Source organism: Platichthys flesus, chromosome 24 (genome assembly GCF_949316205.1).
Source record: "Platichthys flesus chromosome 24, fPlaFle2.1, whole genome shotgun sequence".
NCBI lineage: Eukaryota > Metazoa > Chordata > Actinopteri > Pleuronectiformes > Pleuronectidae > Platichthys > Platichthys flesus.
In genome coordinates, this window is record NC_084968.1 from 707,790 (window position 1) to 779,878 (window position 72,089).

The following is a 72,089-nucleotide window of genomic DNA, read 5'->3' on the forward strand; positions in this document are numbered from 1 at the left end:
GCTCTCATTAGCTATCTTAAAACAACAGAGCAGGTAATACAGATAATACAGCAGATTAGATGGATTGCTGCACCCTACAAAGTTAACAAGAATGGTGAATCAATGAACACAATCTCATCACTTTTCAAACAACTTTCAGTGAAAAGATGAATATCCATTCAGAATCATTAGAATATATTCTGTCACACAGACATGTTCTAAAACTTGACTTTTTCATAACAGATTTGAGCTGTATAATTAGAAATTGTTGAGATCTTTAAAAGTTTACATTGTAAAGTTTATTTTGTTTAAAAGTTTAAAAAAGTTTACATTTTGTTGTAACTCCAACATAAAATCTTTATGTGACAGCATAACACTAGCTGCTGTCACACATTCTTTGAATTCCAATAGTTTCTCTGGAGGAGTTGTATTTGTTAACGAAATCAAGAGTTTCTGCTGACTTTCCTCGCCTGGCTCTATAAAATCTGGAGAATGTCTGGAGAACCCGCAGAAAGATAACTCCGCTGGGTTCATCATTACACATGGCATCTATTGCACTTCTGTCCGTCCTGGGAGAGGGATCCCTCACATGTGGCTCACTCTGAGGTTTCTACGTTTTTTTGACCCTGTTAAAAGGTGTTTTGAGGGTAAAGGGAAGAGGATGTTAAACCTTGTTAAATCACTACGAGACAAATTGTGATTTTGGAATATGGGCTATACAAATAAAATGTTGTTTCCATTTGCTGTAAACTAGATCTCTCTGCGGTGGAATTAATATGTTCCATTCTGCCTCTGCACCACACCTCACCAGAAACCTTTGTTCTGAGCAGAGAACCCCCCACTGTGTTGTACATGTGGTAAAGGCAAACTGCGGAAAATCTCTGGACCCAAGTGTATGGAGATCCACCTCTAAATTTATATTTTGCTTTCCCTGCACTCCCTCCCCCAACTACAGCACGTCCTGTTCCCAAAGTAAGAGCAAAGTTTGATCTTGTGGTTGTCTGTTGAGTATAACACAGACATTATAGCTGTGGACTGTCAAACAACACCTAGCCTTTATCACCGCTCACCAAGCTGTTCCTGTTATGATGGGACACAATAAGCCGTGGCTGAAGATGTTTTCAAGACTTTATCATGTCTCAGATATGGGATCACATGGGAGAAAACGCTGCTCTGTTACATTTTCCTTTATACAATATATGTTACAGTGGATGTACTATCCCCAATGTTTGTCTTCAACTCATCACAACTTCTTCAACTTGTTAAAAAACTTTGTTTTTGTTCTCGCTTAATTCTTTCTCAGAAATTGACTTTTGTCCTGGACACATGTGATTCAAACAGTTCCAGCCATTTCACGTTTGCATTATGTATAGTTGCTAGGGAACCTAAAGACACATTATTACTAGGCTCTCCTGAAAAAAGCAAACCATGATACGACTCCATAGGCCTGCACTAATCTGCTTTGGGAAGATTGGACTTTATTTTTGTATTTTCTTAGGTGACAGTACTGCTACTTGAGTAAATGATCTCAATACCTCACTGATTTCAAACTGTCTAAATACAAGAACATATCAGATTTCAGTAAAATTTGTTACACATGTGAGATAAACACGGGGTATGCTAGAATACTGAGACAAACCAAGTGCTGAAGAGTTCCCAATATTGTGGGTAGAGAATAAAGCTTGTATTGGATTGTACTCTTACTAGTAATAGTGCGGTGCCCATTGTAAACATGCCTGTTTGAAATGGGATACATACTTGGCCTGTGGGAATACAGGTTGCAGCGTTCTTTCTGAAATTTTAAAAGTGTCTTTACCCCGAATATAACTGACAACTGACCTGAGATCATAATTAAGTTGGATACTCAGAACTTGTTTAGCTGATTGCCAAGGCCAAGTCGAAAAGTACCCTATGAAAGTCTGTTAGACCAACTCTGTTAAACCACTGTCCCTCTCAAGTCAACATTTTCACATTTTTGAACTAGACTTTTAACTCTGATGGTAATGGAAAAAAGGACTGTACTTATATAGCAATTTATTAGTCTTATTGACCACTTAAAGCAAGTTGCATTCAACCATTCATATATTGCGTCTATAAGCAGCGAATTTTCTATCACTCACCATTTTGCCACGATGCACCTCCTTTGGACCTGTCGTGACTTTTGTTGTTGGACTTCCTGTTTTATTTTTTTGTGGATGCACCCTTGAGATATGACCTCAGATAGCTGAACTTGTCCATTCTTGTCAGGATGGAAATTTTGTGCACTACAGTTTCACACAAACTCTAAAAGAACTGGCACTGGCTATTCTCTGCAAAAGTGTCAAATAAAAGCAACGTATTATGAATGACATTGTTATGTGTTCCTTTTTTTAAGATGAAACTCGTTTTTCATCTTTGGTACTACCTCAACTCTGGCATCCATTTTTCTAAACATTCCACTTCTATTGCCAGTTGTTCCATGAACTCCTCCAGGACATCTGGATCACCAACTTTATCCTCAGTCTCACTTGCATAAGGTCATTTCTTTCATTATTTTTTTTAAGCCATATTGAAATAGGATTTCTCCTTTGTGTTTGTTTATTCACTTAGCACTGACAGATCCCATCTAATATTAAGGAAACTGCATTGTAAAAATTATAATAAGCAAACCTCCAGATAATGAGTTCTGGAGAGGTGAACTCATGCACCTTAATAGTTGCAACAAATAGCACTATCAAAGGCAAAGGTTTGTTTGACCAATAATTTAGTGTGGCCCTTGAAGGATGTTATTAGAACTGTAATGGCCCTTGATAATAAAGAGTTAACTCATCTCTGCCATTCAGGAAGCATAGATTTGAGTTGTACCATACACTGGTATGGTATAACTTGACTCAATGATAACTGGTACCCTATGTTGTTGATCTGAAGAAAGAGGCTGCAAGCTACAGATGGGATCTCCTAAACATGTCATGGTTTCCATTCTCCTCCCATTCCCACAGGGTTACGGAAACAAATTGTTCCCACTCAGCTGGAGCGTAAGCAGTTGTTGATTGAGCCTACAACAACCAAGGCATGGCCACTGGGCCAGCTAAGAGGAGCTATTTTACCCAAAAGTGGCTTGGGGAGCAAGTGAGGTCAGCCCCTTGGGGGATGTAGAAGACCCTTTTCCCTCTCTTCCTTTGTCACCCTCTCCTCCCAGCCTCCAATCCCATAAACACAGTTTTTCCCTGGTCCTTGCCCTCCTCTGTTCCACTCCAGCAGGATTGGAAATACATCTGACAAACTGTGGGAGCACAGCCAGTCATCCTCTCCTTTTCTGTTTGTACTCCCTCCCTCTGCATTTCATGACCATTAGTTATCTGCACTGATTTTGACTTATGTGTCCCAGTCTCACAGTGTATCAGAGACACAGAGGAGTGGTGAATTACAGGGACCTAAATCAAATTTAGTTTTTTACCCATGTAAGGCTGTGGCATGTTAAGAGACTCCAGCTCCACAGCACAGCTTTGTGACTAACTTTTCATCCCTTTGGCTGTCAGTTCTGACAATGTTGGGAAAGCCAAATGTATGAGTCTTTGAAGGTTGTTTTAAATATTCTTGCATTAGCGCATAAGCTTAGTTAGGGATGTATGTAAATTAGAATCATTTATATGGATATGACCAACTCTAATGGCATCTGAAACCTTTGTTTCTGTTCACAAAGTTGTTGTATCATCAAGTGATCCCCCTTATCGGTTACTGTTGAAACACAGTTTTTTTATGGCAAATCATCTCTGCTACGCTCAAAATTCATTTTATCTAATACGGTCTTGTCTCATAAATACCACACTTTGACGTTAATAGTTAGTAAACTGTTTAAGGCGTCTGTAAATTTGTCATTTGACTTGTTTTGCAGTGCAGAATCCGGTTTGACCGATGTCGCATTCAAGTTATTGAAACACATTTGTCCTTAAACCAATCAGTAAAACATCCACACTTGATTTAATTCATCAATATTCTTTTCTCATTGTGTTTTCATCAACATTCATGTTGACTTTAAACACTAGAAGTACACTGGTTTTGCATATATTCCCAGGTTCCTATGGCATGTCCTCACACAAATACAGCAATATCATAGACAGAATGTTCATAAAACAATTGAAATATGATTATTATAATGATAATATGTGTTTTTTGTATAGCGCTTTTCAAGTAACTCTTGTAATAACACTACATGCTGCTATAGGTCTAGATTATTTGTAGTCATAAAGAGCTTCTATATCCTCCTCTAGCTCTCCATCACATTCATTTCTCAATACATGTTACTGACTTGACTTCTTCCCTCGGAGTCCTCGTGCTTTATCGTTGCAGATCCAGGATTGCTGCTGTGGCCACATGGTGTTAGCTGCTCCTTAATTATGATAACAACTACATTGCTTAGATATACAATACGCCTGCCCACACATGTCATTACCCCCTAATCCCCCACCCTGCTTTCATTTCGGTTACACATTTACTTTTGTATAAATACTTTAAACATAGGTATACCTCCGATTTTAGGACTCACCTAGCTCACCTTAGAGCTTCAGTGTGTAGAATTTAGACTATAAAAAAGCATGGCGGCCTCCGTAGAGAGGACCCGCCCCCTGAAATGTACCTAAATCTTACCTTGAACCTTTAAATTCAAAGGAACAATGTATGTTAATTAACATTCATACTTTTGTTTAAGCTGTAAATGTGCCAGATTTAGCGATGTAAGCTAGTTTGCGTCAGCAGGTTGATGGTAAGTTGCACAAACACCAAATATAGAGAAATGTATGAAAAACACAGCTACTAAGCATGAATAATTAATAAATAAATTATATAACTATAACAAATGAAAAGAACAAAAGCACATAGAACACGAAGGGCCAAAAGTATAGTGAAGCGATATAGAGACACAGGCACATCAAGCAAAAACAAATTAGATGGAAGAATATATCTCTTCTTGTTCGAGCAGGGTTAAGCATCTAGTAGTAAAGACATATATGGTACTGAATGTTGTGTCCTTTCAAATCTATCTTTTCCTGACTCACTCATTAACCCAGTACCACCGCCTCCCCCCCACCCCAGACCCTGCTCTGCCTGACCCGTCTCCTTGTGGTCTAACCCGCGATTTCCTGTTGTATTTTGGGGGAAAGCTCAGTCGGAGCGTGAGAATGTTTTCAGTGCAGGCTGCCGTGACCCAGTGGTATTTGAAGCAACATACACACATCAAGTATTTCAGTTTCAAGGCTCACCCTGAGGCAATGGTACAAGGCCTGGGATTTATCAGGGATCATTAGGATTCTTTTCCTTTTATCACATCTGATAAATATCTGATTGAGTCTGTCTGTTCTGACGAAAGAGATGTTGCAAGACTGGCTAATTTAGTAAATTGTACTTCATATATGGTAGTGTTTTTCAAGTGAAATTGTTTTGTTTGGTAAATGGTATAATGTGGTAGTAGTAGTAGTATACGCAGCAACAACGGAAGGGCATAAACACACCAACCAGCTTGATCAATGCATCACTGAGAGTCCCCCCCCCCCCAAAAAAAAAACGAGTTTAAGAGGTGGGGTGAAAAAAACAGACCCCATTTTAAAGTGGGACTTAATAACTCAACCTCCCTTGGGGTTTTGCACGATAAACATTTCCCAGAGTTCTCCCACGGTCAAGCTGGCGCATGTCCAGGACTCCAATACTACAGCACAGTCCCCACACTGCAACATGTAGCTGCTCCATCTTCTTTTAAAATAACAAGACGAGACTTAAAATAGAGATTCTCTTTAGTGAATTCAAAATGGGTGGATACACATGTGATACCAGAGGCTTTACAATAACAGCAACAGCTAACGAAATTTCTCACAATATTGCTTTTTCTGTCCCATGCATATTCTGAGAGCATTATGAGTATTTTAGTTCTCTCAATCAAACTTAAGACATCTGGATTCTAAATTATTTCCGGTACTCAGATCACAGATCAAATATTCAACAACATTAGTTCTAGTTTATCTAGTCACGACAGGATTGGCCATCCTGCTGCTGTGTGCAAGGGACAGCAGGAATGTGGCAGACAGCATGCATATGGACTGTGTGCTGTGAAGATCGTAGATGTTGAACCCAAAGTAATGAATCAAATACAAGGGCAGGACTCTCAACTTACAGATCTGTTCGAAATTCTCGTAAAGACAGGGGCAAAGTTCTTTATTATGAAAGATGTATCTTGGGAAGAACGTGCAGATCTGAGGTCACCTTTCAAATTGCTATGCTTATTCTTTGGTGGAATGCAAGAAGTCTGATTGAAAATGGACAAGAGTTTAAAGGCTATATCAACACTTTAAAAACTAAACCAGATGTCATATGTATACAGGAAACATGGCTCAAACCAGCTTGGCGTTTATTATAAAGGGATATACCAGGACACACAAGGAGAGAACCAGTGGAAGTGATAGAGGGTGTGCAATATTTATCAAACAAGGAGTAAAGTACAGACACTTAGCTACAGTGCCAGAATTAGAGGTAATAGCTACTGAAGTATGGACCGAAGAAGGAAGTATCAAAATATAATCCATGGAGAGGGACACTAATATGGTGTGAGGACTTTAATGCACACAGTGCAACGTGAGGGGATCAAGACTGGAAAGCTTGTAGAAGATATAATGAATGAAAGGGAATTTGTGTGTTTAAATGATAGTTCAGGCACAAGGGTGAATTTGTAGAAGGGCACAGAATCAGCAATTGATTTCCCTTTGGTATAACCATCTTTGGCTGGACTAAGTAGTTTTAGGGTATTTAGAATCCAGATGGGTATTAAAAAGAGGGACAGTTGGCATATATATATGCCATATATATATGCCATATATATATATATATATATATATATATATATCTCAAACAACTTGTGTTACCTTAAATATCTACTACATCCAGTTAAACGTGTATGTCAGTGCAACTAACCCGCTCCATTTGACCTTGTGTAAAAACTTTAAATGGTTTGAGGCGATGGGTTATATGCGATTTTCTTGAGAAGTCAACTAATTTGGGTTAAGAGTGTGGGAAAGTGGGAAAACTAAGACAGAGTGTTATGCTTGGGCAAAAAGTAAAATGGCAGAGGAAATTGGAGTACCTAAGAAAAGATATAATGCCTCGTCCAGTAACTCCCACATGGCTATTTCACCCTGTGTCCATAGATTTTTATAGTCAAAAAATAATACGAAAATGAAGGAAGGGGAAATTAGCCAGGTTTGGTTGAAGAAAGACTAAGACCTATACGACGATGGAAATGCAGGTTTTGTTTTGGTCATCCCAGATTTAAATATAATTGTGAAGGAAAAAACACCAGACGGCTCACGTATAGTTGAGATGTTAGCCAAATTCCTGGAATATTCACAGGACCATTATCAGCAATGGTTTAACTTGAATTCATGCCATCCTTGAAACACATATCTGAGATAACTGAAGCACTATTGAAACTATATCATACGAAAACAGGGGCAAGTTTATGGGATCCCAGCTCCCAGGGGCATTGAGGGGAATGAAAGCAGATTTGCTGGCTAAACAAGTTTCATAACCAAACAAAACTATAGATGGAGTATTGGGTGGAGCTGAAGATGAAGCACTAATAAAAAGTCACACCACAAAAGGCTTGGGAAAAGCATTGGAATGAGGGAAACAAAGGCTGTCATCCATATAAAATAAAAACCAAAGGGGAGGAATGAAAGCAACACGAAAGAAAACCCCCAAACACTCAAATTAGATTGAAGTTAGGACACATAGGCTTAAACGAAACAATGCATTTAATAGGAAATAAAACAACAGGGCTGTGTGGGGAAGGAGAATCTGTCAACTTGTCAAACTAAGAGAGAAAAGTAGGAACTATAGAGAATGCGGGGTGGGGGATCAAGCTCTGATCTCACTGTGTGTCTCGCCGAGCGAATGGGCCGGGTCGTGTGTGCTATTTGGGAGGGCACACACACACTCGCCCGCTCCTGGTATTTTATGATGGCCTGATTGATGATGATTTAAAAAATTTACCTGACGTTCACTCACGTTCATCGTTACGTTCACGTTAATAATATGAAAACTGATTGTGCATAGAAAAATATGCACAACATAGTACAGGGAGCCACTGCAGAGGGGCTGAAGAGCCGCATTCGGCTCCAGCACCACGGCCGGCCGACCCCTGTGTGCAACCGAATTTGTATGATGTATTGCACGTTTTTGTGTCTCCTGTGGCAGCAGTGTCCATCACTTTAAGCTGTCCTCTGGACACACTTCCGATGTCGTTTTCTCTATTTGCTGCGCGTTTCTGTAATGTGTTGTGTTGTGAAATTGATGAAGATGTTTTCTTACTTTGCTTGTGTTTTGTCCACTTGCATGTGTTTTCTTATGTTGCTGTGGGTTGAGGTCTCAGGACCCCCGTAGGTTTTATCCAACTGCTGCATGTAGTTCCCCAAAGTGAAACAGTTTCGGTTCCTGAAACTACTGACATGTAAATCAATCTGTTATTGTTTATATACACCAGGTCAAAAACACAGACCCTCTCTACAAAGTAAACGCTTATTAGCATCACGCCAACGACTGAAATATGAAGTAACTTGACACAGAAAAACGTCCAAACTACAGATTCAAATTGAAATCCCCAATAAATTAGCCTTTGCTGGTTTTTGGGTTTAACAAAAAAGACATGCTTTAGCTGGCATCAGAAATGCAGCCAGTTAACTTGCTCTTTCATTGGGCCCACTGAAGAACCAGGTCGCCAAGTGGCACATGAATTCTATTTATTTACTCCATAGCAAAGAAACCAGTTAAGCAGGCAGAGGTTGAAGAAATTTCCCATACCTCAGAAAACAGTGTTGGACAGGCTGACAGTGCACATGCAGCAAAGCCACATTGGAATAGATCTATAATTTGTGGATGAAAGCTTACAGCAAGCGTTGCAATTCTATTATTTTAACAAAATTTGTGATTTTAAAAGGGACATTCCAACATTTAACATAGTTAGTGTTAGTTTACACAGTTTACCCACCATGACAAGTTTCACTCTGTCTGTAATAACTGACAGAGCTGTACTCTGAACTGTATATAAACATGGACAACACATCTCCACTTAAAGTTTCTTTATGTCAATAGAGTCATTTTAGCTTTTTCCATGTATTTCCACACACTGCTCTGTGTGTCCTGTGATGTTCACCAGATGGGACAAAAGCAGACGACAAATTTCCCTAATCTGCATGTTGTTTGATTGTGCAGGTGTTTGGGATCAATAAATGTATCTTATCTTATCTTATAACATTCAGGGGGAAGTGTGTATGGTCTGTACTTCAGTCAGCCACCAGGGAGAGTCAAGACTCTTGGAATCACCATTAACAGTCATGAAGTCATCTTTGAAAATAGTTTTCATTGTGTGGGTGTAGAAGATCTGTAAACCGGCTACTTTGGTTTGAGTTTGAAAACCACACATATTATAAAAATACTTTCTTCGAGTTTTTGGGAGTATTAGTGTGTACTCATGATCTAGATATGTTGGTTGCTTCTTCCACACGTCTTTATGAATGTGCTCTCCTGAAAGCACAGTTTATATGTAGAACAGTTAACCCCTCCCTCTCTTACCTTCCCTGAAGCCTCGTGGGGAAGGAGCGTCTCTTACAGATGTGACAGTAGCACGTTGGAGGCCCAGCGCAGGCTGCAGGCTCGAGCCCTTTCTCCATCCGAGAGCTTCCAGGCCCTGATGACCAGGGGTTTCTACACACAAGCTTTTACACAAGGAGACAATCAGTCAGAAGGGTTGTGTTTGTCTTTTATGATGTTTGTTCCTCCAATATATTATTATTTATTAATATATATCCATTTAAATAATGTACATACATTTTTACAGATGTAACACAAAATATTTGAATTGTTCCACTCACATTCCTGAACGCAAAAACTTAGTATCTCATTATTATCAGCTTCTAAGTCATAAGAATGAGCATTTTTATTTTCTTCATCACGTTGAAATGGGCTTTCATAGATTTTGACCCGACAACTGATGAACCTCCTTTTATTAAATTGCAGTTAATGTAAGAATTCTACTTTATATTTTTGTTTGTAATTTAAGCATTGTACTTAATAAGTGTTTTGTATTTGGGTTGTTTAGGCCTCTGCAACTGGGGTGCATAGAGGGACATAAAAATATTTGTATTGATGTTGAATTCAGGATTACTGTCAGGGCTGTGTTGCTTCAGTTTGTTTCTTGATATTTGTTGTATGTAAAACAAACAAAAAAGTTTTCAATGCTGGTTGGTTTTTACTATGTCTGTTCCTGAGCATTTTAAATTAAAAAAAAAACGGTTTGTGTCATGCTTCAAAACGGGGACACAGATGAAAAGAAATATTACCTTATTCATTTCAAATTAAAAAAAAAAATTGTAGGCATAACTAACATCTATTTAACATCATCTATGTAGATATTTTACTTTAGCTGCTTTTAAAAAAGACAAGTTGGTGTTATGTAAATCAACTTCACTAATCAACTATATATTGATTACTGACATTGTCCACTGCCGCAAATTAGGATCCATCATCAGCTGCCACCTCGGTCGTGGTCCACCACCATTATCAAAGGCCAACAGGATAAAGGATCCGCCATTATTATTACGATCAGCCAGCACTATACAAAATACGCCAAACTGGATCCACCATTACGATCTCTGATACGCGATCCACAGATCGCATCCATGACGTGGCCAGAGCTGCTGGCCTGGATCTGTGGACGATAAGGTAAAGGGACTCCGGAGAAGGGTCAAGTCAGTAACATGTATTGATGAGATATGAAATACTTTGATGTGATAAGGATTGAAAAGAGGAAGGAGAAGGTGGAAAGAGAAGCTCCGTGTGTCATGTCCCCCCCGATCTTCTAGACCTATAGCAGCATACATTACATTACATTACATTACATTTCATTTAGCTGACGCTTTTATCCAAATAATAAGTGCATTCAAACCCGAGGGTACATACCAAGGACGACAAGAATCAAGAAAGTACAATTTCTTCAAATAAAGCAAAACTACAAAGTGCTATAAGTAAGTGCCATTTAAGTGCTACTAAAGTGTTAGTTTCAAAAAGTTGTTAGTGTTTTTTTTTTTTTTTTTTTTTTTATTCAAGGTAAAGTCGGAAGAGGTATGTTTTTAGTTTTCGGCGGAAGATGTGGAGACTTTCTGATGTCCGGATGTCAATGGGGAGCTCATTCCACCATTTAGGAGCCAGGACGGAAAACTGTCGTGTTTTTGATGAGTGTTTAGCTCGCAGTGAGGGAGCAACGAGCTGATTGGCCGAAGTAGAGCGGAGTGAACGGGGTGGGGTGTAACGTTTGACCATGTCCTGGATGTAGACTGGACCGGATTCGTTCACAGCATGGTACGCAAGTACTAGTGTTTTGAACCGGATGCGAGCAGCCACTGGTAACCAGTGAAGGGAGCGGAGGAGAGGAGTAGTGTGAGTGAAATGACGAGTCAAGGGATTCGTCATTTCCTGTTACGGTAAGCGTGCTGCGTCATTTCCTGTTTTCTTGCCACTGGTGGTGGTCGCTCTGCGAATTAGCTCCGCTGCTAAACACAACTGTTTCCCTGTAGCACTACGGCTAAAATCACCGGTCTGTAGTTAAACACTCGCACATACCAACGCTTATTCTATCGTGCTTAGTGATTCTGTGTTCTGTCTGAGCTCACCTTCGTAGCTATATAGCAGCGATGTCTTCTCTCTCTCCCTGTTGCTCTACTGCTCTCTCTTGCTCCGAGTGTCTAATGTTTACCTACTCCTCTGCCTCCCTTAACAGTAGTGGTACATGTAATAAATGTAGTGTGTTGATAGCGATGGAGGCGAGGCTTAGCGACTTAGAAGCTCGGCTCAGCAGCTTAGAAACTCCGTTAGCTGTAGTTAGCCGGCTCCCGCTAGCCGCGGAGCCACCTAGCTTAGCACGTAGCTTAGCCTTAACGAGCAGTCCCCAGACTAGTCCCGTGCAGCCGGGAGCCCAGGGCAGATGGGTGACGTTCCAGAGGGGGCATAGTGCTAGACTTAGAAAGCCCACGATTAAAGAGCCACCAGCTCACGTTTCAAATAGATTCTCTCCACTCAGCGAGGCACCCGCTGATAAACAAACTCTGATTATTGGCGACTCGGTTCTGAGAAACGTCAGGTTAGCGACACCAGCGACCATAGTTAATTGTATCCCAGGGGCCAGAGCCGGCGACATCGAATCTAAACTTAAGTTAATGGCTAAATCTAAAAAAGGTAAATACAATAAAATCGTAATTCACGTCGGCAGCAACGACTCCCGGCTTCGTATGTCGGAGGTCACTAAATTGAATGTTGAGTCGGTGTGTGCTTTTGCTAAAACGATGTCGGACACAGTAGTTTTCTCTGGCCCGCTCCCTAACACAACAGGTGATGACATGTTTAGCCGCATGTTGTCTTTTAACCGCTGGCTGTCGAGGTGGTGTCCTGTAAACGGCGTGGGCTTTATAGATAATTGGCTAACTTTTTTGAGAAAACCTGGTCTTGTTAGGAGAGACGGCGTTCATCCCACTTGGGATGGAGCAGCTCTCTTATCTAGGAATATTACTAAGTCTATAACATGACAACCCATAGTTGGGACCAGGAAGCAGAGCTGCAGTGCTAAACACTTCTCTGCGCTCCCTCTGGATCAGTCACAAAACCCCATAGAGATTGTGTCTGTTCACCGTCCGATTAAATTATTGAAATTAAACAATAATAGAACGAGAACTCCACACAAAAATTTAATACAAATTAAAACAACCTCTGAAACAATACAGGAAACCCAGACTTTTAAATGTGGTCTTTTAAACATTAGATCACTGGAAAAAAAGGCTCTTTTAGTTAATGAAATAGTCTCTGATTACAACATAGATTTATTGTCCCTCACTGAGACGTGGCTGCATCCTGATGATTATGTCAGTCTAAATGAATCTACTCCCCCCAGTCATATCAATTCACAGGTTCCTAGAGAAATTGGGCGAGGAGGTGGAGTTGCTGCTATTTTTAACTCCAGTCTATCAATTAATCCTAAACCTAAACTCAGCTACAAGTCATTTGAATGTCTGGTTCTTAGTCTTCCACGCCAATCAAGGAACCACCAACAGCCAATCATATTTGCCGTAGTTTACCGTGCCCCCAGGGCTTATACTGAATTTTTAAAGGAATTCCCTGAGTTTTTATCAAACTTAGTCCTAAAGACCGATAAAATTATTATTGTTGGTGACTTTAATATTCATGTTGATAATAATAAAGATTGCCTTAGCGTAGCATTTATTTCAATACTAGACTCTATTGGTTTCAGTCAGTGTGTGCACAAACCTACTCATTGTGGTAACCACACACTTGACCTTGTATTATCGTACGGTGTCGCAATTGAAAATTTAACAGTACTTCCGCGCAATCCAGTTCTATCAGACCATAATTTAATAACCTTTGATTTTTCAATAACTGAATATATGCCACTAATAAAAAATTCATTTTCTAGATGTCTACCTGATAGTGCTGTAGCTAAATTTAAGGAAATAATCCCAATTACATTTAAACCCGTATTAGCAGTAGATATAAACAACAAATTCTTTAAAACCCTGAGCTCCATTGAGATCGACCACCTCGTCGATAGCTCTGCAGACTCATTACGATTAACATTAGACTCAATAGCGCCTCTAAAAAAGAAAAATGTCAAACATAGTAAATTAGCTCCGTGGTATAATTCCCAGACAAATGAGTTAAAACAATTATCAAGAAAACTAGAAAGGAAGTGGCGCTCCAGCAACAATGTTGAAAACCTCATAGACTGGAAGAATAGTGTTAAAGAATATAAAAAGGCTCTCCACAAAGTAAGAGCCGCCTACTATTCAAAACTAATAGAAGAGAATAAAAATAACCCCAGGTTTCTCTTCTGCACTGTAGCCAGGCTGACAGAGAGTCACACCTCCACCGAACCCAGTATTCCTCCATCCCTAAATAGCAATATCTTTATGACCTTTTTTAATGATAAAATTCAAACTATTAGAAATAAAATCAACCATCTCCTGCCCTCAATTGGCACTAATACCCTCCCAACAACAGAGATCTCAGAAACGGCTGAGAATCCTACCCATTACTTAGACAGCTTCTCTCTGATCACCCGTGATCAGTTTACCAAATTAATCTCAGGTTCTAAACCAACAACCTGTATCTTAGATCCCATTCCTACCAACTTACTTAAAGACATTCTGCCCCTAATTGATAGTTCGTTACTTAACATTATCAATCTGTCATTATCATCAGGTTATGTACCACAGTCTTTTAAAATAGCTGTCATCAAACCCCTACTCAAAAAACCCACCCTAGACCCAGAGGTTTTAGCCAATTACAGACCAATATCTAACCTCTCCTTCATTTCTAAAATCTTAGAAAAAGTGGTAGCCAATCAGCTGTGTGAGTTTCTCCAGGAAAATAATATATATGAAGACTTTCAATCGGGGTTTAGAGCCAATCACAGTACAGAGACAGCCTTGGCAAAAGTCACTAATGACCTTTTAATAGCCTCAGATCAGGGACTTGTGTCTGTCCTCGTTCTGTTAGATCTCAGTGCAGCATTCGACACAATTGACCATCAAATTTTATTACAAAGACTAAAACAGTTAATTAACATTAATGGAACCGCCCTTAACTGGTTTAAATCGTATTTTTCTGATCGCTCCCAATTTGTGCAAATTAATGATGAGTCATCTGTGCGCACCAAAGTTAATCATGGTGTTCCACAGGGCTCTGTGCTCGGCCCAATTTTATTCTCATTATATATGCTTCCACTAGGAAACATTATCAGGACACACTCGGTAAATTTCCACTGCTATGCGGATGACACCCAGTTATATTTGTCAATAAAACCTGAACAAAGTAATCAATTAACTAAACTTCGAACATGTCTCAAGGACATAAAAACCTGGATGACCCGCAATTTTCTCTTATTAAACTCAGACAAAACAGAGGTTATAATACTTGGCCCCAAACACCTTAGAGATGCATTATCTAATGATATAGCTGCGCTAGACGACATTGCCCTTGCTTCCAATGAAACAGTCAGGAACTTGGGAGTGATCTTCGATCCTGATTTATCCTTTAATAGTCACTTAAAACAAATTTCTAGGACCGCTTTTTTCCACTTGCGTAATATTTCAAAAATTAGACATGTCCTTTCACAAAAAGATGCAGAAAAACTAGTCCACGCCTTTGTTACATCGAGACTGGACTATTGTAATTCATTATTATCAGGCTCCAGCAGGAAGTCGTTAAAGACTCTACAGCTTGTCCAAAATGCTGCAGCACGTGTCCTGACGAGAACAAAGAGAAGAGAGCACATTTCTCCAATATTAGCATCACTACACTGGCTTCCAGTTAAATCTAGAATAGAATTTAAAATTCTCCTCCTCACCTTCAAGGCCCTTAATAATATAGCGCCTTTATACCTTAAAGAGCTGTTAATACCTTATAAACCCACTAGAGCACTCCGCTCCCAGAATTCAAGCCTACTTGTCGTCCCTAAATTCTCTAAAAGTAGAGTAGGAGCCAGAGCTTTTAGCCATCAAGCCCCTCGGCTGTGGAATAATCTACCACTTTCAGTTCGGGAGGCAGTCACCATCTGTTCGTTTAAAAGTAGGCTCAAAACCTTTCTTTTTGATAAAGCTTATAGTTAGAGCTAATTAGTGCGCCAGAACGTTACTTGTTCTATTTTATGACACATGACACACGGAGCTTCTCTTTCCAGCTTCTCCTTCCTCTTCTCCATCCCTATCCCCCTTCCCCGGAATCCCTTTGCTTTATCACCCGCAGATCCAGGGCCTCTGTGGCCGCACCATGGATTACGGTTTGTGGATCGCGCACCGGGGGTCGTGGTGTTGGATCCAGTGTGGCGGATTCTGAGTCATGTGGGCTGATCGTGGTGCTGGTGGCGGACCCTGTGTCGCGTTGGCATTGGGCACGGGCGGTGGACCAGGACCGCAGTGGTGGCTTGTGATGGGTCCTCCTGGTGGGCGGCGGTGGACGGTGACTGAGGACTGAAGTGGCGTCTGGTCTGGATGGTGGATCGTGGTCTAGATGGTTGCTGAGCATGCACTGTGCTTCATCAATGCTGCTAGAGACTTTGATTATTGCTGATGTTCTCCTGCACGTGGCATCTATTGCACTTCTGTCCGTCCTGGGAGAGGGATCCCTCACATGTGGCTCTCTCTGAGGTTTCTACATATTTTTACCCTGTTAAAAGGGTTTTTTGTAGTTTTTCCTTACTCTTGCTGAGGGTTAAGGACAGAGGATGTCACACCCTGTTAAAGCCCTATGAGATGAATTGTAATTTGTGAATATGGGCTATACAAATAAAATTTGATTGATTGATTGATTGAATTTAGGTTGGTTAAAAACCAGTCGAGCTGCTGCATTCTGGATGAGCTGCAAAGGTCGGATGGCAGTAGCAGGTAGACCTGCCAGGAGGGAGTTACAGTAATCTAGACGTGAGATGACCAGAGCCTGGACCAGAACCTGCACCGCCTTCTGAGTGAGAAGGGGGCGTATTCTCCTGATGTTGTACAGCATGAATCTACAGGACCGTGTTGTTGCAGTAATGTTGGCAGTAAGGGAGAGTTGGCTGTCGAGTGTTACGCCCAGGTTCCTAGCCGTCTGAGTGGGGTTAACACAGAGTTTTCAAAGTTAATAGTCAGGTCGTGGATGGGAGAGTCTTTCCCTGGAAGGAAAAGAAGTTCAGTTTTGTCAAGGTTAATCTTCAGGTGGTGTTGAGACATCCACTGAGAGATGTCGGTCAGACAGGCAGTGATTCGTGCTGCTACCTGTGTTTCTGATCGGGGAAAAGACAGGATTAGTTGGGTGTCATCGGCATAGCTATGGTAGGAAAAGCCGTGTGAGTGAATGACAGAGCCGAGGGAGTTGGTGTACAAAGAGAAGAGGAGAGGACCTAGGACAGAACCTTGAGGGACCCCAGTAGTGAGGGGACAAGGTTCAGACACAGACCCTCTCCAAGTTACCCTATAAGTGCGTTCATTGAGGTAGGAAGAGAGCAGGGAGAAAGCAGAGCCTGAGACACCGAGGTCCTGAAGGGAGGAAATAAGGATCTGGTGGTTCACTGTCGAATGCAGCAGATAGGTCTAGAAGGATGAGGACAGAGGAGAGAGAGGCTGCTCTAGCAGTGTGAAGCTGCTGAGAGACAGCAAGGAGGGCAGTCTCAGTTGAGTGACCTGCCTTGAAACCAGACTGGTGAGGGTCAAGAAGATTATTGTGGTTAAGATAGGAGGAAAGTTGATTAAAGATAGCACGCTCAAGAATTTTGGAAACAAAGGGAAGGAGAGAGACAGGTCTGTAGTTATTTACTTCAGACGGGTCCAGGGTGGGTTTCTTCAGGAGAGGATTTACTCTTGCCTCCTTCAGAGAATTAGGGAAACAGCCAGTTGACAGGGAAGTGTTGATTAGATGGGTAAGAAAAGGAAGAAGGTCAGGAGCAATAGACTGGAGAATGTGAGAAGGGATGGGGTCAAGGGGGCAGGTGGTCGGGCGGGCGGAGGTTACCAAGGTCAGAACTTGATTGGGAGACAGGGGGGTGAAAGAGCAGGTCTAAGACTGGACCAGCTCTAACTACAATCTTTATCTAAAAGGAAGGTTTTAAGCCTAATCTTAATCGTACAGATGGTGTCTGCCTCCTGAGCTGAAAGTGGGAGATGATTCCAAAAGGAGAGGAGCTTGATAGCTGAAAGCTCTGGGTCCTACTCTACTTTTAGAGACTTTAGGGACGATTAAGCCTGAATTCTGGGAGCGGAGTGCTCTAGTGGGTTGATAAGGTTCTAACAGCTCTTTAAGATAAAAAGAGCTGTGATTGGCTCTAAACCCAGACTGAAAGTCTTCATATGTATTATTTTCCTGGAGAAACTCACACAGCTGATTGGCTACAACTTGTTCTAAGATTTTAGACAGGAAGGGGAGATTAGATATTGGTCTGTAATTTGCTAAAGCCTCTGGGTCTAGGATGGATTTTTTGAGAAGGGGTTTGATTACAGCTATTTTAAAGGACAGTGGTACATGTCCTGATGATAATGACAGATTGATTGTGTTCAGTAACGAACTATCAATTAGGGGCAGAATTTCTTTCTTCTAGTGTATAGAGCACTATACTCCATTAAATAGGGCAGGGGTTCCCAAACCTTTTAGCCTGCGACTCCCAAAATAACAGTGCCAGAGACTGGCTGTGTTATAAGTATGTTGTGCACAGCCACGCACACACTCTATAAGGCCTATGTAATCACAGGCATTAATACAACACAAAAGAACAACAGCCCACAGCTATGTTATTATTTTATGGCAATTTAAGAAGTAGAGTATAACCAGAATACAGGGAAACTCCTGTTATAAACAGCAAGGCTGAGTGGGCATATGCTGTAAGTATAAAACAAATGCGCAGGTGATCTCTGTGTGAGCAGTGGACGAAGAAGAAGAAGAAGAAAAAAAAAAAAAAAAAAAAAAAGGCCTCCACTGGGGTAGGTGGCGGTACTTTCCAATATTGCTAGATGTCACCCGACATCAAACAAGAAGAAGATCGTTCCGGAAGTTGTATTGTTTATCCGGAAAACATGTGTTCTACCGTCAGTGATACGGTTTAATTTTCTGCACAAAAATCTGCAAGTAAGAGCCTTGAGAGGCACAGCGATCAAACCAACCGGAGCTCGGTGATCATCTTTCTGTTCGGCTTTTGTCAACTCAGCTTCGTTTGAATCGGCGACGTGAGCCAAGATGAAGCCGCCTCCTCGTACTCGAGTTAAACCAGGTCGCATCCGGACACCTGACGGGTCACCGCTGAACTCAGGTAGAGTGTCCCAAAACTGGAAGCGATTTGAGCGGAACAATCTTCTGAAGGCCCTGCAAACGCTTAGCGTGACGACTGAAGGCCAAGGTGACATCGATTATGCCGCCCTGAGGAAACAGGTGCCCACTCGGTCCGTCGCAGAGGTGCGTGAGACATTCTACTCTTCGGACCGATATAACTGTCAAAGTGCCACTTCCTTCTCTTGAAGTGTTATTATATATTTTTTTTTTTTGCCAAACAAACCAGGAATTCTTCCACGTGTTTTGCTCTGTCAAACCAACCATGCTTGAAGTGCACAACTAGTGTGTACTATTATTGCCTAGAGGGTGAAACTGGTTGTCACTGCAACATATTCATCACGACACACTTATCAACACTGTGCACTAACTGATACTTCAGGTTAGAAAGTACACACTTGATATGGGGAACTTGTCCTCAGACTTGTGTCTTTTCTCTATCTTTTAGTTGCATTTTAAACAAAACAGAAAAATGTCTATAGGGCTAACTGGTCAGCTTACTGTCCATAAAAGCACTTACAATCAATCATCAGAGCAAAATGAGAGACATGGAGAAATCATAATGTAACACTGTTTTTTAACTTTTTCTATTCCATGGATGTGTTACAACACTTCAGTTCTTTGTGAAATGTTCACCGTTCACATGGATCAAAACATTTTTTTGTTACATCTGGATATGTGCAGCTAATTGAATATGTGCAGTAGAGTAACTGCATCATACCTCTCGGCTAGGAGATCGATCGTTCTGCCTTCCTGGTATTAATACTACTATTGATACCAATACCGAGAGTACATTTCAGGATAATCTATATACTAATTCCATTGTCTGTCTGTCTGTCTGTCTGTGGAACTGGAACCATTCATCTTATTGGCTTCATGCTGTGATTAATAGATACAGGAAACATTTTAACTTAAACTTTTAAATAGGTGATCAGCTCCCTTTAGCAGTGGGCTTGAAGCAGCGTTCCCTCAGTCTATGGACCGAGTTGAACATGTCTTCTTCTACGTCCTATGAAGGCGAACTTCCTTTAAGGTGAATGGGTTGTCACATTTTTTCAGTCTGTGAATTCATGATGTAATGACAAATATTAAATACAATTAATGATAAAAAGATACCACTGCCCATGAAACTATTTCCGAGAAAATATGAGACTTACAAAATTAATGACTTCTAATTACCACTGTTTGAATAATTAGTCATACTTATAATGAATGTTAATAGCTGACACAAACACCTTCACAGTAAACATACTGAAAGGTCAAATAATAAAAAGTAAAAGTAATACTAAGCAATAACACCAGTTCTTTCATCTGTTTAATTTGCTTTAGTTTAGGCTTCTTTAATCACACACTTAAATTCCACATAAATACATGTAACAATAATTATAAATAACTGGACACAGATTTTGGTTTCATACGGCATAATATATGAGCAGATTTTAACAATAGGGGAGGAATTTTTGGTTGCAATTTTTCTGCATTTGTTTCATCCTTTTATTTTTTTGGGAGAATTACTGACGTTTTCTTTGAGTTACTGGTTCCTGGTGGCTGCTGCTGGAATCGTCTAGCTAGCTAGTAATGGAAACTGAAATACTCAGGATAGCGGCTTTCTGATAAAATTTGCATTTGCTGGTTTCACAGCCTGAACATTATTGTAAAAAACTGTTGTAAGATCACCGGAGTTTAACAAATTGACCATGAGTTCAAACCATCTGTATAGCACATAGATTGAATAGATTCGGTGGAAATGCTGCTGTGAAAATGACACACAGTTCTGGCATTTGCCCCTTGATCCAGATTCACACCAAGATTTAATGGGCTCTCTCTTGATCAGTACTGGATCCTTCCACCAAATTTTGTGGAAATCCATCCTGTGGTTTTTGCATAATCCTGAAGATAGATGTAATGCTTAGTGCGCTTCTGTTTCAGCAATAATTATAAAGCTGCAACTTATTGATATATATCAATTTGTACAGAGGTTTTGACAAAATTGTATGATTCATAACTGTAATTGTGAAATGTCGTTATTGTAATATCTCTAGTGATTGTTACAAAGTAGCTTGGAAAAATGAAGGAGTGTGGTGAGTTTCCTTGTCAGTACATAAATCTTCTGGACTTTTTGTTTACATGAGCCTCAGTACAAACTCCAGAGGTATTTAGTTTACAACTATGTAAATAAAGGTAGTAAATCCTAGAATGAAACATTGTAGAGACAGTGAATGTCCTTCTACAGTCACAAACTGCTCTGTAAACAAAGCTATGTAAAGTACAGTATATAGAGGTGTTGACGGATCCTTTTCTCCTTCAGATCCACGCTGTTGTAGAGGGTCTTAAAGACAAAGTGATCTCCTCTGCGAGCTTCTACCTGAAAAACAAAGACGGGATGGTCAGAAAGCCCATCGAGATGTGGACACATATGGCTTTGGCTGTGACTGGAAGCCTCAACGATCCCATTTGTAGAGCTTTCTCTCAGGTATGGCAAGAAACACATATGACAGGTTAGATTATTACTGTTTTAGTTTCTGATAGACAGTGATTAAATTGTTAAATCCTAACAATGTATATTTGCCTTAAAGTTGTTGTGTCAAGAATGACAGCTGTTAGTAAATTATATCTAAGTTTGTTTTTGACAACTTTATTTTCCATGCTTTGAGAAATGAGCTGCCGTTGGATAAGAGAATGTGATGAGAAACAGTTTTGTAGACTCGCTGGCCCACTTTCTTGCTATCTGTGTGTTTTTAGATGCTGATAGTGTCATCCACTGAACCTCGTACTCTGAGGAACTGTGACCCTCCTCAGGACAACAGACTTGCCAAAGACGCAGGCAGGCGTCTGGGTTGCAGCATCCCACAGAGACGAATGCTTCGTTTGTCAAGCAAAGGTGTGGCCCCTCTGTCATTTCTAACTGAATTAATAGAGACTCAAGCCTGATCACGGCTACACATCACTGATTAAACTGATTTAATTGAAAGTGCTGAGGTCTCATAATAACAAAAAATAAATCCTGGAATTGAACTCGAGTGTGGATTTTGCCCTCATCGATTGGAATGGAAGCATTTCCTATAAATGCGATGTATTTTATATAGTGCTTTTCTAGTCTTGATGACCACTCAAAGCGCTTTACAGTACAGTTTTTACATTCACCCATTCACACACACTGCGATTAGATACAGTGCATCTAATCGCAGCACTTTGTTATTCTATGGGGGGGGGCATTCAGGGTTCAGCATCTTGCCCAAGGACACTTCGGCATGCAGATGGGTCAGACTGGGGATTGAACCGCCGATCTTCTGGTTGGATGACGACCACTAGAGTGGTCGTCCTGATGGTGGTATTCTTATGCAAAGCTAGCACTTGTATCAGAATATACACCTGAGTCAATTCTGTGTAGGGTGGCAGTGTTACTGGCATTGTTAAATGCTGTTCAGGGACTCGATTACGTATAATCTGCCCTCTGGCCCCACCGCCTGTTCAATTTTGTTTGTCAGTGGTGTTTTTTGAAGACAATTCACCAATCATCCAAGAGGCTACCTCAGTTAGAACTGAGGAGGTGTAGCCTCGTCGAGAAACAAACGCTAGTCCAGGTTTCTACATCCACATGTAAAACTTCTGAAGATACCATGACCGGGATGACTGAGAATCTTCAGACACATAAATGCATTACAGATATGCAGTGACCGTACACAAATATAGTGATTCATAACAAATCATGTGCAGCAGCAGATCTCGAAATTATATGATTTATCTATAGACATATTGACAATATATTATAAGTATAAGTATATATAGTATAAGTTAAAAGTTGGAGGATGTCCAAGAATTTTCTCTTTACCTTCCTTCATGTTACTGTGATATAATTACATCCTGTGTAAAACTGTGCCCCCTTAGGTAAGCGCCCTGGCACCAACACAGCCCATCCTTTTGTGGTATTCAAGACGCCAGCACCAACCATAGGTCGGGCCATGAGACTCCCAGTATCATCCAATGTGGTTAGATTGCCAAATAACAGAATCCCTCCACCCCAGCAACAGCCTTCAAACGCAGCTGGAACCCGACCTGCTGCCACCTCCCACCCCCCAGGTACAGCAGAGGAACTCGTGCCTCCTACAACTCCACAGCTTGTGTCACAGACTGTGATCCCAGTCACAACCTGTTCAAATACTACTTCAGAGGTGAAGTCTGTGAGTGTTGGCAGCCTTGTAGAGCAGCCTACACAGCAGCTGTCAAAGCAGAAACCCTCCACCATCTCTACTTTAAAGTCCCATTCTTCCAGTCCTGACATGCCCATCGCTTCGTCTGCCACCAGTCTCACCCCGCTCCCCAGTACTGCTCCATCCTCTGTGAAGTCTTCCAATTCAGCCACCTCCAACCACCCGGTGGCCCCACTCTCCACACCTGCTGCTGCGTTTCCTTCCAGGGTTGGTTGCGCCAGCAAATCTGCCACTAAAAAAACGATCCGGACCTTCGATGTCAACTCTTATGTGGACTTTGAGAGGATCTATCACTACATGAGCGCCCTGCACGAGACGGACGACAAGCGCCCTCTCACCCCCATGGGTGAGTTGGAGATCCATTGTTTATTTCAATGTTCACAGCATGTCACAGTTTTAAACAATGGCCACATTAAACAAGTAACATCCAATCTTTGAGTTCACCACATCGAAGTCATCTTAGGCGATGACGTTTTTTGGAGCCAGAGTAAATTGATCCCCATTAACGAGGTCCCGCCGATACACACGCACGAACAATAGGGAGTCAGTCTCAGCTGTCAATCATGATGTTCTATCTAGATTTCATGCCTCCGCGCCGGCGATAACTAGTGGCTTGAGGCATTATGTTTTTTGATTTTCTGTATGTATGTATGTTCATCTGTCCCATTCTTGTGAATGTAAGATCTCTGGAACACCTTGTGGAAGTTTCTTTAAACTTGGTAGAAACTAGAATTATCATACTATGGTTGTATGCCTCCGTTAAACAATGCAGATTCTATTTACATATATTTTCTTTCCAGATTCATATAAGGTCACTGTGACCTTTTACTTTTGACCACTGAAAGTGAATCAGTTTATCTTTGAATATAGAAATTTGAAAGCATGTTCTTGAGGTGTTCCTGACATTCACCAGGCAAAAAGTGTGTTTTTGTAAGGTCACAGTGACTGATTTTTAATCAGGTCATTCATGAGTGCACAGACACCCACACGCTGACACCGCTTTCAATTTATCGCTCACTGTCTCCCACAATATCATCACTGATCATCACATAGTCATCGTCACTTTTCTTCACTTGAGGCAAGTCTTTCTTCAGAGCTTCGCGCGCATTCATCAGCCCGTCCAGCTCGGTCTCTTCCCCTCTCTCTCTCGTTTGCTGACACATGCACAAACAGTGTGATCAGACACATGTGTAAAGTCAGACTGGGTAAAAACAACCGAATTTGTAACCCATGTATGGAGACCTTCATCTTTTCTTCCGTCTAAGTGAATGGTTTTACCAAATTTGAATACTAACAAATTAGATTTCATTGGTCAAAGGTAAAGGTCACCGTTACCTCATGTTATTGTGAATACAATAAATGTCTGGAACACCTGAAGGGAGGGAAACTGCACTGATTGGTGGAGGCATACAACCATAGGGTGGTAATTCATGTTATATAAAAATAAGCAGTTAAAAACTGAGCGCTGAGCAGAAAAAACTACCTAAATTTGTACCATCCTTGAGAAAATATTTATTATGATATGTATTTAGATGGAAGTGGAGCTGTCATGTTCTTTGTTCATTTATTTTCATTTTTGTATTTATATTAATAGATTGTTAGAATGAAAATATTACAAGCACAAGGCTAAATTATCAGACTGGCAAATGTATTTAAAAAAAAAAAACACCAATCTTAAGAAAGCCTTTACCATCCCAAGACATAAATAAATATGTAAACTAATAAAGATCAGATTTCCTTATTGGTAGGAATGCATAGAATTTTTTTTTTCCGTATTCAACTTATTAATTGTTTCTTATCAATTTATAACCTCGTCCTTCTCCTCCAGAGGGTGCTATCGTGTTGGACCTGTTGATGTCTCTTCCAGAGGAGCTTTCCCTGCTGCCCTGCACCAAACTGCACAAACATCTGATCCAGGTACAGCTTGTTACACTATAGTCAGTTGGATGCTGACAGACAATAGATTCATTTTAGTCTGCGTTTTATCTTTGGAACAAGGTTTGGCCATTATCTCTGCTGCATCTGTGAGCAAAGAACTACTGACCTCTGGTTAGGAAATGTATGTTAACACTAGTTAAGCTGCTCAGTAAATTTGTTTTCACGTTACCTGGTTTAAGTCAGAAGTTGTTTACCAAAAATAATTTGAAAGGCAAATGGAAACCAAAATAAAACTGTTCGGATTGGATTGATCATATAATTAGTTTCATTGGCCGTAATTCACTAAATATGCGCGCAACTGTTCTTACTCTCCGCAAAAATCTAAGCGCGTGCCAAAATTGTCACCGGAGTCATGACGCGCGTGCACAAGCCAATTTTATTCTTACCCCCCTGTGTATGTTTGTGATTCAGAGTAATTCTAAATCGACAGGCACGTGTCCGCTCTCTGTAATAAGCATACTTCCACGTCTTAATTTTGTCCATATAAAGATATCTATTTGTAATGAACTCAGCGAAGTGCTTGACAGAGAAGTTGAAGTGAGAAGAGAAAAATAGAATTTCACAGCAGAAACGATTGTTTCGGAGGTGGAAGCCACAAAAGTGACACTTCTCTTTACCGTGTCCTCCAGAGTAAAATAATTTAACCTGGGCTGCAATACCTGAGGCACTGCGTGCTGTGTCCTGCACACAGCACTATAGCTGTGGACCGCTGATTCAGGATCAGGACAGATGCACATTAAAGGTCCAGTCGTCCTGTGTCTCTGTTTCCTCCTGACTCCCCCTCTGGCCTGCTCTCCTTTTACACTTAATGAATAAACACCATCACTGATCGCACGTTATTAGGACACGTACAGGACTGATGTTTACTTTGTGTTTGTTTGATTCGCTATAGAGTTTATGAGACACATGTTCAACGTGGCGCTAGCAGTCAGGACATCAGGGTTAAAGTGAGCGGAACGATCCGGAGTCATGATCCGACATCATTGATTCATAATGAATACATGTGATTATCAGTTTGTGTGTGTGAAGAGGGACAGAGTTGAGCAGACACACATACTCCTGCACCTCCCACATCCTCTCCCAGTTGTGCCGGTTTCTTTGTGTGGAGCTGAGAGGTGATGAACAAAGGACTAAGCTTCCAGGGCCTCGAGTTTATATTATCTAGGATAGCCTTCATTTGGGCTTACAAATGGTCTGAGGAAGTTCTAAATTAGTTTGAATAAAAACATATAATGATGAATCCCAGATTTGTGTGTCAAACTCTCGGTCTAAGCACAGACTTGTACGCACACACTGTTTGTGATTGAGGCCCATTGAGAAGTTTTTTACATTTCACATTCATACTGACTGGCCTTTAGAGGTCAGGGCACCCCTACAGACTGTATTGTTCCAGAGTGAAAATACAGCATATCATGTTATGCAACCATTTTAACTCCATAATACGAAGATGTTAGCAAATTTTGCTGAAAACCTAGGAACCTCAAGATTGTTTTACTTTCTCATAAATTAGTTATTTCTACTTGCAGTTCTACTGTTAGTATTTTTAAGAGTTGACTGAATAGCTTTTATCAACATGCAAAACCAAGTTTTAGCAAGCCCCAACATTGATATTGGACTTGACAGTTTAAAAGTAATTTTTTATATTTTTTTTCATTATAGAACTGTGGTGGGTAAAATTTGAACATGGCGAGCTACAACACAAGATAATTGTCGTTAAACACTGGGTCTATAATATGTCCTTAATGTGTCTGGGGTGTTTTCACACTTGTCCAGCTGTTAATGAATCACCTGAGACAGATTGTAGTGCCAGGTGTGAACAGGTAACTGAAGCTTAATCGTCTTTAAATGACACATAACCAAAATCTTAAACTTGTTAAACAAGCAGTGGAAGCAGAACCAAGACCTCACAGATTCTTACAAATTAAGTTAAAGAACACGAACCAGAACCCTGTGACAATACAAAAGGACCCAGAACCAGACATGATTAGACTGAATATAATTTGATCTAAGCCCGGGGGGGGAACCTTTGAAGACATGTAAATTCTTGTAAAATAATTGATTAGCACAAACACCCACCTTAATTATCAACTATCAACAATTAACAAACCCTTAAGTCCAGGTTACAATATACCATAGTAATTACTGAGATCACTGTACAATTCTGTGCTAGTATCACTAGCAGGCAAGTTTCAGTAGTCAAGCATTCCCAGAAGCAGTACCAGTCCAAACCTAGTTTGTATCGAGCATGCAAAGATATTTGTACAAACTATTTGCTTATTTATTTATATATATATTTGCATTAACCTTGAACGTCATCCTCCTGTCTCAGATGTACCAACGTCTATCATCCCCTGCTATCTCCATGGAAGGCGGAGAACTGTTTAAAGACCCACAGGATGGACTCGCTGCTCAGACAGGTGGTCAAGACATGCCAGCCTGTCAGCAGAACACTGCTCAGCCCTTTCACAGCAGTGGAGTCCAGGACAGTGAAGAGCCAGAGGCGGCTGAGAGCCAATCATCAGGAACCAAAAACTCCTCCATCCAACCAGGGAAGGACAATGAGATGGGATTCCCCCCCCTCAATCCTTTTTCGGTGCCACTGCAACTTTTGATGCGTAGATAGGTTGCATTGAAAATGTATGAATCAAATCACAGCGTGTTGCTACCCCCAGGAGTCGTCTCATCGTAACATGATTTTCTCGTTTTGATAATACTCTCAATATTTTACCATGATTGTGTAATACTAACATATTTTGTTTTAGAATGTGTTCTTCATGGTAGTATTAGATATTTATGTTTCAACAACAAATAAAGAAATTAAGTATTTAATGTGAATAACAAAGAATGAAAATTTTAGAATTTATTTTTTATAAAAGATTCTTAAACCGCTTTCTTAAAGGACTTATCAAGAGTGTTGGTTATTGGAAAAAGGTCAGTTTAAACCAATATTAACAACATTCCTGAGAAAATGGCGTGCAGGCAGGCATATTGTTAAAGGATAGTTGTAATCGCTGGACTCTGGGGAAGAAGTCAGGGCAGTAACATGTATTGATTAGATGTTAATATGATTAAGAGAAGGAGAGAGACGTTCCCTGTGTAATATATCCCCTGATAATCTAGGCCTAAAGAAGCAGACCTGAGCCAGCCCTAACCATAAGCTTTATCAAAAAGGAAGGTCTTAAGCCGACTACAGAGGGTGTCTGCTTCCCAAACTGAAGCTTGGAGATGAGTCCAAAGGAGAAGTAGATAGCCGAAGGCTCTGACTCCCATTCTACATTGGAGACTTTATAGGGATGACAATTAATTCCTATAAAATTTGACATTGAATCCCAACTGAAGCTGCTGGCTAATGCTAAACGTAAAGACCGAGTTCACGTAAGCATTAACAACTCACTGCTTCTTCGTAAATGTGGAATGGGCTTGCGCATTTGTCAAACCTAACCTGACCAGTGATGACATGTTTACTCATCCGCATGCTGTCGAGGTGGCTTTGATGACAATTAGAAACATTTCTGGAGGAAACCTGGTTAATAAGGTAAAACAACAATGATACCACTTTGAATGGAGCGACTAGCTTATCTAAGAGTTTATTGAGAAAAATGACAACCTAGAATGGAGTTGCAGCTATTTTTAACTTCAGTTTATCAACAAATACGAAACCCAAACTAACTCATAATAATTGAATTGAATTGTGTTCTGTGTTTATCACAGAATCCTGGAAAACCCTACAGCCGATACCATTTGTTGAAGTCTACAATGCTCCTGGGGCCCATCAGAATATTTAACCACATTCTCTGGGTTTTTATCAAGCCTAGTCTTTAAAACAGACAGTAATTATTGTTGGTGATTTTAATATTCACGTGGACCTTGATGATTAGAGCCTGATGTGTTTATTTCAACATTAGACTCAGTTGGTCTCAATCAATGTGGACATCATCCCACTCATTGTTTTAACCACACCTTTAATAAATAATGAATATTCCTTCCACACAATCCTAAACTATCTGGCCATCATTTAATAACCTTTGATATCCTATAACCTACTACATGCCATTAATTAAAATATTTTCTAGATCTGTAGCTGCTGTAGCTTAATCTAAAGAAATAATTCCATGCCTCAATATACCAGATAAGTCCTTTGAAAACTTGTCTTACTCTATGAAGTTGTTATTCTTTATTCTATATAACGCTATTATGACTGACTTGTTTTGAGTGTTTGTATTCGGTTGAAGATAAACCAGTCGACAGTGTGTGTTCATGAAGGAAACAGCTTGAGGCAGACAGAAGCAGCATGTTGTCTTTATTTCTGTTGCTATAGCTTAACCAAGTCAGCGTTCATGATACAGAGACATACTGGGAAGCTTCAACACTTAGTACTGGAACAAACAACAATGAGGCAGAGGACTGAAACAAAGTCAGATAAACTGAAACATATCAGAAAACAATGGTTTATGGCACTCATTTTGAATTTACACTCTTAATAATATTGCTTTTAAAACTCCCTCTGTCATTGTTGTTATAACATTCTATGTTCACTGCATTTAAATATCAAATATATTCCTTTACTGATGTATTTACGTTATTGCTAACATTGCACATACCTAACATTAAAGATATATTACTTTGATAATAGCTTTGTTCAAAAGTACAAATTTCACAGAAAATAACAGTCCACGTTTGGCAGGATATACTAGGGACAGAGTCACCTTCAGGACATGCACAAGGATTCCATAAGAGGGTCGGTGGGGCTTAAGCAGGGTCTTCCAAAAGATGAGAGATGCAGGAGGAGCTGTCACTCACGCCTCATAAGGCCTGTCACACATGCATTCTTCACGGATATTTTAGACATCAGGTACAATCCATTATTCATATTTTGTTCTTATTAAAGCTAGACTACAATACTCCAATCCATAAATAGGAGCTTTACATGCCAACAAGTACAATTTGCTGAGCCGCCACCAGCCAATCAGCACTGATTCAGTACCCTCCAGTGTTCAAAGGAAAATAGCTTGACAGACAGGTACAGTCGTCATATAACACACACGCGCACACATACACACAGTTATATTAAGAGTGGTAGACATAGATTAGATGATTTAAACACGACTACATATGTATTTCACATTCAGCAAATGCTAATGCTAATTTTCTACCGCAGTCCTCCGAGATGCTATTTGCATTCATCTCAGAAGGTAGAGCTGATCCTATAACCAGAATGTTGACGATTCGTTCCCAGTCTCCCAGACTTTGCACATCGAAGTGTCCTCGGGCAAGATACCGAACCCCCGGTGAGCGAGAGACGTGTGATAGAGATAGAGCTGCACATTGATGCGCTGTATGAATGCATGTGTGATTGGCAAAAAACAATGTACCGGAAATCACTTGGAGTGATCACCAAGACTAGAAAAGCGCTACATAACCATTTAATAATTACCACCACAGAAATGTATGACGTGGATTGTGTTCTTACAAGGCTATAACTTATGTGTACAACAAATGGATTTAATGTGAACAATTAAAGTAAATTTGGTTATATTAAATTATATAACCGCACATGGATCAATTGCACTGTTATTATCGCGTGCAAAATATGTTTTTTGAACCAGTTTCAGGACTTTAATGCTCTTTAGTAATCAAGCATAGTAATTTACTGCCCTCTGGGGGCACAGAAACAAAGAATTTCTGAATGTCAGGTTTATGTTTTGTACAGCATTTGGCATGTTCTTCAGCATTTTTGCACAGCTTTCTCTATACAACTGTATATGATTGTTAAATTAAAGCTGACACTGTCGAACCAATGCAATAGAGATAAATTTGGGTCTTGAATTGTAAAGTAAAAAACCTTTAGACCATTCTGTGAGGTAAAACATATAAAAATCCTATCAAACCCAAAATGAAGTAGGGTATAGTAAAATACAATTTTTGTTCAAGTATAACTCTTTCTACATATACCGGAGCTGCGACTTACATACAGTTTTATATGGAAAAGTTATGCAATGTATTTCTCTGACTGTCCTTTCATCTTTCAATCCCATCACAACCACTCCCTCTCTCCCCTCCTTTTCTCTTTCTTTCTCCTTGCTTTGTCTCTATACCCTTTCCCTTCTATTTTCCATCCATCCATTGTGTCCTGTTAACTGGCAGGCCAGAGGCTGAGCCAGCACTCTGTCACATTATCGTGCTGCTGAGTGAATTACTGCGTCTCCATTAGATGAACGAGAAAGCAGGAGTATGGAGTAAGATGGGAGAAGGGACAGGGACATTGCATAGGGGGGAGGGGGGAGTGATGCAACGGAGAGATAGAGGAGTAAAGAAATGAGAGGGATGAAGAAACGTTTGATACTGGAATAAGAAATATATTATATATATTTAAAGAAGAGAAGGACACATGACTCTAGTGGGGGAGATGGGATGAAAGAATGGAAAGACAGGAGGAGGGTGGGTGGAGGTTTATTAGTGATGAAGATGAAAAGGACAGCCAAAGTGAAGAGGGACATTAAAGAGGTGGAGGAAGGAGAGGCAGAAACCAGGGCAAGGGGTCTAACAACAGGGTGGTGATAGAGCGAGAGCAACAACTGCAGGAAGAGAAGAGGAGTGTGGTGGTAGTGGGTGTAAAAATAAAAGGGAAGAGAGGAAAGGAATAGAAAGGTTAATTCCCCTTTGTGAGATTTAAGGGGGGATTAACAGAATATGGAAGAAGACATTTCTAAGAATGAGGTCATGGAATTAGATTTAAAAACCCCCAAAGTTTTGACTGTTCATAGATCATTTTTTCAGCTCTACCTAAATTAGATTTTATTTGTATAGACAAACATAGATGTCTAAATGCTGACTGCTGTTTACTCCAAACTAAATACTAAAACAATTTGTGTGATTTTGGGAAATAATGAATTCATTGTCGATTGAACTATATTGAGGTTAAAACGGTTGATTTGTTAAAATATCACAAATATAACACCAATATAAAGTAAACCTGGAATAGTTTACATTTTTGATATTGTAATACAAGGAAATATTATCACAGATGGACATACAGTATATAAGTATATTGGAATTAATTGAGAGATGCAATGTATTCTTTTGACAGGACATTCTTAATGCTGGCAACAAATGGCACGGAAGAAAAGGTTGTTTAAAACCTCCATATAATATCTTTAAAGCAAAACCATGTGACTCACATATGATGGAAATGTTCCAATGTTTTCTGATGTTGTAGACAAAATGATGACCTGATTAATTGGGAATCATCATTCAAAAATATCTCGCCCTGTATAAGAAGCTTTGTTTTTGTATCAATTACATCAGTGGGTGAGTTTACTGCCTTACTTTTGAGCAAAGCGAATTTAGAGAAAAAGCTGATTTTACTTGACTCTCCGCTCTTAATGCATTCTCTGAATTTTAAAACCTTTTGAACTCATGCACTCACTCCCCCCTTTGGATTGGTGTAGCATATAGATATATTTAGATTTATATATTAGACATTTTCAGTTCCTCTACTTACCCCCTTTTGTCCTATTTCTGTCAATCTTTGCTGATATGCTGATAAGACAGTGACTTAGGCGGTAGATATGGCACTACTGATAGAAACAAGGCGAAGGAGTGCAATACATCTTCCATTAAATTTACGGTTCCTTTTTCTTATGTAATGTGGATTAGGTAGCTATCATTTGGACTGAATCTACAGCAGAAGTGGACAGATCTAAGTTATAAACTTACATGTCACATCAATGTATTTTAGAGTGGTTCTCCAATACTATGCAGAGTTTAGTGAGTTTGAGGTTACTATAAAGGATATTCGTACTACCTCAAAAGACCCAGATGCCACCCAGGTATAGATTGCCATACAAGAACAAGAACAGGACTAAATCGAACAGGTCATGATATTACCATGAAGACGAGTGAAATTTAACCAGCAGTTAGGTAATGTCATGGGCCTTTTGAGATGTTGATAACTGAATAGAAACTGGGAGGCTTCCAAGCAGCACACATGCACGCACACACAGACACATACGCACAGCTATTTGCAAAGCTACCATTGTTAGGACAGTGCATTGACTTTCATTCATTGTGGACAGCTTCAACAACCACACATACACACACACACACACACGAGGTAATGACATATCTTTGACATTTACATTTGTACCCCCATGCAGATGACAAGTGCCCTCATAATCATAATTTCAATTAGAACGCAAAAAACTCACCCTAACACATATATAAATAGTATAAATAATATATAAGGTCTCCAACGCAACAGAATACAATCAAATAAAAAATTAAAAAGAATGAAATTAGATTTCACTGAGGGGCTATTGGAGAAATTGGCCATGACCTGGTTCTCTCTCTCTCTCTCTCTCTCTCTCTCTCTCTCTCTCTCTCTCTCTCTCTCTCTCTCTCTCTCTCTCTCTCTCTCTCTCTCTCTCTCTCTCTCTCTCTCTCTCAGAGGTCAGTGCAGCGCTCCTGCTTGCTGTAGTGGTCAAACTGGCTCTTCCAGTGCATCATATAGGAGGACCAGCGGTGAAATTCCACTTTCCACTGACGCTCTGCCTCATCAATGTTGTCTAGGAAAAGAAACACAGAGTCACCAAAGTGGGGTTATTAGTTGAGCTTATACTGACCTAATACTATTTTATGCTAAGCTTCCTAAGGCACAGGTTATTTGTCAACCATTTATTAATGATTTAGCCCTTATCATTAAAATAAGAATCTTTCAGCGACACCAAACAGGATGTGTGACTGTGGAGCATTATATTCAGTACAAATTTCCAATGTTGAGTGCAAACAGTGTTTTGAAGTAGTTCTTACCGGTGATGTTCAGGAGGCGAGGCAGAAAGCGGTTCCAGAAAGCACACATCTGGTTCCTCATACCTTTGTGGATCTTCAATGGCTCAGTGTTGAGTCCCACATGTTTCTGCTCGCTGACAGTGAACAGAGGCCAGCGCTTCCTGGTGTCTAACAGCCCATCGTGGTTCACATTTGGATTTCTGACACAGATGAGAACGAAGGGGGAGGTAGAAGAGATGCAGTTACAATAAGGAGAAATATGCTATATATCTATCAAATTGAATAGTAAAATATTAGAAATGTATCATCGGCAGGCTTATTCAACAGCCCTACAACAATATCAATGCAAGCAAATTCTTGGTTCATGGTTCAGTGAAAAATTGCCACATAACCTTGATATAACTATATTTTTGTATGCATAACTATTGATATTAATCGGTTATTGTTTAATATATGTTAAAAACATATATCAGCTTATTCCACTTCGGATTTAAAATATTGACTACTGTTTTTTGTGACATCAGCATTTTGTTTTAACTGGAGGATGATACTAGCCTGACGTTGTCAGACTCACAATTCTAGTCAGAATGTGAGTCTGAGACCGCTCCATTGGGCTGTGATTATGGGGCGTGTTTCAACTGACCAGGAAATAAAATTCCTCTCCGCTCAATTGGATAGACCTACAACCAATCATTGGTTCATCGTATGTTAAGCAGCGCATTGTGAGTTATTTACTAATGCCGGGTTCACACCGGACGCTGAAGCGATGCCGAAGCGATGCTTCAGCGCAGCGCCAAGCCTTAAATAACAGCGGGCTCCCATCCACTCCCATGTTAAAACTTTGTGCCGGTCACACCGGAGGCTTAAGCACCGCGTATTTTTTTCGCTTAACGCGAGTGTATCGCACCAGGAAACACACTGAAAAACGATTTTAAACGATATTGACATATTTTATATGATATAAATGATCAAATATGCATCCCATACTTTGAAGTCCCCTTCTGTTGTCCTGGAGTTTTAATTTGACCAATGACATTATTAAATGTCCCTCTCTGCCCACCCACTACAGCCACACAAGCAGTGATACAGATAAAAAGAGAGAGAGAGGGGGCTACGTATTCTCCACATCGGCTTCAGTGGAGAATACGTAATTTACCCCCGACACCCGACATTTAACGGAGCAAACAGCGAAGTTCTTCAACATGGATGACATTCAATTAATAATTGAAGTGGAGAAGTACAGTGAGTTGTATGTTGGAGCAACAAGTAAGTATATGCTTTAATCTACTGGATCAACGGGTGATATTATTAGCGCTGCCCGGCGGTTCAGCGTCGCTTCAGTGTCCGGTGTGAACAGCCAAGCGCCGGGGCGACAGGGATTAGCGCGGTGCTTTGGCGTCGCCTCCACGTTCTCTGTTCCTCTTTCAAAATGAATGCGCTGTCGATGTCTTCTAAAACAGACTCAATGGCAGCATCTACACATCTCAGCTCTCCAGCGGCAGGCATGTTTGTTGAAAACGAATTCAACCCAAGGGCACTTTGATGACGTGGTTGGTTTACGTTACCGTTGATCATCTGTCCATCATCGTATAAAGCCCGCCCTGACAATCTGATTGGCCCGGTCGGGCATAATTTCTCCTCAACGGAGCGACTCCAGACCGAACTTCCCGACCTAAAATGTTGTGGCCAGGGCTAAGTTCGTCTGGCATCCAGGCTAGGATGATACACCAACTAAGACTAAAGCAAAAATATGTTTCCCCCCAAAATGTCCCTCGTTTGAGAGCAGGAAATTGTATTCATCATCTCTCCATCTGACTTTTATTGGTAGGGAAATTTTGACAGACTTGTTGCCCCCCCCAAAAAAAACAGATTAGAGAACTTTACAAAATCTGAACATGAAACCAATAAATCCTGCTCTTAAACTAAAAGAGCACACTCTAGAGATAGGGAAAACCCCACCCAAAGAGACACTACTATTGACCATACATGATAAGATTAAAAGCTCTCACTCTCTAAATATGAAGAAGCAAACATTGATATCATTTTTTTTTTTTTACAGTTCATATCATTTTTTAAGTGTAGTGTGGGCATTCAACTGCCCACACTACCTCAACAATTGCTTCCGTGAACCCAATTCTTAATTTTGTTTGTGTGGTGTAATATAAAAGATATGAACTCTGGAGGATGACTGCACAATTGGGTGCAGACTTTCTCCAGAGTTTGCCATTCACACATAAAGCACACAGCAGGAGATTCTCCGGTCAGCGTTGAGGTTAGCGGTGCCAGAGCATGCGGAGGAAGGATGTGACGTTTAAATTCCGCTGCAGAGATAACATGTTTTAGCAGAGGTGGGACCAAGTCATTTTTTTGCAAGTCCCAAGTAAGTCTCAAGTCTTTGCCCTCAAGTCCCGAGTCAAGTCCCAAGTCAAGACAGGCAAGTCCCGAGTCAAGTCCAAAGTCAAGACTGACAAGTCTCAAGTCAAGTCCAAGTCCTGCAGTTTGAGTTTTGAGTCTTTTCGAGTCCTTTTGATCACTGAGTAATAATATATTTACACAGATCATGTATGCTTTAAAATCTGTATTTATTTATTAAAACAAGTGCAATTGAAATTACAGAAAAAAAATTGTGCCAACATTGCACTTCCCTATTGCACTATTAACCAGTCATTTTTAACATTTAACTCATATTTTGCAAGAATATTCTTCATTTTAAACCACTCCTACAGAATGAACACATTTGAAAAAACAAGTGCAACTGTAATTATTTGTACAAAAGTGCTAACAACATTGTCCTGTCCTGTGTTTATCTCACGTCATATTGTCTGTGTGTGTGTGTGTACATGTGAGAAACATAACAAATACTTGAACATAACAATGAACAGGGTTGTGCTTTTTATATGTCAGGGCCCTATGCTGCATTGTATTTGCAAAAGACCACATTGGCCAAAAGTCTGTCAGTCATTTGTGCATGATGGGGACGTAGTATGATTCCACCAAGTGCCGCTGCGAGCCATTTTGGTGCCCTAAGCATAACTCCTCTATGATTACGTTAAATAATCATCAATAAGTACAAACAAGAATAGTCAATCTTCTTTGACTTTTTTTGAGCAATTTAATATATCTCTTGTTCTGCCTTTTTTTGTGATATACATGTCTAAAAGGTACCTAATATTTCTATACTGAAATAATATCGGCATTATAATTGTAAGCTAATTTATTTAATGACGTTATTGTTGAGGGTTGATTTGTATTTCCGGTTTTTAGTGGGTTGTTGGTAGTGACTCTTATTTTGAAAGGGGGTTTTAAAGGAAGTGGGTGCTGTGATGACTGAAGTTGTAAAATGAACGGAGAATAAGCGGGTGTGCTGTCCCTAGCGCATGACCTGCTCTCGTGTCCTTTGTCGGCTGAAGCCGGACTTATGATACAACCAAACGCTCGTCTACATAATTATTATAACTATGATGATTTTTCAGTTGCTTTTTTTTTGGTGCCCCCTCAGGACTTGGTGCCCAACGCACAGCGCGCTCCTTAATAACATACTTTTGAATCTTTGTGTTTTGGGGAAAAGAGCAAGTCTTATCAAGTCAAACGGCTCAAGTCCAAATGAAGTCACGAGTCATTGATGTTGAAGTCCAAGTCGAGTTGCAAGTCTCTTTACAGTTTGTCAAGTCGAGTCTAAAGTCATCAAATTCATGACTCGAGTCTGACTCGAGTCCAAGTCATGTGACTCGAGTCCACACCTCTGTGTTTTAGTGTCGCCCCTTATCACCAAATCCTGAGGTATTTGTCTTTTCTATTTTTCAGTTTTGCATCCGTTGCATTAGAGTAACAAGCATATCCACCTGCTCGTGGTCAGTCCCCCAAGAAGATCTCCTTCTGTGTTCTCCATTTCTTGAAAGAATTTTTACTAGTGGGCCGGACAGAGAAACTTAATTCCATTTCTTTTTTATTTACTGCTACACATTTTTAGACATCTTTTGTGTTGCTTGTTTGAATGGTCCTCTCAACACTTCCTAACCTTCATTACCTTCCACTGAAATTCCTTCTTCAATTACAGTTTCAAAGGATTGTCTTCATTGTAGATATCTCGCACCAAGTTTTTCAAAAGTTTCCCTCCATGAAAGCATGAATGTAGGGCTGTTTTTCCTTTCTCTCCCTGCCTTTAAATGTATTATCTATCTCTCCAAGTCTAAACATGGAGGGCGTATACGCCAGAACAGAAACTTAATGTAACAATCCATGTAAATGTTTTTGATAATTTAATCAATAATTTCAGTGTTTCTTCTAAAATTATCCCTTTTCCCCTTTTGGTCCATATATTATTTTTCACCTAGCCTGGCCAGAGGTCGATGTTGACTCAGATGCTCTGTATCTCATGTGGGCAGCATAATAGTATTCTCTGAGATTAGTAAACAAATCTGTCTCACCCAGTTCGTGCAAAGTTGGCCCAGTATCTCATCATTCGTCGGCTCAGTTTCTCCTCATCTAGGGTATAGTTAAGCCTCTTCTCTAGTGGTAGACCAAAGACAAATTCAATCTCATAGCCATGGATTACACCCATCCACTCGGGCCAGGCAAGGTTGGATGCTCTGTGGTCGAAAAGATAGAGGTACACCCCTCCTTGAGGAGCAGGTAGAGAAAAAGATTAGTGTTTCAGTTTACAGTGATGTGAAACAGCTGCAGATATTAGTAAAATTGCCTCCCCTCAGTAAAGCACATATATGTTAATGCCATACATGTATAAATAAGAAAATACAATTATTAAAATGCATATTCAAAATGGTAATGCACTTTTATTTAATGAACCTAAAAACAGAAAAATTGTAATTGTGGCAAATATGTTCCCAATGGGAGTTGGACTTCGCCAGTGTTGCCTTTTGTCAAGACGTGGCTTTGGTGAGGAGAGTGTCCAGCTTGGAAACCTTAGCATTGCCTCCCTGCTTTTTGTGGACGAAGTGGTTTTGTTGGCTTTATCAGACCATGAACTCCGGTGCACACTGAGGTGCTTTGCAGCCGAGTATGAAGCAGTTTGGATGGGAATCACCAGCTTCAAGTCCGGGGCCATGGTTCGCTGTCAAGAAAATCTGTAGATTGTTCACTCTGGGCTGTGCATGATTTGGTGCTCCAAGTGAAAGAGTTGAAGTATCTCTGGGTCTTGTTCAGAAGAAAGGGGAAGATTGGGCACAATATGGAAAGGTGGGACAATGCGATGTCAGCAGTAACGTGGTGAAGAGGGAGCTGAGCTGTAAGGCAAAGCTTTTGATACACCAGTCAATCTTTTCTCTGTCTAGTGGTTGGGCTCGTACCAACTCCACAGGCAGCAATCATGGTGTGATCATCATTTTTATCTAGTGTCGCCTGTTTTGTGCATTTCCTTTGAACTGAAACACTTCCATGTTTGCAAATTCTCTGATGGTTGAAAACCCAGTGTCCCGTCTGCATCCGTTTGCTTTGAATTGAGATCACGACTCTCTCTCACAAAGTTTATTTTTAAATAAATGTTTATTGCAACAAAAAATATAATGTCTGTGTTTTCAGGCAGCAAGATTTTCCCATGACGTTTTCTCTGCTGTAACAACTTGGCTTTCACAGTCTACATGTTATAATTATAACAGCAACCGGGATGCGAGAGCCTCGCTTGCAGCTTTCCTTCTTATTTTATTTTATTTTTTTCCCCTTGATGTCAGATTACTGACATAGTGGGAAATGGATGACAATAACAGGTCTGCGGAACCCGTTTTAAATGTTTACTAGCAGAAAAGTTATGCATCAATCATTTTTTCAATCTCCAACTCAGTGGCCTTGCCTTATTTTGTGTGGAGAACCCCCCACACACATATATAAAAAGGGTCCTCATGATCTTTGCTGCCTCTGGCCCTACCCACTGTGCTGATGCTGGCAATAAGGCCCTCATTGTTTTTCTGGGCCCCGACACCTGGCTCTCTTCCTGGAACTGACCCTTCCACCACTCTCAATGACCCTGGGAGGTCTGTCTCCTAGAATATAAATAACGTGTCACAAAATAATTAGTCTTGTTGTTCAACAAGACAAGACTAATGTCTAAATGTGAGAAGCTTTTACATCGTAACTCCTCTCTCTGAACGGTCTTTGGCTGATGACGCATTTCCAAAAGCACTTCATTACTTTCTTATATAAACTTGCATTTGATATCACTGGGGTCCTTATACTTACTTACTTACTAACTTATACTTGTTGTTTTGGTGGAGGGAAAAAAGATTGGATATCTTTTCTTCACTGGTTATTTACAGTAGCAGTAGAGAAGCAACACCCATTAACCAAGCTAAAGCCAATAATATGCCAAGTTAGATTTTATTTTTATGAATCATTTGCTGTGAATGTGTAAAAGTTCACAACATTATGAAGCCAAACAGTGAACATATATAACAGCCTTTGGTATAATTTTGTCTTTTTTCAATTAATTAAGACTTAATTTATTTCACAGAAAAAATAAAATGCAACATGGCAGCCATTTTAAATGCAGTAAAAAGAGAATTATGCACTTAAAACCTAATTGTTTTGGATAAGTAAATCTTACATACTACTGAAACATTACTACATTATCATCTACAAAAGATCACGTATTTTGGTTTGTAAACCTTGATTTTTTTTAACGTAACCAAGCATACTGTACCATAAATAAACATCTGACATTTATATATATATATATCACCAGGGGTGACCCTCTGGATAGGGTCTACGGACCCCTCTGTCCCCCCAAATGAAACCTGCCCCTGATTCCAAATGTGTTGTTTTGGTCAACTGGAACCAATGGTAACTAAAGTGTGGACATTGTAGGTGCTGTGTACCTAGAAGGTCCATGTTTTCGAGACACCAGTTAGGTGGTGTGAGTCAAAATTCGCTAAATAGGAGAAAAAGGTAACAAATAACTCCTCGCTTACTGGAATCAGGGGAGTTGTTGTACAACGCCCCTGTAACGATTTAGCATCTGTTGCGTTCTGCTGTAACAGTATAGGAAACAAACGGAATGTAAAGAGGGATTAAAATAGCAACACATGGCGCTTTGCAGTTCCATAGTGAGTGGGAGGATTGAGAGACCCAGTGTCTACGGATTCTAGTTTGGCCGAAAACATTCAGATGCCTGGAGTAACACGAATCTGTGCAACCATACTATTCAGATGGTACTGTTGAGCTTTGTGGGCTTTCCTACACTCCTGACATTCAAGCTAAACACATGTGCCTGCTATTTCAGAAGTAAGACCACTATTTGTCAAAGGCATATATGTTTGAGAGTGAAATTAACCATGACAACATCAGCGCAAGATACAGTAGTACTGCAAAGAAAGCCAACAAGCTATAACCAAAATAAACTCAGAGAAAACAGAAACAACAAACAATTCCTTCCCTCCCATACACCCCCACGACCAAAGTGTAACCATGACCCCATTCGACAGGTCTCTGGACTATCTATATGCCAGCTGTGGATTGGAGGGTAAAGCGGGGCAATGGAAATGAAAGTTGACTCCTCAGATGTCACAAAGCTGCATCCTCACGACTCCAAAAGCTCTTCCTTCCCACACCAACATTGAAGTCGGTAAAGATATGTTAAGACCATCCATTGTAAGACAAAGTCCCAATCTGACAAGTCTGGTGAAGGATGTGTTCACGTTTGTGTAAGTAATGAATCCTGATGACAAAAGACTGGTTGTTCTTCAAGTTTGGGCTTAGCTTTTAAGGTCCAGATTGCTCTGTCAGGAAGGAGCTTCTCCTCTAAGTTGAGTACCTTCTGGAGGAGAGTTGATGCAAATTCAGTAGGTGAGGTACATGTCTGGTCCCCCAGTTAGCCCACCAGCCTTATGGTTTTCCTCCCATTTGGCTTGGATATTGCGACATCTGTTTGGTGGGACTTACATAAGTGTAAGCAAATACATGAATGGATGATTGGACATAACCCATGCATGTTTATAGTTGATTAATATGGTAATACCCTTTAAAACAATGTTTAATAGAATACTGGCTGATTAGCGGTTTGAGAGCACAGCGCCAATTGAACTATACCAGAAGTCGCTTGCAGGATTCACCATTTCTCTACTCATAAAGCTGCAGATTGAAACCACATTTCTCCACTGGTGACAGCTGTGGTAAATGGAACATACAATCATATACTGTATCTTACCTTGTAGGTTTGCTCCACTGTTCACTACCCCGGATCCAGCTGCTCCCATGTTAGCCTTAAGGGCAGTGTGCTGGGCATAGGAGCGAGCAAAGTGGGCCAGTGGGCAGATGACGTTGTGGTCGCCCACGATATCATCCATGGCATCGCGATTCTTGAACCCATTATTCTCATCCATCCAGTCAGTATACTGTAGCACTACTGCCTCCAGGCCAATATCATTAGCATGTGGTACGCTGAGTTTGACACCTGACAGAAAGCAGTTTAAAGGTGATATGTAAATTGTTATCGTTTTATTAGACATATTCGTGGTTGTAATTTACTTAATTATCTCTCACATCAGCAGTATGATCACGGAGAACTGTTTAAGCAATCATATGAACATTTTGTGACTGTTTTGGGGTAATTTCATGTAATGATAGCTTATTATTTTGGTCAAAAGTAAACTTACAAATTTATGATGTTTTTCATATTTGTAATTTCACTAAAGAAATTAAAAGGTCTTCGCTGCACCCAATACTTTCATATGGATCATTGAAGTGAAACAATGTCTCACATGTAAAACAATGTGACAAAGATTTCAGAAGCTACTGTGCTCTATGTTGTGACAGAAGGGCCAAATCTATGCCACTTTTTAAAAGAGTTACTTACATAAGAATAACATTAATTAATTTATATCCATTATATCTAGCTGATTGACAGAGCTTCACCTTCCATGAAGTCATCTCTGGAGATGAGGCTCTCATTGTCCTTGCTGAAGCCCGGTGCTCCGTACAGCAGGAAGTAGGATCCCTCATCCTGGTTGACCCCAAGGAGGATTTGAGTGTCTTTAAAGTTGCCTGAGCTGAGCATGGCCTCTGGAGTGTCAGGCAGAACTTCACCATCCACAACAGGCACAAATGGAAACCGGAAGAGGGCTGACCATGGCAGAACCTGTTGAGAAGAGGATGACAAACCCAAATTTACCACTGAGTTGATCTGAATGACTGTGACATGATTTGCAAACACACAGAGGTCAGAATGTTATGACTGAAAATGGGTAGTTTCCAGGGGCTTCACAGACTACTTGATTAGTCAACTAGTTGCCTATCAAAACTCTGCATTCTGACTCTGCTCAACGATTATGAGGATTTGGGCCTCACTATAACAGTAGAAAAGTATCGAATGTCAACACCTGCCCAGAGAAGGCAGGAATCACCCAATCCTGCATGATGAGCAACCCGCTGTTGTGGTGGGCATGCAACTATTTAGAATTCTCCTGTTTGGTAAAGCTAGCCAGAAGCTCCATGGCTATCCGAGCCATCTGTACACCAAGAAGGAGGATTTCTCCCTGGTCGGGAACACGATTACCTGGCAGAGTATAAGCTTACATCTAGCTCATGCGGATGCTCTTTTGCCAAACTGCTTGGCATAAACTGGGACAGCGGCACATGGTTAATGCTCTACTTTCTATTCCCCTCTGTCTACTGTGTTTCTCATGTCAGTCTTGACTTGCACTACCCCACCGCATAGTTCTGGACAGGCACCTCTGCCTGTACCGTGTTTTCGAGGAAAAATATATTTGCTAACCGCCAAAAAACATGAGGATGAGAAGAAGAAGATGCTGTGAGTCAGAGCCAAAAGTTTGAGGATGAACATGTCGATGTCGGTAGGTGTATGTAGAGCTGCAAATGTAGCTGACTTGCAACTGACAATCAGCATTACCTGCCACTCCTGGTCGATGAGCTCCTGTGGAGTTTTATCCCGAAGGCAGTCCACCAACTCAGTGTCATTGCCTCCATTACAGCCAACCAATTTTGCCAACAGAGTGGCCCGTCTGCGGGCCTCAGCAGGGGTGACTGAGGCCCAGGGTGCATTGGGGACCCCGCTCTGAAGGATGGCGCGAGTGAAGGTAGACCGGCTGTCTGGAGACAGGAGGTGGAATCCTACTGAAGCACCACCAGCACTTTCTCCAAATATAGTAACCTGTTCAACAAGAAAAAAAGAGTGCAAATAGAAAGAACAGGATCTTTTACTTTCTTGATTAGAAACAGAAAAGGCTAGGATAGATACAGTTGAGAGACATGAAGGAAAAACGAGAATTACTGCCTTCCATTTATACAATTACTGCCTTCCATTTATACAATTTCTAGATAAGATAAGTTAGCAAATGTTTTGAGGTCAAATTGAACTGTGACCATTGAACAAATGTAATCACTTCCTTGTGAGACTTTGTGCAAAAGTTGAGGAAATTCCTTCACCATGTTTGAGAGCTATCACATCTAAAAGAACGGGAAAGACACATGGCCATATGGACGCACAACCCGAAAACATAAAGCCTCTGGCTACAGCTGTCGCTGGCTCCAAGGCATTATATTAGAGTGAGAAATTCACCTGTTTCGGGTTTCCACCAAAAGAATGGATGTTTTCTTGTACCCACTGCAGTGCCAGTCTTTGGTCCAGCAGACCCACATTGCCAGGAGCCTCAGATGAACCATGCAGGGCTAGGAAGCCAAAGGCTCCAATTCGGTAGTTCATGGAAACCACAATGACTGTCTCACTGTGAGCTAGGTAACGACCATCATACACGTCCAGTGAAGAAGACCCACTGTAGAAGCCTGGGAATGTAAAATATCAGAGTAAAGTGATTTTATCATATTCTAAACGATGCACAGAACCTTTGTTGTCTATATGTTCTAATCAAACTGTTTTCAAGAGCTTCAGAGGCATCTCTTTAAAAGGTATAAGATTAACTCTATTGTGATCAGTCAAATTTGACCTGCTTTTGAAATCTAGATGTGCGAAACATACCATTGATTTTTATCTGATGAAATGACATACTCATCAAGGGCAAACTGAATATAATAAAGCAAATGATAAGAAAGGGACTTCTGTGGTGCTATTGGTTAAATTTGAACCAGAAGTAATTGTTGGATGTCAGAAATACACTTGAGAAATACATAGTAAATGTTGCCCAGCCATCAAAGAAGACCAAAATACTTTCCTGTTCTGTTCATCATCAATACAATGGATACATTGGGACTATTTTAAACTAAAAAGGATTTCTACATTGTAGAATAAATGTTGTTTTATGAATAGAAAATATATTATAGAATAGTATAAATAATTAGTAGTAAAAACCTTTTTTAGTGTTTCTTGATGACCCGCAAACACAATGGATGTAAACCATTTTCAACACAAAAGGGAATTAAGTGGTACTTTCATAGTGTGACTTTTCAAAACTACTAATTCATTTCTTCAACTTATTGTCACAGGTGCTCAGTATTTTTGCACAAATAATACCTTCGTATGACCACTGCAGTTATGGTAAAGTGGTGAGAGACGACTGCAGTGTTCTTCATTGTAGATAATGCATTGGGGTATGATACGGAATTCAAATCCAAAGAGTTTGAACAATTTAAACACGTAATGGGGAACTTGAATTTCGAATGGTCACGCTGGAAGAATGAGTATGAGTAGAAAGACCCTGAAACTGAAAGTTGTGATCACATACCTCCTCCGTAGATCCACACCATAACAGTAAGATTGTGTGGTCTGGGTGAGGTAGGCACCCAAACATTGAGATACAGACAGTCCTCATTCATCTCCCTGTTGGGGTTCCACATTTCAGTGCCCTGGAAGCCAGGGAATGATGTATCCACCATCTGGTAGCACGCATTGGGGTAGGCATTGGCCTCGTGTATCCCTTGCCATTGACGTTTTGGTTCAGCACGACGGAAACGGCGCTTTCCTATTGGTGGCTCTGCAAAGGGGATGCCCAGGAAAGCAGTCACAAAGCTTCGGTCCGGCACTTGCATGCGGGTTCCACGGACTAGACCGCTACGTGTCTTAACGATGACGTCTGCCTCGCTTTGGGCTGAGCAGGCAGGGATGAGGAGAGACAGGAGGAAGATTGGGGCTATGGGGAGAAGAGCGAAGGCCTGCATGATGGAGGAAAACACGGTTTCTGTGGCTGGAGCAGCAGTAATGTTTCCCTCTCCAGTCAAGGAGGGCAGGGTCTGCTCTGCTTCCCCTTAGATCTACATACAGAAAGATAGAAGGGGGTGGATGGGGGGAGAGAGAGATAATTTGATTATAGATAGGAGAGTGATGGAGTACAGACTGAAAGAGGTAGGGATAAATCAAATGAGTAACGGGATGAGGGAACAGAGGAGGTCTGGAAGTGTCATCACTGTAGATTCATAAATGTGTTCAGACAGACCAATCCAGCTAAAATGATTATTTTTGTATGTGTAATATTTGTTACATATACTTAAACCCACATTGAAAGTAAAAACATTCTTATTCCAAAGCAAATCTTTAAACTCTGCTTATTCAAAAAAGGTTCCATCCAATATGTGTGAATCAATCTTAAAATGTTCAAAATACGCATCCTCTGAAGTATATGGAAATCTGCAACAAAGGATCACGTGACTAGCCAATGCTAAGGCCAGGGAACCTATAAAACACTGAAGGACACCATGGGAGGGGTTCACATGTCCTAAAACAAAGTGTCCTCGAAATGAAGTCCTACAAGTGCAGAGGCCTGTGATGTCAATTGTTCTAACTACATTTGCTGATGAAGACCATGAGGTATGGTTGGAAAATTAAAAAAAAAAGCTACCATGTAGAACTTTAGATTTTGTAACAGAGCAAATGATTAGATAATTCTCTTAAATATTTTAATATGAGAGTTCAAATAAGAACTCAAAATGTAATTCTTAATGTAAAAGGAATCTTTTTTAGTGACCTATAATGCCTAGGTTGTCTAAAAGACTAGTCAAACTAATATAATAGGACAAATGTGTTTCAGACGAGGTTGAATGTCACTTGAAATGAACAAATCCATGATAAATAATAAATGAATGCATGTGAAACCCGTATCAAATTCATCAAGATGTATCATATGTGAAATATGAAAAAGGTCATCAAAACAGAATAATCAGGCACACAGTGAAAAAGTATGCCAACTCGTATTAGAAATAATCAATACATTTGATTTACATATTACATCATACAATTCTCAACACATGGAAAATGTGTTTTTGACTATAATTTGCCTGTATAATTTGTTTGATCAAAAGAATGAATTATTCTGAAATACGATATGGTAATATTTTGTCAAGATATCTACATAGCTGATCAGTCGAAAGCATACAGAAACTTAAGACGTGAAGAGTGTAGGCGAGCTGTGAGATCCCATGATAAGACTTATTAAAAATTCAACATTACACAAAGAAAAACAGCAGTCTGACATAATCATTTTTTGAACAGTTCTTGACAAAAAAAATTATACAAACACGTACATTTTTCTGCTCCTGCCTTTGGTAAATGGTCTGTATTCATACAGCACTTTCGAATGTTGAATGAAAGCACTTTATAGTCCACTTGCTCATTCATACATTGCATCCATGTGCAGCCCTTTCACTATCCCACATCATTCACACGCTGTCAGGGGCAAATTGGGGTTCAGTGTCTTGCCAAAAGACACTTCGGCAAAAGGAATGGAGGAGACAGAGATGAGACCACAGATTTCTTTGGTTAGCGAACAACAAATATAACTGTGGTAAGCACGCCAAACGTATTTGTGATCTGCCAGTGAACCTAGAGAAAAAAAAGAAAATTAGCTGTGTTCAAAAGACCAGTACCATTTTGACGATTCCACATTCCACCCTTTAGAGTGATATGTCACGTTTCAGCTCGTCCACCCGACCCAACTAATCGGCTCTAATCATCCACACCCGATCACGCCAGTTGAGCCAGTATGCCTTGATATAGAATGTTAGATACTGGAAAGTATCCGGACATTGGTAATAGCAAACGCATTTACCCTAGCTTAAGCCATGGCTTGAGCTCGTGGATGTAATATAAGGTCATATTTCATGGTTGAGCTCTGAGAGCATTCAACTAATACAAACATAGCCTGAAATGCAACATTGTCTACTCCTGCAATGCCATGCCATGTCACTCAAATTGTGGCTGACTTATTTCATTTGCTATGCTCATGTGAATCATGTGTTGATTTTGGCCGTTTCACACAGTGATATTTTGTATTTGCTAAATTTTACTCATAATTACAATGAGTTATTTTTTTGTTATTCAAAAATCGCTGTTAAATACCAAACTATAATATTATGCAAAATAAATCTGAGGGGGAAGCTTCCTGTTGACATGAGCCATGTTAGTGAACATGTGACATGTATGTTGACGGAATTTCATCATTTAAATATAAACTGAATCTCTTAGGGCTACTTCCTGTACATATACCATCAGTTACCTTCTCCAATGAAGGGGAGACTTATGATTGAACTTTGACAGCACAATAAATGGAAAGCTACATACATTGACATTATGAAATAAGTGTGCGATTGGTTTGGTTTTAAGCAGTTTATAACAGAATTTAACTTAATGAAGTGACAAAACCTCAAGAGTTACAATCATATAAACCAGAGAAAAGCAGCCTCTCTCACATTGGAGAAGCTGTAATCATCTCCATTGACTTATGGTATTTTCGACACAGTGGGAAGACTTGCACAAAAATAAGCAGAGCTGGGCATAATAGTGTTTAAAAAACAAAAGTCCTAGATACACCTTCTTATGATGAAACTGGATTTTCATCAGACATCCACCAGTCAGGCAACTAGTCCTATTTTACTCAATGTCACTATTGAGCTGGGCTGTGGATATGTGGTAATGCTAATAATGTGAGACATTTAAATAGAGAAGACCGTATGATGAACTGGCCAACATTGTAATTGTAAGTCATTGTTCGCGTGAAGGAACTCTGTATGTGAGGGAGAGAAAGGGTGACATCATAAAAATAGATCTTCTACGTACAAGCGAGCTCTGCAGAAATACACACACACACACACACACACACACACACACACACACACACACACACACACACACACACACACACACACACACACACACACACACACACACACACACACACACACACACACACACACACACACACACACACACACACACACACACACACACACACACACACACTATCCCTTACAGGACCTCAAATCTAATTATGTCACTATGACAACAATATACTACAAAACATAAACACCTTTAACCTGACAGGTGGGAGATGTGGGAGAGGTGCCCAAGGTCATGAATAGTTGACCTTGGGGATATATAGTTGTTGAAGAATGTAGAATGTAGATCTGTCATGAAGCATTTATTTTTATACTGTTCTTTTTCCAGCTATGAGAATCAACTCCTATGATGGCAATACCTTTTTCAAATCCAGCTTTATCGAGCAGTGGAATTTCCAGTGGAAGAGACCAGTAAGGCATTGGTTATACTTTTCAAAGATGAGGAGTCCTTCCCCCAATTATATATGATCTTTTTGTATATAAAAGTTTGTGACAAATAAACCCTGTAAATTGAATTCATACTAGCATTGTGTTTACAAAATAATTTAAAATATTAATAATATTAGTAATCCAACTGTTTTCAACAGGAATACTATTCCATGCAGTTGTTTATGTGTAACGATCCAGATGGGATGTGCTTCTCAGCCACACTAACTTGTGTAATTTAATGTGTATTTGTATAAAATGAATACAGTAAATCTGTATTTCTTTTTATTGTTGCAATTTTCATTCCAGTGTCAAGTCAACTGAATAATTCGTTCTAATGAACAATATGAAAATATTTATAAGGAACACTAGTAGTAATAGTAAAACAATTACATTAATTGAATACACATGCATCATAATTGCCTTAATTTTATCCACAAATGTTTGATGCCGTGATGATGTATATGAAGGTGGCTACTTTATGACCAGGTATGAAACCTGTGCACTATCCTTTTGGATCCTCCAAACACAGCAGCTGGGGATGACAAGATGGTTTCTTTGGCCTAAATGCCTTGTTGCTTATAACAAAATAATGCATAATAGTAGTTATACGCCTGTCGTCATCCCCAGGCTCTCCAATATGGTCTAATATAGTGACGTACCCTAACCCTCTAAATTCTACCTGCGAATACATAAAAAAAACCTTCCTCAAGGTAATACTTTCAGATCCTGGCCAGAGCATTTCTTCTCCCGGTCTGTAAGTATGTCCCTACAGTTGCCATGGTACATCATGGTCCCCCTGGCACTCCAGCAAAAGGCGGGTCACCATGACTGCACTGATGCATCATCAAAGTATCTAAAGTAACCCTGGCTGCTTAGTTGGGCAGTCCCTGTGCTTCTCCAGACTCATCTCTTGACTAAGTCTCTGAAGACATAAAACAAAGGAAAAACACAGATAAGGCTGTAAGGTTTTTTAATCAGCATATCTCAAACTATAATCTAATCCCTAAAGAGTATTCATATAATTATTCAGTGGTTAGGTGTCACTGATGTTTTAACGCAATGACTCACGTGCACCACACACCTACATTACACATTAATAAATAAGATGCAAACACTAAGATGCGGTATAAACACCACTTTAGGTCAAATCGGTCTAGTTGATATCATGCACACCACATAGGATTATATTAAATATTTGTTTTATGAATACAAACCTGTGTTGCTTCAGTTCAGTTTGTAGTGCTTCAATCCCTCCTCTTCCTCCCTGCAGCTGCTGCTGCTTCAGGAGCTCTCCCTCACCTCACCCTCTGCCCCTGCCCACCTCTCTGTCCTCCTCCTCTCCCTCTATACTCTTTGCAGCTTAGTCTGTAAATGGAGAGAACATATATATCCTGCTGGCACCGTGGCACCGTCTCACTGTTGTCTGACTAAACAAGTCAAATTAAATATCTTGTTACTTTAGCTTGCAAAATGTGAGAGAAGACTGCTTGATCCTGACACAGGAAGGCCACCGTGGTTCAGGGGCTGGGAGTTCAGTTAGTTACAACATGAACTTCACCACTAGATGCCACTTAATCTTACACCTTTAACCACTGCAAGAGTGCAAATTAGCTTATTTCCCTTATCTATTTCCTTCCAATGTATCAGTACTTGCCCTACATGTAATAACTTCTGAAGCTGTGGCCCCAAAAAGGAGGATCAGGTAAATACAAAACAGACGGGGAGTAGGTGGGAAGAGGATGAGAGCAGAGTAAGACACTGACTAGAGGGGATGTGACGGGGAGGGGGAAAGTGTGTCACTTCTTAAATTAGACTGAGGAATTTGTGTATGAAGTTCACATGAGGATTGGTTTCACTGGGGGTGGGAGCAAGTTGTGTTTCTCAGGATAAATCACTGTTCAGAAAATAAATAAATAATACATTTTCCGGAAATTTGTCTCCAGTGCTGAAGACATGTAAATTCAGAATCGATCTTTAATCAGCCAGGGATAGGGATTCATTGAACGTAAGAGACAGTGCTAGGTTGCGTTATTGTTTTAAGCCCCTTCTATTTGTTCAGATTCGGTCTCCTGGGGCAAGTCTTTATATACATGCCCAAAAAATGCATATATACTTACAATAATACATGGTTATTGGTTTCGATCAGAGCAATGTGGTACGATTGATACAGTGAACCAGGTGAAGTGAAGTTAAATCAGGTTGATAACAAGTATGCTCATGTTTTTTTTAACAATAGTGCACTGGTAAGGCTAGTAGCTAATAGTTGTTCAGAAACAACGGAAGCTGTCTCTATGTAGTCTGTGATTATTTTATATGCCATGAATATGGTAAACTCTTAAAATCGTATCTATTGTCGGAGATAAACCAGCCTCTCTCGAAAGTGATACCTGCAGACAGTATCACAGCAGCACTCCAAGTGGCATGCCAACAACTTTGATGAAAACAGGAGGGATATTGGTCGGCTGTGGCATTAGTTGCAAGCACTTGTTAGCACAAGTAATAAATAAGTTGTAAGTAAGTGTAATAGCTGTAAGTGCTGCCACTTGTTGCAGTCTATCTAATTTAGTTACTCTACCTAATACCTCAGCATTCATATGCCGCTGTTAATGAACTTTAACCTAAATTTGAGCTTCCTCCTGACAAAGATCCCACTCTGGATCAAAACATTGTGTAATTTAACTCTCGGATTCCAGAGGCGTATAAGTATGCAGGCTTTATTTTGTCTCTGCAAACACCCAGCCATCTTCCTGGCTGAATGTTGTGGTGCTAGCTGAAATGCTAGTCCTTCTGTCACCTTGTCAGGCTTCAAAGAGTCCTCACCCACGCCATAATTTTCCAGTTCATCTCCTATAGGTTCCCACATATTGTCTCCAGTCCTGCCTCCTGAGTTAATGTGCCAGTGCCATCACCCTCTGGCTGAGACACCTTGTCTTGTCATCTTAACTGGTCTCCTGGCTACCTCCAGATGGACTCTGTCTTTGCTTTCAGCCTCTTGCTCAGTCTGCACCACCAGACTCCAATCCTTCTTCAGGGAGATCGAGCATTTGTTATCAGCCGCCTATTTGCCCCATAGGGTGATCCAGCTTTCCTGTAAGCCTCCGGCTTGCCCTTCAGAGAAGTTGCACCTTCATCTTTGTCTTCACCAACGCTGTCCACAGCAGTCCTGTCTTCGAAAACACCCTCCTTACCATTGGAATGTTGTAGATGGTGGAGAAGAAGCTCTTTGACCTAATTTCTATCCAAATCCGAGGATTACCACTGCAGTGCCGTAAACAGAACCCCAAAAAGGAGGATAAAATGCAATTGTCGGGAATGTGCTGCTGACGTGTGTTCAAAGTCACTTACATTAATGAGTCTGGGCCACCACTGCGAAAGTGCGCTGGTCGGCTGTTTATTCAAGTCTATTAATATCGAACGTATCACATGTCCACATCGCACCAAATTGGACACTACACTTCCTTGTGACCTTAGTACACATGCCAAACTACAAATATACAAACAGACATAGATTTCTGAGAGATAATGCACAGCCCCCACGTTGCAAGGATCTGGACACAATTCCTGGAGGCTGAAAACATCCATGTTCTTGCATTTTCTGCATACAACTTCGCAAAGCCATTGAAGAGGAGGGAACCAGTATTCCACAGGCCACAATCAATAAACCGATCAACGCTACGTGAAGTAGATGTCTCTCACTGCCTGTAGAAAATGGTGGTGGGTCCAGATGCTGACTGGTTTTCTGCCAACGCTGTCCTACCACAAAATACCCTATGTGAAACTGTAGTTTGTTGCTCAATAAGGTCTTTCTTCAAGATAAACTGTATATTTTAGAGTGGCCTTTTATTGCGACCAGTCAAAGGCACGTCTGTCTGGTCATGCCTAATAAACGGCATATTTTCATCAGCAACGGATTTGAACAAATTTGAGATCAAGATTTAACATCTTTTTCTTCAATTTATGAAAAATGGGAACGAAAACAAAAGGGTAGCATCTCCATTTGTGTTCAGTGCAGTGATCACAATTTACTCAAGGTGTAAATGAGTGCAGCCAGATAGACCCTCTGTGCCGTCTAACCCACACACACTAAGCACCCAAGCCAGTACAGTTTATATACACGTATCTTCAGTCCCACAATGGTGCCTGAAATACTCACTAATCAAATTGGATGAACCCACTACTGAAAACAGCCCTTAACAGATTTGTGCCATTTGACTTACATTCACTAAAATTAAAGTATACATTCATGAACCATTCTTAAACATTAACATCCTCAGCAAACCTGCAACACTGATAATACTTTGGCAGTCATTCCATTGAGAATGCAGATAAGGAATTTACACTGCCAACTGCCCAAATGCATTTTCTCGTAACTTACAGAAGTATCCAATACTGGCTCCGAAGGCGTGAAATGGCAAAATTACTTTGTTTAAATCATAAAAGACACAAATACATCACTCACTAGCTGTGCTTCAGCTTTTTTATCCTTTGACTTCAGCCAACATGCAGCCTCCTTGAAAGCATGACTGTTATGCAATATGAGAAGAACACAAGAGACTATGGAGAAGATATCGTATCTGCAACCACACACGGAGCTGTTTACCTGAGAGATTTAACAGAATGCAAGACAACACTGCTTTTGTAATGAGATCGTTGTTTGACATGACACATGGTATGCCACTAAACATGATAGAAAATATTGTTAATAACGTCACTCATTCAAATATGTGTGCATTTAATAATGCCGAGTCAGTCAGTGCAATTAACCATTTAGCTCATGATGCAAAACACACACTATTCCTAGACATGGATTATGAAGGAGTATTTCCAAAAATCAGTGATTTCAGTATTTATTTAACCATGAAAAACTTCAGAGGTTTTGCACAGGGCTATGGAAATCGGATGCTGCGTGTGTATGTTTGTGTGAAAGAGACGTAGAGACAGAGAAAGCACCTCTTACCACTTCACTCCGTTTACGCGTTTATTTGCAGCATGTTTATTGCCTCGAGAGATCTGAGTCAATTAAATCAATACAATTTCAATAAAAACCAAATGTTACGCGGTTATATCCGTGCCGAAAATACACACTGCGTGTGTCAAATCGAAAAATTAAATCCAATCGTATCCATGAGCAGGGGAGCTTTGCTAACAAGCAGGGCGACCTGGAATTGCCTGAATGTAAAAGGGAGTTTGGCCTGACGCTCTGCCATGTTGGAGAAAAGCACGCAGCCCACAATAGGCTGACCGGAGAAACAGCTCGTAACCATGGCTATTGGTTTGCTACCATGCAGCAAAGATCCATGGGCATCACACCATCACCCTCACTGGGATCTGTGGTGTTTTATTTCTGTGCGATACATAGATTTGATGCGGTGTGGATGGTGGCAAATGCAGACTGGCTGTTGAGATTCATGCTGATCATAATGACAAATTATAATTTTTTTGCGAGTGACACTGACCATACAGGATCGGCACCAGTATGTCTTACCTGACTGCCCCTTGCAAAGCAAAGCTTAAATCGACGAGCAGTTGACTTCACGTCTTCCTTACCTCGCTCTGTTGGGTCCGCAGACAACGACACGGGACCGGGGTCCGGGGCTGAGCTGAACTGTGCGCCGAAGGAGAGGTGTCCGGCCGGCTGTCAAAGACGAAATGTCGGTAATGCCTCCTCCGAGCAGCGGCGGCGGCTTTCTTCAACATTCATTCAGCCAGACCGTAAGGCAGTGACTGTAGGGGGAGACTGCCGCTAATAAGTACTGCATGTAAACATAGTACAGATAGGAGTCTCGCGAGAACACACCCCTGTTCGAGTCTCCTTTCAAACGGAATGGGTCTGTTCCAGCTGGACCGGTCTGACTGCGGCTGCAGGGGCGGAGGAGAAAAAAAAGGCAGCTGTCAAATCAATATTTACCTCAACAACGGCCCGATTCTCAAGTCTTTCGACTTCTCAGTTAAATCGTTTATTTATGTTTCTCTGACTTGAAAACACTGTCACCCAATAAACGTGTATCAAATGTATATATTCGGTTTCTTGCTGTTTTTATTGATGTTTTTAAAGACTGTCTCTAACCTATGCCAAAATATTAAGGCATACATGTGTACATGCATGTTCCTCTATAAAGAAAATACAACCCTGTTACTTATGGGTTAAGTAACAGGGTTGTATTTTCAACCCTCCTGAACTTGACGGTTTTATAGCTGAAAACCGAATACTGTAACGTTAAGTAGCCTTCTGCATTAAATAGCTAACAGAAGGAGACCAAATAGGCTGAGTTTCATTCTCTTGGGCACGAAAAAAACAGCACATAATGGAACGGAACTTCTCAGAATAAAAACAGAAGACGGGTCATGCATGTCAGTGAAGAATTCCTTTTAGCGTTGTGTCGTCACAGAGGTAGTTCCCAGGTGCTGCAGCTGGAGGAGAACAGGTGTGTTGGACTTAATGCAGCGCTGATTTAAAGGGATGCACGCTGGTCCTAACACAATGCATGCTGGTTCGAAATTTGGTCAGACTTCACCCCGCAGTGCAAAACAACACCAGGTCACATGACCTGAAAACATCGCATGGGCGAAGCCAGCTGTAGTCAGACCGTGCAGTTGCTCTCCTCCAGCTCCATCCATCCATCCATTAATTATCTTATATTTTGAGGGTCTCATGGGGGCTTAAAACAAATCATTTTAATAGTAAAAAAAAAGCTACGCATTGACTTCTCAGTGGCCTGGGAGGAGGTGACCAAAGGTGGGAGAGTGATGTCATCCACTAATCAGAAGGTCCCCCGTTCCTCATGTCAAAGTCTCCTTGAACAAAAAATTGAACCCCAATTTTCCATTGACACCTGTGCCAGCAGTGTGTGAGTGATTCATGATAGTGGCGGTTGCCCTCCAACCAGAAGATCAGCTGTTGGATCCCAATCTTCCAGATTCTGAAGGCCAAAGACATTGTGGAGGTATCCATCCCATCCACCATTGCAGACCTTCATCAATGGCATAGGCATTACATTTGTGGAACAGTATAAGTATCTTGAAAGGTCATTGAGAACAACCGTATTTCCTGAGGTAGTTATGACATCTGTTCTCATTTTCTCTATTATATCCTTGATGTCCCCCCCAAAAGCGTGAGGGGGAGAGGGGCTCTACGGCTGGCGCCGTGAACAGGTGCTGAAAGCCATTGCAGGGGTCATCAGTACAGAGGGTGTCTGATGTTGAAAGACCCCAAACACCCGATGACGCCAGGTTACATCACTGATGATGTATTGAAGTTGCATTAAGAGATGTGTGTTCAAACCAAATATATCATATCCCTAGGTTTGGTAGACACGTATTCTAAGAAAAAAGTAAGCAATAAAAAGCAACATAATTACAATTTTTATTTGTTTACATTATTACATACTATTAACATAAGGTTAGACAATTGTTTATTTTTTTACTTGATATATTGATTTGAACAGCCATCATTCATCGCCTCGCTGCTTTTCTACAGCTGAAAATATTGAAGATGTGCCGGCTTTATTTACCTTAAAACATTTTTTTGTCATGGTTGTCTATCGTTTACCTTTATTTGTTTGATTTTGTTGTTTTGTTGTTACTTTATTATCAATATTGTGCAACATCCTTTCAAGATAAACATCTGACAGCCCCAAAGTCCTGAAGTTCCTGCGCAAAGCCAAACTAATAACAATAGCAAAACTCTCTTACTCCAAATCACTTGTTAATGTTGTCAGCAGTGGTTATAGACATTATATGCGTTAAACATCCTCTACAAAGCAAAATATGCAGATAAATACACCAGCACACACAAGGATTACTTTTAAATGAGTCGAAACATAATATGTTGCAAAGGGAAGCTTAACTATTGTTCAAAGTAATCGGTGAACCTAAACTAACGACAAAAGCAATGTCAAGACCAGGAGTTAATTAGACGAGTTGACTCTAAGCAGATTGACTACAATCTTATCAACTTTTTAGTTTCTAACCCATCCTTGAGTATAAGTGAATGTTTGAGCCAAATTTCATGGTATTCCCTTTGAGTTTTCCTGATATATGCAAAGTAATGTGACCTTGACCTTTGACCTTCGACCTAAAAAAAGAAACCAGTTCATCTTTGAGTCTAAGTGAACAATTGTAGCCAATTTGAAGACGTTCCCCCATGCTGATCTTTAGATATCATGTTCAAAAAAGACATGAAGTCATTTTGGGAAGCTGTGTGACCTTGACCTTTGGCTACCAAAATCAAGTGATTTAATCTGTGAGTCCCAGAAAATGTTTGTGCCAATTGTGAAAGGATTCCTAGACAGCTTTCCAGAGATATCACCTTCACAAGGCAAATGGGCTTTGTGGGGTCATGGTGATCCTCGACCTATGAGCACCAAAATCGTATCAGTTCATCCTTATGTCCAAGTGAATATTTGTACCAAATTTGAAGAAATTCCCATAAGGCATTCTCAAGATTTTGCATTCATGAAATTTGGATTGAGGGACGAACAATGGATCTGTGTGGGAGGGGATAGGAACTTAAGCTAGGTAACTTGTCTAATACAATGCTCAAAAACAAGGAAGCAAAAACTTGAATCTGCATCTGAAAGGTTATGAAAAAACAAATGAAAACAAACTGACCCAACTGCAGAAATTCTGTGCTCATTATTCTCCAGTGCATATTTCTGGCGTCAAACTCCCAGAAACCCAGTAGGGTGTGCTGTGTGATGTCACTTTTTTCAGCCATACTGCATTATTGCCATGGCATATTTTACCACACCAAGCCTAACATCTGCTGTAAGACGTTCCAGCCTAACAACAATTACCCAGAATGCAATACAGTCTAAGGTATTTTACTGTAATGTGGTAATGTGGTATTATACAGTGTTTTTCTATATTGTAGGACTGTAGTGGAATGCATTTATTTCAGGTGGGGGTATCTAATAACCTGGCAACTGATTGTATTCTTCGGGTAGATTTTTGACAAAAAAGCGAGATGGAGATCCCCAGATGGAGATCCACAGATGGAGAGCCACAGTGAGGAAATAAAAATGTATTATTATCTTAAGCTTTCAATACCAGACAAGAAAGCTTTACATGTTTCTGTGAGCACTACAGTAGAATTCTTATTCTCCTCGTGCCTTTGGTTAACAAGGTTGGTGTACTGCAGCAGTCTATGAAAGTAGAGGGGGAGGGGAGAGTAGAGGAAATGTAAAGAGGAAAGTAAAAGGGATGTAAGGAGAAGGAGGAGGTATTGCAGTAGAGAGAGATTTTAATCATCCTAAGTGCCTTTACTCTGACCTGTCCCACCACCCTCCTCTCCTCAGGGTACATTAAAACACACACTAACACACACACACACACACACTCACACACACACACACAGACACAGCTGTCAGGCATTTGTAGGGGATCTGTTACAAGAGTAGGGAAGGACAAATATTTTGTCTCCCCCTCATGAGGCATAAAATCAGACAGCACCTGTCATTTGTGTCGCCGCCAATAAAGTCTCTCCAAATTAGAGTCAGTACACTACTCTCAGTGGTCTCCAACAGATGACGATGTGCAGGCACTTTTCACTAATTTATTCGACACAACACACAATGTTGTGACAATTCTGGTATTATTACCAAACTAAATACAAAATGGTTGATCCCACCGGAAGTAAATTCCATGTCAGCGTGACTATAAGGTTCTCAACAAGCTATTCTGTTCAGTAGAACAAAATGTATGGATGCTGCTTGAAGTGAGGTAGAATCTCTTTTAACTTGAAAAGGTGGTGTTGTGCAATAGTAGGAGTAGAATTGACGTTGGCTAATTATTAATAATCATGAAATATGATTATTAAAATAACAATTATTTCTTAAAAATAATCAAAAAATGATAAAGCTATTAATTAAGAATAGTAACACATTTAATTAGAAATTATACGGTTATCCATTAATAATAGTTAAAATAATTAATGAAAACAATAAAATTATCAATTAAAAATAATACAAATCATTCAATCTTTAAATATCAGTCTCAATGATATAGGTTATATTAATAATCTCAATATTTAGTATTAATGATTATATAATAAACAATGAAGGGTTTTAAGTTCGAACACAGGCTATAGTAATCCAGCTGTATACACATACATATGCACAAATAATCACAGAAATACAAATACTTTAATTACAAAAGTATTTATTAAAAAGGGGAAATAAAGTTAATGTTATTTCAATGATTCTTCATTTAACAAACTCCAATATTTCAAAGATGGTAACAACAGCAGCAGCACTTATCACAATTGTCACACATGTAATACGGAGTATCTATGTGTGTGTGTGTGGTCGTGTGTGTCTGCCTGTCTGTGTGTGTGTGTGTGTAAGAAAGAGAAAGGGGGAGTGGCTATGGCGTAATGACGTGGTGACGTCCTCTGGCCGAATTCAAGGTGATGTTACATTCACGTACTTCCAAGATGGAGGTTACCTTAGTGAAGCCACGTTGCGAAAAGCAAAATGGCTGCTGGTCACTGACCTTAACAAAGGGAATCTTTAAGACAAAGAGATTTCTTATCTCGTGGTTTTGGCGCCGAATGGCGTCGAGATGTATAAATGCTCGTTAAATCTAGATTTCTCCATGTAACATGAAATGTATAAATGTAGGTCGGGACGTGTGTACAAACAGGTTTAAGAGGAGAGAGAGAGAGAGAGAGAGATATCAGGAAACATCGTCAGAGACAACTACTAGCAAAGCAGGCAGTCCAGTTACGTGAGATTTATCTTTTAACAGATGTAAGTCTCCGCACAATATCTCTGACGGTAACACGCAAAAAGGAAGCGCCGGCTCTGTACCGCGCTCTTCTCAAAAACACAGTAAACAAAGGAACCGGATGTGTCGTCTCGGCCCGCCGTGTAGCACGGCTAAAAACAGATCAGCGATCTACAAACAAACATACAATCAAAAAAATGACACGCTAAGTATTTAAACTAGTCTCTGCCCAGACAATAAAGCCTCTTACTGTGACCTCCGTGGTGTTGCTTGCGCGTGGGGCGCGGATTTCCCGGAAGTCCAGTGAATCTGTCGTTAAACTTCAGGATGCGTGCGAACGGGCGGATTCCTGGAAAACAAATCAGTGTCCTGGTCTCTTAAGCGGTGCTCCGGTGGGTCTCGTGGTTGCAACGGAGGTCAGCGCTGGACCGAAAAGAGCGAAGTCTCTTGCTCTTGGAACGAAATTCGGCTTCGTCTCTTCTGCAGGGATGAGCAGCGGTAACGCAGCTGTGGATTTGAAAAGAAAGTCTCTGAGCTCGGCCAGCGAGCGAGTGAGTTCCTGTGCACGGCCTTTTCAAGTTAAAAACAAAAATAGTCTCTATCAAAGTAAGATCAAACTTAAGATAAAAGAAAATAAAAGAAATGAAAGAAAATAACTCTGGTTGCCCCCTTTAGCAACTAAATCATCTGGAAAGACCCGGAGGGGTCTGTTGACGTCTTCAGAGCAGGGAAAATGGCAGCGATTATTGATGTCTCAGTGATTTTATTCTACCTGAGAGGTTCTGCCTCCTTGAGGTGCTGGTCATAGGATGATGCTGGCTTTAAGCCAATTGAGTGTCAGAGTTGGACCTCAGTGGGCGGGGCTTGGAACTCAGCGGGGGTCCTGAAGGCTCTTCAGGACATTTCCCAACCACTAGGGGGAGATTCCCAGGCCTGCTGGAGAATGTTTTCCCTCCAAAAGTTTTACAACCCTTTGTCCTCACCGTCGGCTCCAGTGTCTGGTGCTCAGCCTCTGGACTGTGGCCCAACAGTGGTAGGTCGCTTTTAAAGTATACACATTTTCTTATTTACAATAATAGCTTGAGAAATAGTTTACCATAATGCCTCGAAACTACTCTTCCCCTAAATATTACTCTACATATTTATAATTAGTTGATCTTTCTTTGTGCACTGTGTGAGAAATACAATGATTGACCCTTGAGACCCCCTGAAAGAATATAAGAAAAAATATTTGAAAAATTAGTTGTCTCTTATAAATGTATTTTTAAAGCGTATATGTCCAGTATTAGATAGGCAGGGTTTCCACTCCGTTTATTTTGCAGGGCGGCCCATTGCTGCACACACAAGTTCTTTCCGCAGATTATGACACAATTCTGCGTCTGACTTCATTGTTGCAGAAGAAGCGATGCCCCGTTTATCCATCAAATCACAAATATGAATTCAGCAGGGTTTTTTTTACGGTTAAACTCTATTTATTATTTTATTTAATTATTCATTGGGAGGGTATCTCAGCATAACACTAGGTAGGGGGACCCCTGATTGCCACTGGGTATTTTGCACACTGTTTACACACCATTGCTACCTTCAGACATATGATATACATACATTTTATTGGTTTCAATATATTTTCAAATGCTTTTAGTTTAACTTTCACCACTATTTAAATCAATGTCTACGTTACTTGTGCACGAAATTACAAACCAAGAAGCCCTGATTAGGTACTCTTTATTGTCCCCTTTGTATCTAAAGAAGTTGGTTGAAAAGGCTTTGGTGTTTCTCACTCTGTCTGGCTGGAATAAGTTACGTATAATTATAATACACATAATCTGTAAAAATTTGGCATTTTGTTTTTTCTCATTTAAAATCAAATTGCTTATGATTTCACTGTTCTATGATTATTGTATTTTATTCATTCATTATTCATATATAGATTGATAATATTTTGTGTCTTTCCTTGTGTCTTATCCGTTTGTTTTTTGGTTTTTTCTGTCCTTAAATTGTTCTCTTGTGTGTTTATTGTTTCTTTTAGAACTGCTTACTACTCAACAAAAGTACCCAGCATATCAGTGTTTTCTGATAAACACGCTGTTGTTGTGCCTCCATGACTTAAAAACAAACCTTACCCTAACCTTAGAAAATGTCTTCTTCCTAACATCGAATTATATATGTTATGGGGATGTGCTTTTTTTCCCCATAAGGGAGAGTAATGCGGATGTTATGTGAATGCATCCACAAATGTAGGTCCCCGCAACACAAGTAATATCTGGACCACACAAATACATGCACACACACACACAGCCAGTTGCTCCTCCCCTGTTGAATTAATCTTATTCTGTCCATCTCCCCCTTTCTCCCCCACCCTTTCTCTCTCTCCATTACAGTGTCTGTCTCAGCATAATGGCAAACAGCTTTAAGAGAATTAAGGACTCACTGCAGCAGCACTGGTTGTACATTACATAATCAATACAGTCTATCCTAAAAGTGCAGACACTGTTCACCGTCATCCACACTGCTGTACACAACCCCATCTCTTAATGGTCTATCTATAGTAATTTTTCTACATATTCCCTCAACTGTTGTGACTTTAGCTAAGTAGGAACTAGCAGTTTTGTCCTCAGAGCTTTCGAGGAAAAAAGCTGATCTTCCTTCAAAGATCAGCTTGTGTCGCCAAGTTCCTGTGGATTTTTCTCCTTTTTTTGTATCTCCAAATACTTTTCATAATAAACGGTCAAGGCAGATGGCCCACATTTACTTTTTTCTGTCCGGAGTCGCCAAAGTGCTTGCTAGTTGTGTGTTCCTCTATAATTCTTAATGTATTGACCTTCTCAATCAATCATCAATCAAATTGTCTTTGTATAGCCCATATTCACAAATCACAATTCGTCTCATAGGGCTTTAACATGGTGTGACATCCTCTGTCCTTAACCCTCAGCAAGAGTAAGGAAAAACTAGTAAAAACTAGGGATGCACCGATATGGAAATTCTTGGCCGATACCGATATTTAAAATAACAATCTGGCCGATACCGATACCGATACTGATATTTGTTTAGTTTCTTTTTGTTGTTATTCATTCACCCTTTTGTGCCAGAAAAATTATTAAATCATTATTTAAAAAGCACTGTTTAAAAAATGTTCAGCCCTTCATCACTCTTATCTTTTAAAGAGCACAAATTTAATCAGATTTATGAAACAATCTTTGATTTAACTAAACTTTATTTAACAGAGACATATTATGCCCATTTTACCGCAAGTTGAAATGGTTCCTTGGGATCTTAATGAAATGACTGTAACACAGTATTGCCCGTTTATTAGATGTGTTACGGCTTCTGTGTGTATGACGTATGTTGTCAATTCCCTTGTTACCTGTGCATGAGACGGATGAATAGAGCCGATGCACATGAGAATAAAGTACTTAAACAGACGCTACGCTCATACTTTTTACGTCAAGTTACACTGCGTGAGTCAAGATAACTTAACAAGCCCTCCTCAGTTTGACCTGTTTTTAGTGTCGGGCAGAAATCACATCGCGTCAAAACCCACCGTGGCCCTTCGCGATGCTTGTTTTAATTAAACAGTCGGATTCCCCTGGTCCGCACCAGTTCTCAGGGTTCCCCCAGCGGTCGCCGTAGCTGAGGTGATCCGCGAGAAGGGCCCGACACGCGTCCAGAGTGGCCGCCGCTGACCGCGTACCCAGTCCCCTCCAACGGCACGCCTTCCGCGCCGGCGATGGACACCGCCCCGCGGTCCAAGAGAAAGAAAGCCCCCGCACCAGCGACGCCGGGAGGCGCCACCGGATGAGGACCTCCCGGTGCCGCGCACTGAGCCTCCGGCGGCGCGGAGAGGAGGGCGACGGAGCGACTGCTCCCCCAGCCGCGGCACGTGCCCAGCGGTTTTACCACAAATATGAACATCGGCCAATGATATCGGTGAAAGTCAAGTTTATTACCGATAAGCCGATATCAGTAAACGGGGCGAATATCGGCCGCTACCGATGTACGACCGTTAAATCGGTGCACCCCTAGTAAAAACCCTTTTAACAGGGTAAAAATACGTAGAAACCTCAGAGAGAGCCACATGTGAGGGATCCCTCTCCCAGGACAGACAGAAGAGCAATAGATGTCAGGTGTAGGAAAACAACATCAAGATTCAAATTTTTAGCACCATTGATGAGTGTAAACATTTTGAAGGATAACTTCAATACTATATGTCAAGCAGTCCTGCTGCAATAATAGTCCATGGTCAGCAGCCAGCACGATAATGATCCATCATCCAGGTCGGATCCACTATAGTCCACAGTCATTGTCCACTGCCGCTTATTAGGATCCCTCATCAGCTGCCAACCTCGGTCGTGGTCCACCAACATTATATGATGCCAACGCGACACAGGAAACGCCATTTTTTTTTTTTAAAAAAAAAAAAAAAAAAAAAAAAAAAAAATTTAATACAAATTAAAACAACCTCTGAAACAATACAGGAAACCCAGACTTTTAAATGTGGTCTTTTAAACATTAGATCACTGGAAAAAAGGCTCTTTTAGTAAATGAAATAGTCTCTGATTACAACATAGATTTATTGTCCCTCACTGAGACGTGGCTGCATCCTGATGATTATGTCAGTCTAAATGCATCTACTCCCCCCAGTCATATCAATTCACAGGTTCCTAGAGAAATTGGGCGAGGAGGTGGAGTTGCTGCTATTTTTAACTCCAGTCTATCAATTAATCCTAAACCTAAACTCAGCTACAAGTCATTTGAATGTCTGGTTCTTAGTCTTCCACGCCAATCCAGGAACCACCAACAGCCAATCATATTTGCCGTAGTTTACCGTGCTCCCAGGGCTTATACTGAATTTTTAAAGGAATTCCCTGAGTTTTTATCAAACTTAGTCCTAAAGACCGATAAAATTATTATTGTTGGTGACTTTAATATTCATGTTGATAATAATAAAGATTGCCTTAGCGTAGCATTTATTTCAATACTAGACTCTATTGGTTTCAGTCAGTGTGTGCACAAACCTACTCATTGTGGTAACCACACACTTGACCTTGTATTATCGTACGGTGTCGCAATTGAAAATTTAACAGTACTTCCGCGCAATCCAGTTCTATCAGACCATAATTTAATTACCTTTGATTTTTCAATAACTGAATATATGCCACTAATAAAAAATTCATTTTCTAGATGTCTACCTGATAGTGCTGTAGCTAAATTTAAGGAAATAATCCCAATTACATTTAAACCCGTATTAGCAGTAGATATAAACAACAAATTCTTTAAAACCCTGAGCTCCATTGAGATCGACCACCTCGTCGATAGCTCTGCAGACTCATTACGATTAACATTAGACTCAATAGCGCCTCTAAAAAAGAAAAATGTCAAACATAGTAAATTAGCTCCGTGGTATAATTCCCAGACAAATGAGTTAAAACAATTATCAAGAAAACTAGAAAGGAAGTGGCGCTCCAGCAACAATGTTGAAAACCTCATAGACTGGAAGAATAGTGTTAAAGAATATAAAAAGGCTCTCCACAAAGTAAGAGCCGCCTACTATTCAAAACTAATAGAAGAGAATAAAAATAACCCCAGGTTTCTCTTCTGCACTGTAGCCAGGCTGACAGAGAGTCACACCTCCACCGAACCCAGTATTCCTCCATCCCTAAATAGCAATATCTTTATGACCTTTTTTAATGATAAAATTCAAACTATTAGAAATAAAATCAACCATCTCCTGCCCTCAATTGGCACTAATACCCTCCCAACAACAGAGATCTCAGAAACGGCTGAGAATCCTACCCATTACTTAGACAGCTTCTCTCTGATCACCCGTGATCAGTTTACCAAATTAATCTCAGGTTCTAAACCAACAACCTGTATCTTAGATCCCATTCCTACCAACTTACTTAAAGACATTCTGCCCCTAATTGATAGTTCGTTACTTAACATTATCAATCTGTCATTATCATCAGGTTATGTACCACAGTCTTTTAAAATAGCTGTCATCAAACCCCTACTCAAAAAACCCACCCTAGACCCAGAGGTTTTAGCCAATTACAGACCAATATCTAACCTCTCCTTCATTTCTAAAATCTTAGAAAAAGTGGTAGCCAATCAGCTGTGTGAGTTTCTCCAGGAAAATAATATATATGAAGACTTTCAATCGGGGTTTAGAGCCAATCACAGTACAGAGACAGCCTTGGCAAAAGTCACTAATGACCTTTTAATAGCCTCAGATCAGGGACTTGTGTCTGTCCTCGTTCTGTTAGATCTCAGTGCAGCATTCGACACAATTGACCATCAAATTTTATTACAAAGACTAAAACAGTTAATTAACATTAATGGAACCGCCCTTAACTGGTTTAAATCGTATTTTTCTGATCGCTCCCAATTTGTGCAAATTAATGATGAGTCATCTGTGCGCACCAAAGTTAATCATGGTGTTCCACAGGGCTCTGTGCTCGGCCCAATTTTATTCTCATTATATATGCTTCCACTAGGAAACATTATCAGGACACACTCGGTAAATTTCCACTGCTATGCGGATGACACCCAGTTATATTTGTCAATAAAACCTGAACAAAGTAATCAATTAACTAAACTTCGAACATGTCTCAAGGACATAAAAACCTGGATGACCCGCAATTTTCTCTTATTAAACTCAGACAAAACAGAGGTTATAATACTTGGCCCCAAACACCTTAGAGATGCATTATCTAATGATATAGCTGCGCTAGACGACATTGCCCTTGCTTCCAATGAAACAGTCAGGAACTTGGGAGTGATCTTCGATCCTGATTTATCCTTTAATAGTCACTTAAAACAAATTTCTAGGACCGCTTTTTTCCACTTGCGTAATATTTCAAAAATTAGACATGTCCTTTCACAAAAAGATGCAGAAAAACTAGTCCACGCCTTTGTTACATCGAGACTGGACTATTGTAATTCATTATTATCAGGCTCCAGCAGGAAGTCGTTAAAGACTCTACAGCTTGTCCAAAATGCTGCAGCACGTGTCCTGACGAGAACAAAGAGAAGAGAGCACATTTCTCCAATATTAGCATCGCTACACTGGCTTCCAGTTAAATCTAGAATAGAATTTAAAATTCTCCTCCTCACCTTCAAGGCCCTTAATAATATAGCGCCTGTATACCTTAAAGAGCTGTTAATACCTTATAAACCCACTAGAGCACTCCGATCCCAGAATTCAAGCCTACTTGTCGTCCCTAAATTCTCTAAAAGTAGAGTAGGAGCCAGAGCTTTTAGCCATCAACCCCCTCGGCTGTGGAATAATCTACCACTTTCAGTTCGGGAGGCAGTCACCATCTGTTCGTTTAAAAGTAGGCTCAAAACCTTCCTTTTTGATAAAGCTTATAGTTAGAGCTAATTAGTGCGCCAGAACGTTACTTGTTCTATTTTATGACACATGACACACGGAGCTTCTCTTTCCAGCTTCTCCTTCCTCTTCTCCATCCCTATCCCCCTTCCCCGGAATCCCTTTGCTTTATCACCCGCAGATCCAGGGCCTCTGTGGCCGCACCATGGATTACGGTTTGTGGATCGCGCACCGGGGGTCGCGGTGTTGGATCCAGTGTGGCGGATTCTGAGTCATGTGGGCTGATCGTGGTGCTGGTGGCGGACCCTGTGTCGCGTTGGCATTGGGCACGGGTGGTGGACCAGGACCGCAGTGGTGGCTTGTGATGGGTCCTCCTGGTGGGCGGCGGTGGACGGTGACTGAGGACTGAAGTGGCGTCTGGTCTGGATGGTGGATCGTGGTCTAGATGGTTGCTGAGCATGGACTGTGCTTCATCAATGCTGCTAGAGACTTTGATTATTGATGATGTTCTCCTGCACGTGGCATCTATTGCACTTCTGTCCGTCCTGGGAGAGGGATCCCTCACATTGATTACCACTACAATCAATCAATCAATCAATCAAATTTTATTTGTATAGCCCATATTCACAAATTACAATTCATCTCATAGGGCTTTAACAGGGTGTGACATCCTCTGTCCTTAACCCTCAGCAAGAGTAAGGAAAAACTACTAAAAACCCTTTTAACAGGGTAAAAATATGTAGAAACCTCAGAGAGAGCCACCGCCCGTGCCCAATGCCAACGCGACACAGGGTCCGCCAGCAGCACCATGATCAGCCCACATGATTCAGAATCCGCCACACTGGATCCAACACCGCGACCCCCGGTGCTCGATCCACAAACCGCAATCCATGGTGCGGCCACAGAGGCCCTGGATCTGCGGGTGATAAAGCAAAGGGATTCTGGGGAAGGGGGATAGGGATGGAGAAGAGGAAGGAGAAGCTGGAAAGAGAAGCTCCGTGTGTCATGTGTCATAAAATAGAACAAGTAACGTTCTGGCGCACTAATTAGCTCTAACTATAAGCTTTATCAAAAAGGAAGGTTTTGAGCCTACTCTTAAACGAACAGATGGTGACTGCCTCCCGAACTGAAAGTGGTAGATTATTCCACAGCCGAGGGGCTTGATGGCTAAAAGCTCTGGCTCCTACTCTACTTTTAGAGAATTTAGGGACGACAAGTAGGCTTGAATTCTGGGAGCGGAGTGCTCTAGCGGGTTTATAAGGTACTAACAGCTCTTTAAGGTAAAAAGGAGCTATATTATTAAGGGCCTTGAAGGTGAGGAGGAGAATTTTAAATTCTATTCTAGATTTAACTGGAAGCCAGTGTAGCGATGCTAATATTGGAGAAATGTGCTCTCTTCTCTTTGTTCTCGTCAGGACACGTGCTGCGGCATTTTGGACAAGCAGAGTCTTTAACGACTTCCTGCTGGAGCCTGATAGTAATGAATTACAATAGTCCAGTCTTGATGTAACAAAGGCGTGGACTAGTTTTTCTGCATCTTTTTGTGAAAGGACATGTCTAATTTTTGAAATATTACGCAAGTGGAAAAAAGCGGTCCTAGAAATTTGTTTTAAGTGACTATTAAAGGATAAATCAGGATCGAAGATCACTCCCAAGTTCCTGACTGTTTCATTGGAAGCAAGGGCAATGTCGTCTAGCGCAGCTATATCATTAGATAATGCGTCTCTAAGGTGTTTTGGGCCAAGTATTATAACCTCTGTTTTGTCTGAGTTAAATAAGAGAAAATTGCGGGTCATCCAGGTTTTTATGTCCTTGAGACATGTTCGAAGTTTAGTTAATTGATTACTTTGTTCAGGTTTTATTGACAAATGTAACTGTGTGTCATCCGCATAGCAGTGGAAATTTACCGAGTGTGTCCTGATAATGTTTCCTAGTGGAAGCATATATAATGAGAATAAAATTGGGCCGAGCACAGAGCCTTGTGGAACACCATGGTTAACTTTGGTGCGCACAGATGACTCATCATTAATTTGCACAAATTGGGAGCGATCAGAAAAATACGATTTAAACCAGTTAAGGGCGGTTCCATTAATGTTAATTGATCTGAGGCTATTAGAAGGTCATTAGTGACTTTTGCCAAGGCTGTCTCTGTACTGTGATTGGCTCTAAACCCCAATTGAAAGTCTTCATATATATTATTTTCCTGGAGAAACTCACACAGCTGATTGGCAACAACTACAATCAGCCTGAAAGATATATAATCCGCCATACTGGATCCACCATTGCGACCTCTGATGCGCGATCCACAATCGTAATCCATGCAAAAGCAAAGGGACTCTGGGAAGGGGTCAAGTCAGTACCATGTACTGATGAGATATGACTAACTTCAATGTGATAGGGATGAAGAAGAGGAAGGAGAAGCTGGAAAGAGAAGCTCTGTGTTTCATGTGTAATAAGTTCCCTTTGCGTCTTAGTGTCATCAGGGGTTTTTGCCTTGTAATCAATGATACAGGCTGAACTTGGGGGTACACTGAGGCTCAAGGTAAATCTGACTGGCTACTGGTTTGTATGGAAGTACGATGAAGACCATGTCGCCCACTCAGTAGATCAGCCATCAATACCTCTATGCTTTTTTGAACTAAACGCTTCCTATTTTAGAAAATAGAACAAGTTACGTTCTGCCGCACTAATTAGCTCTAACTATAAGCTTTTTCAAAAAGGAAGGTTGAAAGTGGTAGATTATTCTACAGGAGAGGGGCTTGATGACTAAAAACTCTGGCTCCTACTCTACTTTTAGAGACTTTAGGGACGAAAAGTAAGCTTTCTATGCGAAGTGCCTTTTAAAAAATGTAATATGTTATCTCCAGGATCTCTGGTTTCGGGTTGATTGTTCAACATTCAAAAATATGATAATAAAATAAACTTTTGGCTCAGATTGGCTGATCTCATAGTTTCATGTGGAACAATTGCACTAACATTGTTTAAGATTGGCTGAGTTTAAGTAAACTTTAAATAAAATGGACGAATAGGAGAAATTATTCTGAATGTGTCAGAATATAACATAAGATACGTCATGTGGATAAAGTTATGTTGTCATAGGGCGGGTTCCATAGACTGTGGTTCCCAGGTGCTGCAGCTGAAGGAGAACCACTGGACGTGCTGATTGCAGCTAACTCGCTTCCACAATATTTCAAGGTCAAGTGACATGGGGATGTTTTGCAGAGCTTGTAAAAGTGTGTTCCTCTATGATTCTTCATCAGTGTCTTCTAAGAATTTTCTTAAATTCGTTCTTCAGAAGTTTTCTAAAAAACTTAGAAATTGTTTGCATCTGTGTTTTCATATTGACGAATGCCATGTGTTCGTAAGTTGAAAGCGCCGGTTAGTTTGTCCTAATTAGCATTGGTTAACGCCCCGCTGATGACCATAAAAGGCTGTGAGACTGCAGTGTCGTGTACAGAAATCACAGAAACTGAAAAGAATATTTAAGAAGCCTTAACTGAAGCAAAATTGGCTTGATCTCAGATTTGAAGTCAAAAGAAATATTGTCAAACCCAGAAGAGATAGGGGGGAAGGAAAAAGAAAAGGAAGCTGCACAGAGTTATCTGAGCAGGAGCTGCGCAGGTGAACCTTCAACCGAGCATTTGTGGACACTCGTTCTGAGTCTGATGTGACCCATCGAGAACGGACATGCCGGCCCGGTACTTACAAAATGTTTTTAAAAATATCTCAGGTCTTAGCACTGGCCTACAGTAAGCAATACGATTGATTTCAAATCCGTCCTTAATGTTTACAAGACACTAAAAGATATGGGACCCAAATATATTTAGAAATTTCTGATGTCTATTGGCACTAACAGGTGTCTTGAGCCTTTTTCAGAAATTCCCTCACACTAGGGGGGCCACGTGGATAGAGTGCGTAGAAACTACAGAGCCTCTCACTCTGACATTTACTTTCACACATGCACCTCCTCTGGAGAAAATACGGAGGAGCTGCGGCTGCAGCTTTAGAAACACAACAGCCATGTGGTCGAGCCACCATCCTTACAGTTTTCTTTGTTATCTGCCATCTTGTTTAGTTTTTTAAACACAACCCACACACCAACACACACACACACACACATGTATATAGTTTAATTTGTTGGGTCAGATATTGTTAATATCTGACAATATCTGACCCAAATAAAGTAACTTAAAAATAATCGAAATTATTCCAAATTAATATTTTAATATACATCTTTCTGACAACCACTTTATTGTGAATGTATTGATGACCAAGGCCCCACACTACAATTGTTTCGATTTTTCATACACTACAGTTATACTACAGTTGTGATTATTAAGATTGTATTATATAATATCTGGTATTTATGGTTGCTATTATAGTTGCTATTAGTTTCCTCAGGGTGCCATACAAACTAGAGCCACCACTGCCTACAAGGGAGGTTGCAAGAAGAGATGATTGTGGAAAAGGAAGAGTAACTTGCTGCTGGCTAACAAGTTTTGGTGGGATCAACCATGGCTTAGTCCCCTGGCAGTAAATTTCTATTTTCCTATATAAATGAAAAATAGAGATGGATCACTGCACCAATGGTAATTTTATTGCACTCATATAGTGCTTATTTAGTCTTAGCAACCAGACTGTACCTCACATTCACCCTTTCACACTGCACAAATATGTAGTAAATAAATGTGTCTGCCTAATTTAAGAGGTATATCTTTAGGATCTATAGGGTTAGACTGGTGTATTGATGAAATACATACACAAGTCATCCAGCAGGCAGTAAAACAGCT

At 40.5% G+C, this 72,089-nt stretch overlaps 2 protein-coding genes across 3 annotated transcripts; one reads left to right on the forward strand and one right to left on the reverse strand.

The window, feature by feature from the left end:
• Window positions 1-18,599: 18,599 nt before the first annotated feature.
• On the forward strand, window positions 18,600-27,906 carry snapc2 (small nuclear RNA activating complex, polypeptide 2). 2 transcript variants are annotated; one of them, XM_062383656.1, is made up of 6 exons: window positions 18,600-18,978; window positions 21,161-21,325; window positions 21,595-21,733; window positions 22,741-23,409; window positions 24,892-24,980; window positions 27,331-27,906. In XM_062383656.1, the coding sequence occupies exons 1-6, from the start codon at window positions 18,763-18,765 to the stop codon at window positions 27,622-27,624; spliced, it is 1,572 nt and encodes a 523-aa protein (XP_062239640.1). In that variant the 5' UTR covers window positions 18,600-18,762; the 3' UTR covers window positions 27,625-27,906. The 2 variants fall into 2 exon arrangements, with proteins under 2 accessions (XP_062239640.1, XP_062239641.1); XM_062383657.1 differs by having other exon boundaries at window positions 18,603-18,835.
• A 1,378-nt stretch (window positions 27,907-29,284) lies between these two features.
• Window positions 29,285-55,016, reverse strand: ache (acetylcholinesterase (Yt blood group)). Its single transcript, XM_062383655.1, has 9 exons — window positions 54,792-55,016; window positions 45,434-45,959; window positions 44,314-44,537; window positions 43,645-43,905; window positions 42,651-42,873; window positions 41,944-42,189; window positions 38,216-38,408; window positions 33,810-33,988; window positions 29,285-33,565 (listed from the first exon to the last, which is right to left on the reverse strand). Exons 2-9 carry the CDS (start codon window positions 45,864-45,866, stop codon window positions 33,444-33,446), a joined length of 1,881 nt encoding a protein of 626 aa, XP_062239639.1. The 5' UTR covers window positions 45,867-45,959; window positions 54,792-55,016; the 3' UTR covers window positions 29,285-33,443.
• Between the last annotated feature and the right edge of the window lie 17,073 nt (window positions 55,017-72,089).

What these genes read in the sequence shown, in the direction of transcription:
- snapc2 (XM_062383656.1), top strand. Translation starts at nt 18,763, where the DNA reads ATGAAGCCGCCTCCTCGTACTCGAGTTAAACCAGGTCGCATCCGGACA. An exon ending in CCACTCGGTCCGTCGCAGAG is followed by an intron (nt 18,979 to 21,160) that starts GTGCGTGAGACA and finishes TTTCTCCTTCAG; the next exon opens with ATCCACGCTGTTGTAGAGGG. An exon ending in TGCACAAACATCTGATCCAG is followed by an intron (nt 24,981 to 27,330) that starts GTACAGCTTGTT and finishes CTCCTGTCTCAG; the next exon opens with ATGTACCAACGTCTATCATC.
- ache (XM_062383655.1), bottom strand. Translation starts at nt 45,866, where the DNA reads ATGCAGGCCTTCGCTCTTCTCCCCATAGCCCCAATCTTCCTCCTGTCT. An exon ending in GGTGTGGATCTACGGAGGAG is followed by an intron (nt 44,538 to 45,433) that starts GTATGTGATCAC and finishes TTACATTCCCAG; the next exon opens with GCTTCTACAGTGGGTCTTCT. An exon ending in CAGAGATGACTTCATGGAAG is followed by an intron (nt 42,190 to 42,650) that starts GTGAAGCTCTGT and finishes GCTTTCTGTCAG; the next exon opens with GTGTCAAACTCAGCGTACCA.